Below are 71,772 nucleotides of genomic sequence, written 5' to 3' on the forward strand. Positions count from 1 at the left end.
ATCAAGGGCACAGCAGTCCTTGAAGCCCACCCAAGGATTTCTGTTCTGTTACGAAAAGAAAATCTGGATTCATGCTCACTTTTTGGCTTTTGCACACACGTGCTTCGTATCTTTTCCTTCCCTTCCTCTTCTCCTCCTCTCTAAGCTATGACAGTACAACAGTATATGTTAAACATTTGCCAAGTCTGCTTCTATTATTTACACCCGGCTTTTCTTCTCAATGGGGACCCAAAGCAACTCACAACCTTATTTTCCCTTCCTCCATTTTATTCTCTGTGAGTTAGGTTTGACAGAGTATGACTGGTTCACGGTCATACCGTGAGCTTCCATGGTAAAGTGGGAATTTGAACCTGGGTGTTCCTGCTCTAGCTGGGTGCTCTAACCTACTAGGAAACATGGGAAGTACCTAAATACTTTCTGGTTTTCTACATAGACTTAAGAAATTCACTGTAGCCGGCTTGTGCCATGCACTTCTTTTGTCTATATGTGGCTTTTTTTTTTTAAAAAAGGCATTTTTTAACCTTGTGTAGAGCTAATTTTTAACATGTACCAGTTTCTGCCATCAAGTGTCAATGTCATAATCTCTTGCTGTTTGGGTTGTTACGATCTGAGTGCTCATCCTGTTTAGCTGTACAGACTGTCTTCAGGGCTGAGCTGGAGCTTCAGTCTTACTTCAGTGCATCAGGAAGTGATATGGGATGAGGAAGCTCTCAGCATCTCTGCATCAGCGAGACAAATATTGACCGAGTCCAGAGCAATCTGGTTATTGATTCAAAGCATAGCCTCAGTCTCTCTCCCTCCCAGTGGCTGGTTACATCCTTCTGGCTCATTGCATTTAATCGGATTCCCTGAGTTGCAGAGCAGAGGCAGAGAGTTAGATTTTTTTAAAAAAATCCATCCATCTGAACGATGTTCACTTCTAAATCCAATTCCGTCTCTCCTTCTCCATCTATGGAACATGCAGATTCAGATGCCTTGGACATCAGCACCAAAGTGCAGCTGTATGGCGTGCTCTGGAAGAGACCTTTCGGGAGACCGTCTGCCAAATGGTCCAGGAGGTAAGCTGCAGATTTTGGTTGTGCAGAGATGCCGTAGCAATAAAAATGCTTCAAAGGGAAAAACAATGCAGGCTTGTGCAGGGAGAATCACAGCTAATAAACAGGGGAAACTGCTAAAGAAGTTTCAAAGCAAGCAAAGGTTGCAGTACATGTTTATGCAGAGGGGGTCTGGGCAAGTGAGAGGGGATGCCAAAGCAGGTTTGGCTTAAAGTGCTTGTGGGCAAAGTATCAGGGTTTTTCTGAGCTTCCTGGGATTTTTAGGCTACTATTGTGGATAATTAATGTGTGCTACGCCAACCTCATTGCTTAGACAGGATATTCTGGGTGCACACTCCTCTTCCTAGCAGATTGCTCTAAAACCAGGGCATCTTTGCTGGCTGTCCTCTTAAAGGGAAAACAGTTGATATCTGGCAGTCAGCCAGCCAGCCAGCTCTGTACTGGGGGGGAGGGGGCTTTAAACTTGCATCCATCACTTTTCTTGTCATTTGTGTGATGTTCTTTAACATTGTGTGGCACTGTGCCAGCCAGCACCCCCATTTTGGGGAGCAAAAACAGTTTAGCAAAAAATGTGACAAAAAACTGAATAGTTTTCTTACTTTTCATGGAGTGAAAGTGTGAGAACTTAAGAGTTTTTGAGGCTTAGTTGTAAGTCTGAAGGAATTTAACAGTGCTGGAAGGGTTATGTTCCCTGTTTGTGATGTCACAGGTGCTGTCCAACAGAGATAAGTCCTTTTTTGGTGATGCAAGTGCCATGATAGTAAAGGAAGGATTTGGAATACTGTGCACAGTTCTGATTGATATTTTTTTAAAAAAAGATATTGCAGAGGTGGAAAAAATACAAAAGAGATCAAATGATCGAGGGGTTGGAGCTCCTTTCTTGTGACGGAAGGAGTCTGGGACTTCTCAGTTTAAGGGAAAAAATTATTGACATCCAACCTACATGGTACATTTTTATACATTACTTGCTTTCCCCACAGCAGCTGCAGGAAACACTGTTTCAAAAGTTTGAAGGAGTCCAAATCAACCTGGGACCATGGCAAAAGGGAGGAGGGATACCTGCCTTCCCTCCCTTCTGTTTTCCAAAACTGAAATGGCCCTGCCAAAGTGTCAGTTGCCCCATTTTTGCAGCCAGGTGTGCATGGAAGCCAAACCCAACCTGTTAAAATGTATCATAAATTTTGGCTCTAAGGGTGGGCATGGTAAAAGTGTTACACACACACACACACACACACACACACACATATGTGTGTGTGTGTTATATATATGTGTGTGTTATATATTTGTGTGTGTTTTATATATATATATATATATATATATAATATATATATAACACAAATATATAACACACACACACACACACACATATATATGTGTATATATGTATATATATATATGTATATATATACATATATATATATACATATATAACACTTTTACCATGCCCACCCTTAGGGCCAATATATATATATAGGATGGAGAGAATGGATGGAGAAAACTTTTTTCTTCATTTCCAGTAATACTAGCTAGAACGTCAAGGCACCCAATGAAGTTAATGGGCAATAGATGCAGAATAGATAAAAGTACTGCTTCACTAAGCAAATAATTAAATTGTGGAATTTACTGCCAGTGGACATAGTGATGATTACAAGCATAGATGACTTTAAGAATTAGGAAAGATTTTGAGGGGATGGGTCCATCAATGGTAACTAGCTGAGGTGGCTTATGGGAACCTCCACATACTGAGACAGAATACCAGTGCTAGGGGGCTGCATCAATAAGGGAAGGCCTTGACCTCTAATCTCTATTGGCTGGTGCTCCAGAGAAACTGTTTGCTCACTGTGTGAAACAGGATGCTGAACTAGATGGATCAGTGATCCAATCCAAAAGGGGTCTCCCAGTGGCAAAATATTATATTTTGATTATTGGGGAAATGTGGTGCCCCCTAATATAGAAAGAGTTCCTTTAAGGAAAGAGATCCAAATATCACAATTCACCAAAAATATTTGAGGATTTTAAATGCTACTGTATTTACATACATAGACCCTTTAGTGTAAAAGCTGCAAAGTACTTCTGAGCCCTGGTGAATGTAGAATAACTGTGATTTCAGACATGGCTACCTAGCAACCAAAATGTCAGGTTCATTTCAAACATCCTGGTTGCAAACTTTCTCACAGCTAATGGTGATGGTAACTAGAGTCATTGTCTTTGCTCAGCTGGGTATTCTCTATGCCAAAGGCAGAGCTCTTCCTTGATCAGCTTACAACCTAAATAGGAGATAAGTATGAAGGAAGAGGCAAATGATATTATGCATTTGTTTCAGTTGGTGGAGAGTGAAGCTTTATGGCAGTTGCCACTTCTCAATGAAGGGAGTTTGGGACTGGATAAACTGGCTTAATTTCACATACCCCCATTTTAGAGAGCGCTTTTAAATATGAAGCAAATGCTCTGTCTTTCAAGGAGTTCAATTATTCAGATTCTCTATGTAGCTCCAGGGTCAGTGCCACTGATGATAAACACTAGGCAGCTAGCTGAAGGGGATGAACAGGAAGTGAATGTTGAACTTCTAATTTCCTCCATCAGAAGGTAGAAAAAAATCTTCACGTTTTTGCAACGGGCTGGGTCTTCAGCTTGCCATCTTTCTTTTGTTCTATACATTAATTCCGCAGAATGTTTGTGGTTTGTAATAAATTGCAGCCGAGGTGCTCCATCTTTGTCAAAAAAATACCTTCAGAAATCCAAGCCATGGTGTTTGAAAAAGTCTGGTGTGTGTTCCCAGTGAGTGCACATATTAGTGGGGACTGATTCCTCTGCAGCAGGCTGAACATTCCCACTAATGCTCATTTTCTTCTAATCTCTCTTTGCCATGCAGTTCTAGCACTTGACCATCATTATTAATTTAATACTGTCATGTAGCAAGAAGAAGTCTTGTTTTTAGCAGGCAGTGAGCCGTATCGATATAGTTTGCATCTATAAAGCAAGTCTTGCCTGAAGTTGGCTGAGGCATTCAGATTTGGTACTTAGAACAAACTGGAGGCCTTAGAGGAGATTCCATGAGGAGAGTTGGTAGCTTGTTGCTCAAGTACAGTACAATCAGGTGGCAGGAGAGTGGCAAGGCATTAGAAGGAAAGAATCAACTGCCCAAGCACAAAAGTTTGCTTGAGTTACAGGAGCACCATGGGTCATGGGGACATGGGGAGTGACTTCAAAAAGTCAATACAATTTGTCCTTTCTTAGGGGGGCTTCAAATATGCATTGTAGTCCTGAGCCATGTTGTTCTGATAAGTAGTGTATTTTCAGCTGTTCTGATAAGTAGTGTCAAGAAAGAGCTAGCTTGGGCTTGGCATGGCCCTGATGAGGCAGTTTGTTCATTCAGACTGTGTGTGAGTTAAGTGCTCCACTAGGGATCCAGAATAGTTTTCAATAAGATTCTCCCCTCCAAGTTTTTATCCTCACACCAATAGCTCTATGACATAGTTTAGACTGAGAGTGCACACGACTGGCCACACAAGTTCACGTAGTGAGCTTCATTGACAGAGCAGGGATTTGAACTTGGGTTGTTCAGATCCTAACCAACACTCTAACCACTACACCATACAGATGGGGAACTGCAGTTAACAACAAGGATGTAACATTTAATTTAGAAGATACTGAAGGAGACTGTAAGACCCTTTGAGTCTCCTACGGGAAGGAAAGGGGGGGGGGATCCAAACTCTTCTTCTAGTGGCCAAGGTGGTCCAAAACTATTATAAGAAATATAGCACTATTAACATTCATGACAATAAAATATGACATTCATGGAACTGTTGCAGCTCAGTCTTAAATGGTTCTAAAATGTATACCAAGATGTCTAAGTGTATCATGTCAACAAATCAATTGTTTAATGCACGGAAGTTGTTGATCAATTTATTGTAAAAGTTGAGGCATTAAAACAAAATGATCTGCTGATAGAACTGGCAGTCTGGACTGGGGAAAAAAGGCCTGCATCTGCCAGCTCACTCACCAGGGCATTGGGATGGAAGAGTATTATGCACATAATTTCACTCCTGTGTTGCTTCATGGCAAGGGGATTTTTCACCAGTACGAGAGGCCCCTTCTGCTGGAGGAACATGTTGTTTGACAAGCAGAACGGAAGGATCTTCCTGTGATCTTCAGGGCAAAATAAGGTCCTAAGTAAGGCCCAACAGCTGAAATGCCACTCACGTATATCACACACTGAAGGACTATGTTTCCATAATAAATTAGATCCAGTTAGAATATACACAGCACATGCTCTCGTGCCCCATCAGGAATCTGTACTTCTGTCCCCAAAAACATGAGGCAGAAAAATTTCAGCCTCTCTCTGAATGGTACACGTGATGGGCTCAGAAGCTTCAGATCTGAACAGCCCTTGATGCTGCTTTGCTCTACTTTTACTGGAATATTCCCAGAGGATGAAAATTACCCTAGTTCAACATCAATTATTTGCTATACTTAGTTACTGGACTTATTCCAGAAAAGCATTGTTAGCTCAAGGCCCAGAAATGATGCTATCATCCACAGAGATATACTTAACATGGTCCTTTCATGTTTTCAAAACATGTTATAAAACATTACCTAACTAATCTCATTGACTGCGGGTTGGTGGAACAAAAAGCACTTGTCAAGCAAAAACAGGTTTCTGTGAGAGAATCACACAGAATTGTGAATATTTCTTCTTGGTGCCAGTTACTCACAGGTGAATGAGCAGAAGAATTTAATGTCTGAACCTATGGACTATAGATTGACTCAGTGTCAGTTTCTGCAATCATGGGTGCAAACACTGTGGAAGGTGAGGACTTTGTAAGGATGGAGAAGATGGGCAGAGTCTGTGGCTCAGTGGTACAATATCTGATTTGCTTGTAGAAGGCCATTGTTGAAAGGATGAAACAGTAAATGATGTAAAATAAAATTGCCTTCTGGGCTGAAGAAAAATGTCCTGTCACTTTAATAGAAACTTAATATGTGGAAATGGACAGCAGAACCTTTTCACAGCATGGGAGTAAATAACATTACCTGAAAAATAAACTTGATAAATTATATCATGTTAAGCTGCTATTAAAGGGGCAGGATATTTTATTCCAGGTCATTTGGCAAACCTGCTCTGTCCTGTCTCAAGGTATAGGACTTCATGTTATCTTCAGCGTGGAAATGTCACTGAAAATGTCACTTTAACAAAATATGGGACAAAGCTGTAATGTTTAAGAACATAAGAACATAAGAACAAGCCAGCTGGATCAGACCAGAGTCCATCTAGTCCAGCTCTCTGCTACTCGCAGTGGCCCACCAGGTGCCTTTGGGAGCTCACATGCAGGATGTGAAAGCAATGGCCTTCTGTGGCTGTTGCTCCCGAGCACCTGGTCTGTTAAGGCATTTGCAATCTCAGATCAAAGAGGATCAAGATTGGTAGCCATAGATTGACTTCTCCTCCATAAATCTGTCCAAGAGTTTGTCAATGTGGTTGGTTAACTTTGAACTGGGAATTTCCATACCACCACTGATGGCAACCAGGAAGCTCATGCAGAATGGAATGGTGACAATCATCATGATAAGCGATGCTAACTTTTATGGCTTCCTGACAGTTCTCTCAGCACTGTGGTTGTTGAAATTTGTGCAGTTGTCATGTATGTTGGATAGTGTCTATGCCAGGGGTAGGGAACCTGCGGCTCTCCAGATGTTCAGGAACTACAATTCCCATCAGCCCCTACCAGCATGGCCAATTGGCCATGCTGACAGAGGCTGATGGGAATTGTAGTTCCTGAACATCTGGAGAGCCGCAGGTTCCCTACCCCTGGTCTATGCTATCAGTTAATCTGATTAGCATACTCCCTCACAGCATACACTGTGTAGTTTTCAACCTGTTCTCAATCTTTTAATTCTTTCAGATTGCAGATATGGCAGATTATTTCATTCTGGCCACCCCCAAAAAATGTCCCATGAGAACAGTTCAAAAATCCTCAGATACACCTGTTGGCACTAAGGCAAACTCTGTTATGGACTATGGAAAAATTCAAGCTTTCTGAGTTTGGAGGCATGATGTGGATAGTTTTTATTCTACTTAGTTCTATGCAGCTGGAGTGTCATGAGGTATGAGATGAGTCTCAGACTCCAGAATGTTTGGTAACTGTAGCTTGTAGAAGCATAATCTGTCTGTTGGAGTCCAGATTTAAGAACTTCATTAAGCCATCAGTGCTGTTGTCAGTATGACTTTGGACTGAGATCTGATGGAGGCAGGATGTAACTATGGGATTACCATGAGCCCTAGCTCATAAAAATAATAGCTATGTGCATAGATTTAAAATAATACAGTCAAATTTAGAAAGGGAGTCCCCACATTTACACACCTGTGCTACATATGTGTTCTGAAAGCCAATGCTGAGAAATTCTCAGCCCCAAGGTTTAACACTGCTGCTTTTGTATAACTTGTACAAGTTAACCCCAAAAGAGTGCACAGAGAGAACATGTATTAAGATGGGCTGGGGTGTCAGCTCTTGTTATTCTGCGTCAGTAGGCAACAAATCCTGGAAAGAAGGAAATAATGGAGAGTCATCTCATTGGAAAGATAAAGGCCAACAAACTCCAAATGTAACTCAAAAATCCAGGCATGAAGATAGTTCTCTTTGATGGCTGATTGCAGAAGAAAGCATTCAGTAGTTGTTGCATTACCAGTGTCTAAGAAAAAAACTGATGGTGTAAAAGAGGGAACCATTCTGCCAGTTTTTCCAATGGGAAAAATGTCCTCAGTCTCCTTTTCCCTTTTCCAATGTTTACAATAGCTAGAAAGAGAAAGTGCCAGGTGACTTGCAATGAAGTTGGGAATAGCAATAGATCTTGGAATATTATGAAGTCTACTTTGACTTTGGGGGAGATAAGCAGCAGTTTGCAATCACTCAGTCATGGCCCTGTTGACCGAAATAGTTCTGGGCTGAGTTATGGTGAAATTGAAAGCAGCTACCCAAGCATGAGCTTCTCTAAACATGAATCAAGAGGCCTCTATTCAGTGTAGACAGAAAATGCCTTCTCCTTGCCAAGTTTCAAATTGGCCTCTCACTTAAAGAAAGATAAGGAACTGCAAAACTCTTAAGTTACTTTTGAGGCTGCAAATATATTCCATACAACTTCCAGCCTGGATAATTACAGTTCACTTTCTTCCTCAAGTCCCCAAGGTCAGGCAGCTCTAGAATTCTACTCACCACACTTGGCAAGTGGTGTCATGTGCTCCTTTCACATAGAAAAGCAGTACATTATGATTTTGTTACTTGAGAATCTTAAAGTTCCATAAAAAAACCCAAAACAAAGTGGTGTTTTTAGCCCTTGCTGTTGGAATACAAAATGTAAAAGATTAAGTGTCCACAGAAGGCTTCCATTGGCAGAGCCATAAAAATCCAGATCCAAATCAGAGGTGTAGCTATAATGGGAACATCTGGGGACAAATGTCCTGGGCACCCACCATTGGGGGGTGCAGAAAAATTTGGGCTCATTTCTAATTTTTTTGGGTATTCTTTAGTGTTTTTAATTTGTCGGCCAGCAGGGGGCGCAGTTTTTAGGCTAGCGGCACCAAATTTTCAGGCTATTGTCAGGTGACACTCCTGATGATACCAGCCAAGTTTGGTGAAGTTTGGTTCAGGGGGTCCAAAGTTATGGACCCCCAAAAGGGGCATCCCCATCCCCCACTGTTTCCAATGGGAGCTAATAGTAGATGGGGCTACCCTTTTGAGGGTCCATAACTTTGGACCCCCTGAACCAAACTTCACAAAACCTGGGTGGTTTCATCAGGAGAGTCTTCTGAAGATAGCCTAAAAGTTTGGTACTATTAGCTTAAACATTGCTCCCCTGACATGCACCCTCAATTTTCCCCAGGTTCTCTCTTTAAATCCACCCCCTTTGGAGTGGATTTAAAGGTAGAATCTGGGCTCCCTAGATTAAAAAAAATTGAAAGTATTGTTGAAGGCTTTCACAACCAGATTCAACTGGTTGTTGTGGGTTTTACAAGCTGTGTGGCCATGGTCTGGTAGATCTTGTTCCTAACATTTCGCCTGCATCTGTCGCTGGCATTTTCAGAGGTGTATCACAGATAGAAGTCTGTTACAAGAGAAGTCTGGACACAGTGTATAACAAACTTATCTCTGTGATACACCTCTGAAGATACCAGCCACAGGTGCAGGTGAAACATTAGGAACAAGATCTACCAGACCACGGCTACGCCACCCAGAAAACCCACAACAACCAACATTGAAAATGATGCTGTTTGAGGGGTGGGTGGGGAATCTACCCTGAAACAGCATCACTTTCAATGTTGTTTAAACCTTTAAGGTAAATTTAAAAGGAGAATCTGGGCTCTCTAGTTTAAACAACATTAATAGTGATGCTGTTTCAGGGTGGATTTCCCCCCTTCAAAAATAGCATCACTTTCAAAGTTGTTTAAACTAGGGAGCCCTGAGTGTGTTCAGATTTGTGTATTGGGGCATGTGCTATAATGTGATGGTGACTTTGAGATGACCTGGTGCAAAAAGTGTTGTTTGGTCGTGGTGGGGGAGGGTGGCTGCCCATGTGGGGGGCGCAAAACTCAGATTTTGTCCCAGGCTCCATTTTCCCTAGCTACGTCCACTGGCGTAATGCCCATTGGGCAAGGTGGGCAGCTGCCCAGGGCATCACCTTGTGGGGGGCATCAAAATGCTGGGTTCGTTTTTGGGTATTTTAGTAGTTTTCCATTTGTTGCCTGCAGGGAGCGCAGCTTTAGGCTAGCAGCACCAAATTTTCAGTGTATCATCAGGAGACTGTCTTTATGCTACCCCCCAAGTTTGGTGAGGTTTGGTTCAGGAGTTATGGACTTCCATAGGTGCCTCTTTATCCCTCATTAGCAATGGGAGCTAATAGGAGATGGGGGTTGAGTCTTGAGGTCCATACCCTTGGCCCCCCTGAACGCAAAATCCGGCACCAAACCTGGGGGTGTCATTAGGGCAGTTCCTGATGAGATTCTCGAAAGACTGAAAGTTTTCAGACTGTCACTTTACGAAATGTGTTTCTCCAGTTGTAACCCTCATTGATAGCACAGAAAATGCAGAACAAAGATTCTTTGGCTAATATTTCTCGATGTTCTTGCAGGGAGGGCATTTTCGGATGGCCGGCACTGTGGTTTCCTCAGGGTATCATCTGAGACTGTCATGGCAATCCTCAAGGTTTGCAAAGTTTGATTCAGGGGGTGCTGAAGTTTGATGGACCCTCAAAAGGGTAGCCCCCATCTCCTTAGCAAAGAAAGTGGGATGGGGTACCCCATTTGAGGGTCCATAACTTTGGGACCCCTTAAACCAAACTGCACCAAACTTGGGGGAGTCCCATTAGATAGTTTCCAGATGATACCCCTGAAATTTTGTGCTGATAAATCCAAAATGCACCCCTTCAGGAACATCCTAGAAATTTGCTTCCAAGAATCTTTTTTGTTCTGCATTGAGTTTTCTTGTATTGCTGTCAATGGGGGGTTCGTGGTGTTGGGGGGGCACATTTCTGAAGGCACAGTCTCAAATCTTTCAGGGTCTCATCAGGAGACTGCCCTGATGATACCCCCCAGGTTTGGTGCAGTTTGGTTCAGGGGGGCCAAAGTTATGGACCCTCAAAACTGTAGCCCCCATCTCCTATTAGCTCCCATTGGAAACAATGGGGGATAGGGGCACCCCCTTTGGGAGTCCATAACTTTGGACTCCTTGAACCAAACCTCACCAAACTTGGGGAGTAGCATAAGGACAGTCTCCTGATGATATGCTAAAATTTTGGTGCTGATATGTCTAAAAATGCACCCCCTGCAGGCACCAATGTCCTGGTGCAAAAAAAAATTTGGTGGTGGAGTGGCCGCCCATGGGCGGGGGGCATCCAACTCAGGTTTTGCCCAGGGCTACAGTTTTCCCAGGGTTGCCTCGTTATGCCCCTGGCTACGTCTCTTATGCAAATTGATATTGTAAGTTCAGAGGAGGTTTTCTGAGAAGTTCCATTCGACTACTACACTTCTTGGCTTGACCTAATTATGGCAACCTTGTCTGGAACCACGAAACTATAAGGCCAGATGGGCCATGAAAATAATTTCCCCAAAATTGGTTTCATATAATTGCAAGGTGGCTGATCTGTATGTCTGTAAGTACCGTTTCTTTAGACATTCCCAGTTTCCCTTAGTTGGTCATCAGTTTGTCATTATGTCACAAGGATATGTTGGGGTTAACAATGTTGGCTCAATGGGTTAGTTCATACCTTGCATGCATAAGTCCCAAGTTCTATCCCCATCATCTCCAGTTAGAAAGGTATCAGGTAGCAAGTACAAAGAAGGGCCTTTCTCTGCTTGAAATCTTGGAGAGTCACTACCAATCCAAGCAGAAAGTTCTGAGCTACATGACCTCCTCAATACTGAACAAGAAGGACCAGACAATGTGAAACAGCTTCATAGGTTCGTATGATTGCTGTCCATATGATATTATCTTGCATGTACATTAAAAGGTTGAATGCTATATAAAGATAAACTGTTTTCCTCTTTCAGATTCTTTATCATCAAAGAAAGTTTTTTGCTTTACTATGCTGAAGGAGAAAAGAAGAACTTTGAAAACAATCGATATTTTAATATACATCCAAAAGTAAGCAGTTCCTACAAACACTGTCTGGTGGTGTACAATTTTATCAACATTTGGAGCTATGATCTTGAATTCCCGAGGGCTCTTTCATCTGGCATATTTTTCTAACAGTGTCACCAGACTACAGAAAACATGCTTGACAGTTTGTTTTGGTGTCATTCCTTAAAATACAGAGGTGCCATTTATTTCGTTTGCAAATATTTGGGAATCAAATATTTATTTAAATTTTCCTTATTTGTTATTAAGGTAATGAGGTATAGGTATGTTTTTATTTATTGTGGGAAGTGAAAGATCTGTGTAATGTTCTTTTGTACAGAGTATACCAATGCTTCAGAGTTAGAGTTCTTGGGAACTTCTGGTGATGGTGCTGGGCATCATGTGACTAGGATTGCTCGGTCTTCTGATATAGTAGGAGACTTATGCCCAATACTGTTCAGTTGAATGGTAGGAAGAAATTCCCTGGCAAAATGTGTATGTATATGAATGGTGTCTGTAGCATGGTGATGTCACTTCTGGTATGATCTAAAAGTGACATCATCACATCGGGTGACAGTCTAGAATTCACCTCAAATGCTGTGGTCACCCCAGGTGTGATAATGTCACATCCAGATTGCACTACAAGTGATGTCATTGCACTGGGAACAGTGCACTGCTCCCCCAACTTTACATCTCTACCTGCAGTTGCATAGCTGGAAGTGGTGTCACACATCTTCAGGACACTTGAACGAACCCCCTCCCCAAACTCTATGGTTTCACTAGTGTGGCCAGGTCTCCCATTGGCAACCCTCAATACTTACTGCCACTTAAGACTGGTGGTGGGAGAATTTATTTTATTTCTGGTCAGTAACAGAAGTTTTTCCCTTAATGCTGTCTTTGTGTATGTTAGGATGTCACTTTTTGGGAAAACTCAGTTTTACCATGGGGTTTCTGGTGATTCTTAGAGCTTTGTGACATCACTGCCAGGTATTCTAGGAAGTAACATCATGGCACATGATACCACGTGCTTTTATGCCCTCACATTTTAAGTTTCTGCTGGTTGGTTGCCTGGCAACACTAGGTTTTACTTAACTGGATGTGATATGGCAAAATCACTGCTATGCCACTTTTCTAGCTAAAGTTTCCTGCTGTTGAAGGTCGAATTCACTGTCAGCCGTAGTTAGAACGGCAGACCCAGACGCCGAGATAACATCTGGTGGAGATCGCCAGCAGCAGCGGAGACCGAACCGTGTCTCCTAGCTTAATCTCCCGTCTGCCGGTTCCTGGCACCTTTTATTGTTACTCTATCGGGGGCGTGTAGGAGGGAGGACTGGGGGGAGTTCCGGGAGAGCGGGAGGTCGGGAGATCATCATCAGGTGATGCATGATCTCATCTGGCTACGTATGGAGAAGAGCTGCAGATGCCTGGAGCTCAATCCCCACCTGGGGGCAAAATCATTGTCCCCGCGGCCCCGTGATTGAGCCAGACAGTTCACTACCTGTGACTCATGGGGGGATGAGGAGCAGGCGATGCAACCGGCAGTCACGCGAGGGTCCGCTACGTACCAACCTTCTATTTCACGGCACTGCCGGGTCGGCAGTGCACTACTACATCGCTGTTGAACCCGTGGAACAGGGAATAGGAGAGCTGATCCTAGAGGTGCCAGGTCTCTTGATATAGCCATATATATATATAGCTGACAGGTCCTATAGCTGACAGGTCTCTTGCTATATGGAAGACTTCCTGCCAGCAGCACCCCAATGGTAGCATAATTATGTTATTTCTAGTATGGCTTGGAAGTGACATCATCACAACAAGTGACACTCTAGCATTCACATCAAATGCTGTGACCACCCCATTTATGATAATATTACTTCCAGGTTGCATTAGAAGTGATGTCAGCAGGAAAAAAATAAGGGGAAAATTGCCATTCCAACAAAACCATGATATGTATTGTCGTAGGCTTTCACGGCTGGATTCAACTGGTTCTGGTGGGTTTTCCGGGCTGTGTGGCCGTAGCCTGGTGGATTTTGTTCCTAACGTTTCGCCTGCATCTGTGGCTGGCATCTTCAGAGGTGTATCACAGAGGGAAGTCTGTTACACACTGTGTCCAGAGAGAAGGAAATGTTTGGGGTATATTTTGTCCATGTCCCTGGGTGGGGAACCAATCAGTAAGTGTTTAGGTGGAACTTACTATGCAAAGATGTGGTTGATAGTATTGCATTGCGGATGGGACTTATCAGTCCAGGGAGTGATTCACATTTTCATGCCCTGTAGCAGCAGTAGTATTGGTGAATGCAAATCCTGTGTTTGGGTGAAGTTCATTGTTCATGAACTTAGCATGCCCTTGGGGTTTGCTTTTGGTGTTCTTAAGTACTGGTAGTTAAGCTTTGCTAATTTTCAAAGTCTCTTCTTTCCTGTTGACATTGTCTTGGTGTTTGTGAATTTCAATGACCTCCCTGTGCAGTCTGACAAAGTAACCTTCTGAATTGTCCAAAAACCGTGATATCATTTTGGGGTTGAACCTGAAAGTAGTGTCACACCTCTCTAGGTTTCTATGGTAAAACCATGTAGTTTTCACTCAATCCTAGTGAGGTGTGATGTCATTTCCAATTGATGTCATGACATTGATGTGAAGGCGACCCCATATCCCTACCTTTCCTCCTGCCAGGTGCGAGCCAACAGCTGGCAACCCTACCCAGTTCCTTATTCAGATGTGACAGTAGTTGCGTTGCTAACCTACCAGTGGGCTCTGGTAGGGATGTCAACCTCCAGATGGGGTGTGGGGATCTCCCAGATTACTCAGATCATTTCCTCTGGAGAAAATGGATGCTTTGAAAGATGGATTGTGTGGCTTTGTACTCCACTGGGGTCTTTGCCCTCCCGAAGCTCCACCCTCAAATTTCCAGAAGGTTCTCAATCTGGAGCTGGCAATCCTACTCCCCATCCCCTTACCAGTGGCCAGAGGAGCCTGTTGTCCCAGAACTATAACTGATCTTCAGACAACAAATATCAGTTCCCGTGAAGCAAGTGATTATTTTTGGGGCTGGGCTCTATGGCACTACATCCCAAGGAGGTCTCTCCCTAAACCCTCTCTCCCGATATTCCACTGCCAAATCTCCAAGATTTTCCCAACCTAGAGTTGGCAATCCTATCAGCCAACAAGACTGGCTACTTCTAGGAAGAGATTACATTTCCCACCTGCCCTCACAAGAGTTGCTACCCTCCATGTGTTTGCTGGAAATCTTCAAGGATTACTATTGCTCTCTAGGTGACACAAATTAGTTCATCTGGAGAAAATGGCCACTTTAGAAGGTGGACTCTGTGGTATCATATCTAATTGAAATCGTCTGGACCGTCTATGGGACCGTCTGGCCCCATATGTCCCACGTCGGTCTCTGCGTTCGGCAGAGGCCAACCTACTGGAGATCCCTGCCCCCTCTATGATGCGGCTGGCCTCCACCAGGGCCAGGGCTTTTACGGCCCTGGCCCCTGCCTGGTGGAATGCTCTTCCTCCAGCTGTCCGGGCCCTGCGGGACCTACAAGAGTTCCGCAGGGCCTGTAAGACTGAGTTATTCCGCCGGGCTTTTGGGGAGGCCGGCTGCTGATAGGTGCCCATTAATAACAACTCAAGACTCATTGTTCCCCCCCCCCTCTTAGGGAAGCTGGAAGGGAGCTAATAGCTGTAACGCCATCTGTTTAATTGTTTTAACTGTTTTAAATTAGGAGCGTTGCTTTTAACTATTATGAAGTTTTAGTATTTTATTTTGTTATTCACTTGCTGTATTATGATGTGAACCGCCCTGAGCCCCCTGGGGGAGGGCGGTATAAAAGTGAAACAAACAAATAAATAAATAAATAAAATAAATCCCTCCCCAAACCCCGGCCTCTTCCGGCTCCATCCATCCACCAAATGTAATAGAAGTTTGGTGGTGGTGGAAAGTGCCACCAAGTCACAGCTGACTTATGCCAACCCGGTAGGGTTTTCAAGGCCAGAGGCTTTTGGAGCTGTGTGGGTTGAGAGAGTTCAGGGAGAACAGTGACTGGCCCAAGGTCACCCAGCAGGGTTCATGTGGAGGCTTAATAGAGGCTTAATGGGGTGCTATTTACAAGTGGATGTTCTTTAGCTCATGCCATGAAGAGCTTCAGCTGCCAATTTTTGTACATTAAGTCTCTATTAAATGGATGAGACGTTTTTCTCAAGGCCTGCTGGCAACCTTAAAGTTCAGAAGACACTATGAGAGATTTTGTCCATCTTAATTCCATTGTTGTTCAGTGAAGATTCTAACCACCTAACCTAAAGTTTGGCATTTCATTCTTCAGGGTGTCATACCTCTTGGTGGCTGCGTCGTAGAAGCCAAAGAAGAGCCCAATATGCCTTATGCAATGAGAATATCCCATGAGGACTTCCATGTAAGAGAACTTTTTTCAGCCAAATAAATGTTTAATTCTGCAGCAACCTGCTAAATGGATAAGTAAGGAAATCCATTTTCCAAAAGATGCATCATGTAAATATGCAACAGTGCCAATCCCACTAATTTTCTGCCTGCCTGCCTGCCTGCCAGCATGCTCAGCTCTTTCCTTGACATGCTGCCTACCAACCTATTGTTTTCTGTAGCTATAGCTTCCACTACAATAGTAGTGTCAGAAGTTCTGAGACTCTTGAGACCTATCTATACCATGGACTTCATCTGTTTAGCAGTCATTCCTGTAGTTCTGTGAGGGAGTTTGGTTGTCTTTCCAAACAACAATTCCCAGAATTCTTTAAGTGAGGGAACCACAAGACTTAACTTGCCTCGTGTCTATAATATAGAAATTCCACAAAAACTTTTTCCTTCATATATAAAAGTGGGGATGTTTGTTTTTCTTGTTCCTTGATGGGGCATTTTTGTATATCTTCTCTTTATAGCTACTTTAACATTTCTTTTTAAGGGTAACATTGTTCTAGCAGCAGAATCAGAGTTTGAACAAGCTCAGTGGTTAGAGATGCTACAAGAATCTGGAAAAGTGTAAGTATAACGGGCGGGTGGCCGCACCATTAAACCTTTCTTTTCCTTGAAGCCAGCTTCCATATTGCCACTGCCTCTCAAGTACTTTGGGTCCTTAACATAAAAGTGTTATTAACTGTTTCATTTGTTTGCACTTTCAGTTGACTTCACATTTTTTGCATGCCAACAAGGCTGGTCAACTATATTATCAGGGAAAGGACATTTTTGGAAGGATTAGTTTATACAGAGAGGTTCTTTGCCTTGGGAGAGAGATCATGAAGTAACCGTATTTTGATTATATCACCATGTTCCTTGCTGATTATGCCTGTCTTCTGTGAGTTCATGCACGTTTCAACTGTCGGTGAACTCTGGTTGCATAAGATTTACTTTAATCTTTGACAATCAATTGAAACGGTTACAGAAAAGTTAGACAAATTCTCTTTTAATAGATATTAAGAGTTAAGTTTGGTCTTACCTTGTTTGGAAAAGAAAATGAAGACATATCTGATATATTCTCACATGCATCTGTCGATTCTATCATACACAGTTAAGAACCAATTATCTAGGTAGTAATCACATGATTAAGATAGAAGTGATTTAGAGTGACAAGCAGGAACCCTGAAGGACTTGCGGGAAATGTATCATTTCCTTGTTTCCCACTATTTTTTATTTTTCTTTCCTGAAACCTCCCTTAGCCTCTCCCTTTTTCCAGCTTCCTTCTCTCATTCTAGGCTTGCCAACCTCCAGATGGGACCTGGCGATCTCCTGAAATCACAGCATATCTTCCAGCTACTGCTCTCAGATACCCAGGGTTTCCAGCTCCACAGTGGAAAATTCCTGGAGATTTAGGGGGTGGAGGCTTGGAAAGGCGAGTTTTCAGGCGGGAAGCAACCTCAGCAGGTGGAATGCCATAGAGTCCACCCTCCAAAGCAGCCATTTTCTCCAGGGAAACTGATCTCGGTCATCTGACCTCCGGTCTTCAAATTACTGCCAGGGGTTTTTCTGCATGTCAACCCATCCTCTAACACCCTAGGCTACATCATAGACTGGCTTGACCTAGGTTGTCATAATCATAAGTATTTATAATACTGCAGAGTGATTGAAGAGCACTTTTATTATCCAGAGGAGTTTAAAATAGCTCTGAAGAATTGCTCTGGCAGTCATGCAGTTCCTTGGTTAAGTGAGAAGCCGAGAGGGCATGGCTGTGAAGGTCAAGGAACAAGCAGCTTAAGCAGGACAGAGCTAGTAAAAAAAGCTTTTTGTAGCAAAAGGGGTATGCAATAGACATGTCTCTGCTTCAATGGTGAATTACAGGGGCTTCATCTTTCTCTCTGTGTAGAACACAATGTCAATTCCACTTTGAGGAAAGAGGGTGGAAGAATACGATAACAAGACCCTCATGGGGGAACTTGCCATCCAACTAGGCACCAGTGTTATATCCAGTGGTGGAATTCAAATAATTTAACTACTGGTTGTTTACAAGCCCCATTTTAACAACCGGTTCTGCCGAAGTAGTGCTAACCTGCTGAATCCCACCACTGGTTTTATCCCATTGACAGCACCAGATTTCTGGAAGGCCTATTTCTCCACCAACATTTGGATTAACAATTGCATGCCAATCTTGAGTATGCTGAACATGAAGGAGTTCTCTCATATATGCCTACAACATTAACATAGAACCAGAATATCTAAAGTTCTTCCATATGTTTTTGCCTTAAGATTGTAAACTGAAGCCCTTTCTGCTTCCCTCCATTTTTAGAGGTGAGACGGTTGGCAGCAAGGAATAGGACCATTTCAGACAGTGGTGGTAGCATTGCCAACTCTGGGTTGGAACATTCCTGGCCATTTGGAATAGAGGGTGGGGTTTGGGAGAAGAGGGACATCAGCAGCCATGCTGTCCATTCCCTAAAGCAGCCATTTTCTCCAGGGGAACTGATCCCTTTGGTTGGAGATTAGTGGTAATTCCAGGAGATCTCCAGGCCCTACCTGGAGGTTGGCAGCACTGGATGGTTGAACCTAGATGCACTGCCATGGACACTTACATGAACCAGATCTGATGTCATTCAGCTCTGTGGACTAATTTCTTCTAGGCTTTTTAAGAGAGTTGGCCGGGTACCAGAATTATTTGTTATTTTGGACTAAGTGGGTCTAGTCCTGCTGTTTACATTGTTGGTTTTATCCCTCTGATGTTTTGTATGTGAAAGATTCTTTCTGCTACTTTACATTTTATGGTTTTAAATTCTTTCTGCTACTTTACATTTTATGGTTTTAAATTATATTTTAGCTATTGTTAGCTATTCTGTTCAGATAGCTGCCCTAGGAACCAGCTTCCTTGCTGTGTTTAGATAAGTGAAATAATACAGGATCTGCAGCTATTTAATGTGGGAACTGTTTCAAGACCTGGATTTCACATACACACCCTCACTTCAGGGCTTGCAAGTCCACCTTTCAAGAAGCAGAAGCAATTTGGCAGTGATGTTCAACTAATGGGTCTGACAAACAAGCAAAAATGGAGGCTGGAAAGAATTGTAATCTGTGTCTGCAAAGTCAGGTCAGGCACTGACCAATAATTGAAAGGCAAAGCCTAGCTCAGTAAACTGAAGAAAATTTTAAGGGATATTATAAATCCCAAGGGTCCATGGTTTGTATTGCAATTTTGTCCTTTGGAGAGAAGTGAATTTCCGATAGCACTGTCAAACTGGTAATTTATGTTCATTATTTCTTACCCTAATAACACGGAATGGATAGGGCTGCTGGCTCTCATTGTCTGAGATGTTTTCATAGAATAGCTTTCCCTATGCTTGCTGACTCTCTTTTGTAAAAGGAAGTTTCTTGAAGATTGTAAATTTGACAGCATAGTATATTTTTCAAAAGGAAATTTTTCCTTATTGATTTTGGTTCTTTTTTAGGACCTGGAGAAATGCTCAACTGGGAGAAGCTATGATCGAGACCCTCGAAGCACAAGGACTCCAGCTTGCAAAGGAGAAACAGGAATATTTAGGTTGGTTAAAACAACTGTTTGTTAGCAGAGAATCATGTCTCAGTAGCTCTATTATAGTCGTTATTTTTATAGGGCCATTGATGTATGCAGAACTGAAGAATTACAGAATCACAAATGACTGGTAAGTCTATTTGTGGCACCACAAGGTCCATGTCACCTTCTTCCTGTAACAAGTTTGAGGCCAAAAGGTTATTTGCTTACCTTCAAGATCTTGCTACTAATGACCCTAACTTCTGACAGAAAATAACAGAGCAGAGATGAGTATCTTAGGAATGCAGTGTGTACATAAACTCAAGGTTATTTGTCCTTTCATAACTGAAGCACACAGCAGGTGGATAAAATAGTTGGATACCTAGGGCCCTGGCTATGGACTGAGAGATAGACCCAAACTGAATTGCTCACTCAGGGCCAATGCTGACATGTTGAGTGGTGATCTCTGATATTATTTTGCAGTCTTTTGTTTTTACTTCAGTTTAGTCAGATGGCTTGCTCATTTGGTCTTGGAAATGGTAGGCTGTTTAACTCTTCTCCTCCTCCTCCTCCTCCTCCTCCTCCTCTTGCTATACAAACACACATATACATACACTGGTAGCTTCAGAGTGGTCTGAGGGTGATTTAAATTGGATGTGGCAGGAAACTGTTAAATGCCTCCCCCATTGAGAGTGCCCTCCCCCCTTTCTGCTTTGAAATAAAGGAGCAAATATATAAAAATCTGACCTGCTTTGTCCCTGCGGAAAGTAGAAGCAAACCTAAGGGTAACCAACTTGACACATAGATAGAAAGCAGATCACTTTGAGAACTACTCCAACACTTGTAGGAAAGCTACCAAGGGCTGAAATACACTTGCAAGAAGGTCTTTGTGTTAGTCCTTGCCTCACAGTTGAAACTCACTCCTCAGTAAAAAGGGCAGTACTTTGCTTCTGAGGTGCACACTCAGGGCCTTTCCCCACTTACCTTCTGCTGCGCGCTACTTGGGCCAAGTAGCGCGGGGTCCTGGGGCACTCCCCACTACAGGGGCGGCAACAACGCAGCTGCCCTGACGCTGACGCTGTCGCGCCCCCTCAGCGCTCGTCATTCCTGGCGCTCTTCCAAACGGCGCCTTTTGATGACCCCACGCGGAGCGCGGGGTCGTGTGGAAGCCCGGGCGCACGCCAAAAATGACGCGCGCAGTGAGTAGCACGCAGCGACGGTGGTAGAGGGAAAAGTGGGGAAAGGCCCTCAGTTGAAGGTATGCTCAGAACTGATGGTGGTCTCAGAAGCATGGATCCTTAGAATTCCTACCTGCTCTTCCTCCAGGAAGGCTCTGCAAGATGGCATGCCTCAGCATCTCCTTCATGAGGGCTTCTTTTCTGATGCAGCAGTGTCTGAATCCATAATAGCCAGACCAATATCTGCTCATCAAAATCTACTGGCTTCAGCTGATACTAGCTGAATGATGAGGAACATCAAAAAATTCATGTCTGATTCCCAGGCTACCAGAGCAGTATGGGAGTAAGGCTGCCAAGACTTAAACCCTAAATTTAGGAATTAGTTCTCTGAGGAGCTACTTATCCCCTACTCTTTTATTTGTAGAATTCTTTAAAAAGAATGCTGCCATCTGTCATCTTTCCCCTATGCTATGCCCTCAATCATAGCAATAAACAGCACTTACAGGATGGCATTGTAACTTGGAATGTAGCTTGAGGTATTTTTCTGATTGTTTGGCATTATTTTGGAAATTCATTAAGTATGCTGGAGTGTCCCCACAAGCAATGGGCAACCTATAAATCTGATTTTAGTGTGGTTTCCCACTGTCACAATATAGGTCCTCAGACAAGACAGGCTTTTGTGGTTCCTGGAGAGGTGAGATTTTATACAGCTTAATTTCCTCCAATAGTCAGTTACAGTTCCTGCAACACTTTTGGCACCCTTGGCATTGGGTAATAATGTGAGGATCCTACTACTTGCCCTCTGTCTGTTGCAACTGCCCCTGCCATCCTTACATTCAAGGTACTTTAGGTAAACTCAGGGTTTGCTTTAAAATATATATATCCCCCCCCCCCGATTTTGTTGGGAAACTCGCGTGAGCAGAGTAAGATTGAACCTTCTCCATAGCTTTGCTCATGTCCTTGTCCAGTATGCACGTCTATCTGCTTGTGTTTCTTCCTATGCATCAAATTAAGTTTGGTGATACTCGATAGGAAGATTGTACGGTTCACTGCATTTGTTCACTTGTGCACTTGAAAATCCTGGAGACCAAACAATTGTTACAATCTATAACTAATTGGCAGGAGGTACACAAAAGACTCATTAAAGTAATTTTATAATGGAAACCCTCAGACTGACACAGAATAATGCAACAAGCAAAATCGCATTTTTCACGGCACTCATGCCTTGAGGCCTCACAGCCTTAAATGATTTTTTCCACTGGTGGTTGCTTTAACTTTTCCCTTTATGTTTGCAGATAAGCTGATGGAGGAGACAGAGGAGCTGTGTCTGCAAAGGGAGCAGAGAGAGGTTTGTGCTGGTCCTTTAATGAACTGTTTACTAAAGACCTATAGGATTGTAAGATTCTCACATAATGTGTGAAGGGGTAGGGGAAATCAGCAGGTGTTGATGTTACAGTGACAAACCCAAGGGACTGATTGTCCACTTGGAAGAGGCATGCTTGGCCTGGTCATTGTTTCGTTGGTTTTGAGGATGAAGGCAGAACTAACACTTGTAAAGAAATGAAGCTGTCCTAGAGCACCCTCACTGCGTTCAGGCCCAAGATATTGCACACCACTTTCCCAAGTGGTGAGAAGTTTCATGGATTTCCACACTTTGGAGAAGAAACCATTGGAGACTTATGACATTCTTGTAGTATTTGCTTCATTTTCAGATCTAGGAGTAAAGAGACAGTCCTACAGAGCACCAGATCCACAGCTGTGTGTGTGAGAGAGAGACATTCCATGGTCTCAAGATGCTTCAGCCAATTTACATCAGAGTCTGTCTGCTTTGTCTCTTCTCAGCATCTAAACTGTGCAGACACAAACTTTCTACTTTCCTTAAGAATGGGGGGGGGGAGGGGAGCAGTTACTTTCTCTGACATAATGGACATTTGGCCTTCATTGTCTCCTGAGACTTTAGGGCCACTGAAAGGATATTTCCACTCACTTAGACACATTACCCTATGTACATTGTCATGTGCATTAACTGAGCCACAGTGATCAGGATCCAAGACTGCAGCAGTGCTTTTCTTGTTGAAGACTCAGCTCTGCACATTTGAAACAGAATCTGGATTGTGTGGTGCTCATAGGCCACCCACCCTGTGATTTCACACATGTACTCCAACCCCTGGAGAAAATTTGCATATTGACCAAGTTGCCTTCAAAAAAACTTCATAAGATAATGCATGTTTGTGTGGTTTCTTGAAGTCCTGGCAAAATGTAAAATTGAGCCAGGGTTTAATTGGCTGATATATATTCCTGAAACTTGGTAGCCTTTTGGATGCACCATCTGTCTCTTCCTTTCTTTCAGGCTCTGGAGCACCTCAACCAAGTCCTGGAAGCAGAGAAGCAGCAGTTTGAGGAGGTGGTGCAAGAGCTGCGTGGGGAACAAGAGCAGATTAAGCGGTAGAGTATGGAGGGAGACAGATGAAAAAATGGACCTTTCCACCAGCTCCTTACTGGTGCCCACCTTGGGCAGGGCCAGCTTATTTTCGTACCCCAAATGCTACTCCTATTCTGCTTAGAGGGCACCAAGTTGGGTTCTGTGAGCCTGTCTTGGAGCCCAGCAGAATGAATGTGATGTGGTTGCCTTCTCCTATGCCACCCCATGGGTACCACCACTTCATCCTGATTTACAGCCTGGTGCCAGCACAAGTATGTAGAGAGGTGATACTTCTCTCATGTCACCCTCACCAACTCCAAGGCTTCTGCAGTCTATCTTGGCCCTAGGCAGCAGTAGCAGAGGCATAGGAGGTGATCAGTAATAGTATAAGCCATGCTTCTTGCCTCTCTGCTGGTTTTGCTCACCAAGCTGCTGCTAGCAAGCCATTACTTAAAATTCTCTGCTTTCCTTGTGAATCCATTCTTGTTTTTTCTCCCTCTTATGGCCTTGGCGTGTGCCACACACCATTAACTCTGTACATTGTGCTCTGTTCATTGTATATGAACACTTTCCCTTGATTTGATCATTGGGCTACTATCCTTCAGCACTGGCCTTCAGGACGTTTTTTGTAATAAACAGCCAGAGGCCATCGCTACATTCTGTAGCAATGAATTCCACTATGTTTTACGTGACAATACTTTTATCTATCCTAGACCTAATGCCAGGCAATTTAACGGAGTGATCCAAAGTTCTAGTGTTATGATGAGGGAGACATATATCTGTTTCTATATCCACACTTTCTATACCATTCATAATCTGATAACCTTGTATTGTGTCTCCTTTTAGTATTTTTTTGCTAAATAAAATACTTCAAGTTTCCCATGATAATCTTAGTTATTCTTTTTTGTACTTTTTCTGATACTATGAGATTCTTTTTTGGCATTTGGCATCAGAATCGTGAGGAAGGTCAGGAGTTTCTGGTACAAGAGCATTCTCATCAGATGAAAATCTCCAGAATTCTTGTGGAAAGCTATGGAAGTTTAACTGGTGGGGGGGGGGGGGGAATATTTATGGTATATGCATGCTGGAGCTCATGCATCCCCTTAAATTTCATCTTCAGGTTAGAGAGAAAAGAAGGAAAAGATATTTGTGCTTCTTACCAGATACCCTTCATCATCTGCACCACTTGCAGGAGCAATAACGTGCTGGGTAGTTATATAATAGAGTGCAGTTCCTAGGTCTGAATTCACATGTGCCTTTCAGAACACTTTAGGGGTCTCTCCTGTATGCTGTGTGTGTGTGGGGGGGGGAGGTAGAAAAAACCCCAGTATTGACTGTGTTGTATTTCAAAATCATACAAGAAGTTGGATTTAGAAACACATGATTTCACTCTTCCTGTGATTTTGGTGTCACCTATAAATAAATGTGTTCTGTCTCGAGCACAGTTTGGAAAACTTTCTTCCATGCATTTGCAGCTCAGATCAAAAGTGCCAGTCTGTTTTTGTGTTTCCGTTCCACATGTAGGAGGCAGTAAAATAGATCAACTAATATTCCTTTAAAAATAATTTCAAGCAATATTGTAGCCCTCTTTACTACTGTAGAATGTAACACAAGCAGGCAGGGCTAAAGGAAGCCACCAGATATTTACTAGAATGTTGCTTCTATAAAAGTGCAGAACACAGCAGGGAAGAGAAGCAGATGGGCTTTCTAGGCTGGCCTTTCTAGTAACAGCTGGGCAATTATGGGATGGTAACAGAGTCTCATTGCAAGGCAGGGGCAGCCAGATTCTGGAGTAGACAAGACAATAGCATTTTCTTCCATTCTACATGAAAGCAGATGGGGTGATTATTTATTATTTATTTGGAAAAATTTCTATACCATCTCTCCGAAGACCCTGCCCCAAGCAGTTTATAATATAAACTACATAACAAGCATGAACACCATGAAATGTTAATTAAAACTCATCTACAGCCCAACATGAAATACTGAGCAGAAGGGGTAAAGTGAGGGGAACTGCGTCCTGGACGCACATGCGCCCCGCGCCCCTGCCATGCCCCCAAACGCCCTCACCATTCCCCCGCAGGGGCGTGCGCCCATTGCGTCAACCCCCCCCCCCCCCAGTGCTACGCTACTGCTGAGCAGATTAAAATGTATATAATAAAACCATTTTAAGCCTGTAAGCAGACTGGTTAGAAGATCGACCCTTAATTAAAAGCCTGGGTTAAAATAATTATTTTGGTATGGTGCCTAAGGCAGAGTATCATATGTGCAAACTGAGTCTCAGGGGAGAGGGCACTGCACAGGTGAGGGGCCACTGCTGCAAAAACCCTGTCAGTTACAGTGGGAGCAGCTGACCAGGCCAGTAGTGATAAAGCACAGGGATTGATTGCCAGGTAATCATTATGATACTTTATAATAGACATGTGATTTTATGGGCAATTTTTATTTTTGGAAGGATGAGGTGTAAGGCAAAAATCCAACTGCTGAAGCATTACTAAACATAAACATTTGTGCATGCCGTGCAGGTATCCTAGGTATAAAAACCCTTCCTGAAGACAGGGAGCCACATTAATACTAATGCAAACATGGAGGTTTGAATTAATATCTGCCTACCAACTGCATTTTTCCTGGTTGTCTCATAGAGAACTGGAAATGACAGCACGCTCTCTCAAAGGAGTGGAGGAAGAGAAGAAAAGGCTTCAAAGTTTAACAGATGTGTTACAGAAAACACTGGAAGTAGGTGTCTGATCCTTCGTCTTTTGATTGGCAGCCTTTATGACCTGGTCTCTATGGACACCATTAAAGAATGAACTCCTTTATACAGAATGAGAATAGAAAGCTTTAGAACTATTAGAGATAAAAAGGCAAAGTTTTCCTGCAAGCCAGATTTCTATTTATGGCAGGGAGCCTGAGGGCTATGGCTTCTTGACTTTCTCCCCCTTTCTCCTGCTTTTCTTGTAAGACAGATGCTTGGGATTATTTTTAAAAATCTTATTTATCAATGCCTTTGGGGGGGGGGGGCAAGATTAGAGGTTGGTGTAGTCTTTGAGTGCTATCTTTTTTTCCTAGCACACATTCTTCACCTTGAACATCCGATGAATCTTTTTCCATAACTTTATCTCCAGGTTGAACAACTTCACTGCTTTTAAACAGCTGTTTAAAGGTGGATTCAAAAGGCAGAAATAATGGGCAGAAGAACATGCCATTGAGTCATAGTTGACTCGCCGTGAAGCCACGCATGGGGCAGTGCAGACATGAGATGAGCAGAGGTAGTTTGCCATTTCCTTACCATGCACCCCAGTCTTCCTTAGTGGTGTCCCATCCAAATAATGAGCATAGCCAGCCTTTCTTATAAGGTTGCCATCTCCAGGCTGGAAATATCTGGAGATTTTGGGAATGGAGGCTGAGGAGGATGGAGTTTGAAAAGGGGAGAGAAATCGGTGGGGTGTAATGTGATAGAATCCACCTTTCAAAGTGGACATTTTCTCCATATGAATGGATTTCTGTTCCATGGAGACCAGTTGTAATAGTGGAAGATCTCCAGCTACCACCTAAAGGTTGTGTATCCACCATTATTGCAAAAAAGGGGGTTGGTGCACCAGAAGCAGCAAAACCAAAATAGTCTGCACCAAATAGCTAAAAGAACTTATGTACTATGTATTGTGACCAATTTAAGTATCGTATCACCAAAGCTTCAGATACACATTTTAGAACACATCTCAAGAATTTAAAAAACAAGGTCATAGAAGCACCCATTGTAGAATGTTTTTGGAACAGCAACCACAAACCGGCCTCCTTCAAAGTGACTGTGTTGGCAACTTTGAATGTTAAAGCATCTGCGGAAAACATCAAATAGATTCAGGTTCATCTTCAGATTGGACTGTGTTTTTCCCTGAGATTTGAACGAAAATTTAAACTTTCCTGGATTCTTGAAGACTTACATTTATGATTTATGAACATGTCATTGATTACTTAGTTGATTTGTGGAAGGATGGGTTAAATTGGGGGAGGGCAAGCAGGTGTGTGCTTTCCCTTGAGGACCAAGGCACAATAAAGAGCAGTAGCCGGAAGTCTGTCCCTGGTAAAAACTTTTCAGCTAATCCTGAGAATACTGTACCTTTATGTTTTTAGATTTTATATGTTTCTTTAGGAAAGTCAGAACAACACTGACAGGTGTGTTCTATAAATTCTTTACATTTTCCAACTTCAAACGTGAACATGTAAAAAGCACTTAATGAATTAAGCTGCACATGAGTATATATCCTGTTTAGGATTTTATTTAGGAGTGCGTATTGCTTTATGCATGCATATGTTTTCTACACAGATAAGCAGGCCAGTCAGAAGTTTGCTCATGAAGTAATACCTCATCCAGATGTGGGCAGCCTGTGGTAGCAGCCCAAAATTCAGTGCTTGCTGTGACTCCTTTGGGAATTGCATTTGGCTGCGTTCTGAGTCTTTCAGACTAAATTGCACGTTGTGTGCTTGTACTTGCACAGCTGCTATGTTCTATACACGATTCTCTGATCTGAGTATTGTTTATAAGGAGAAGTGACATCCTACATTTGTTTTGCTATATAATTGTTTTAAAAAAGATGACACATAGTATTTGGGGATAAAAATACTTTAATTGGTTATAAAGGATGTTTACTCTCCTGTGAAACTGCCACTTTAAGAGGTGAAGTTTAATTATTTGTGGGTTACTCTGTCTCAGAATCATTGCTTCCTTTGGAGTTTTTTTTTCATGATGCCATTCCTGTATTTATTCGTTTTTAGTGCAAAGGCTGCCATCTCTTTTCTGACAGGGCATTTATGCCTTTAGCAACTGGCTGGCTGACAGAAATTAAGCAGCTAAAGTTTATTTATTCTACAGAGATACAGTGAATGGCAAAAGGTTTGTCTGAAATGTCTGCAAAGTTAGGACAAACAAGGAAAGGAACTTGACTTTTGACTGTTTATGTGGCCACAAGGAACTTTCCCTGGAAAAGCAGCGAACCCTGGAAATGCTGGAAGAGAACAAAAACCACTTGCAGCCCCAGACCACTGCTGGTGAGCAGCCCGATGCTACTGGGTGTCTGCAAAGCAACCTGCACCAGATTGAGGAGAAAATGCATCAGCTGCTAGAGGAGAAACTTCTGGCAGAGAAAAGGTGAGGAGAGCTGGTAGTGACATCCCAGGTAGAGGTGCCAAATGGTAGCATGTGGGTTGGATTTTCTGGATACAGATATTTCTCAGCTTCCCCTTTTGCTCCAGGTGCATAAGATCTAACCCTTTTGTGTTTCCTAATGAAGTGAGAGGCATAAAATCTTTGGCTCTTCTTTTGGGGCCTTCCCCCACACTCCTGCTTTCATCACACCTAAAGTTCTGCTTTCTTACAGCAGGCAGGGGAAGGAGTGGAGATGGGGAAGACAGGCTCAGGGCTGGCAAGGCCACAACTACTGAGTTTCCTGCTTCAACAGGGGATTTAAGAGTGTAAAAACAATCTCTGGGTTCCAACCAGGCAACTCTACCAACATTGTGATAGCTCAAGAATGGAATGAGGGGCTGACTGTTTTCTGTGCTGCTTTGCAGAATGAAGGAGAACGAAGAGCGTTCCCGAGCACTAGAGGAGGAGCGGGAATTCTACTCTTCCCAGTCACAGGCCTTGCAGACCTCACTGTCTGAGCTAACTGCTGAGAAACAACAGACTGAGAAAGCCCTCAAGGTACTGGTGGCCAATAGTTAGCTTCTATTCTGGGCTCACCAGGCAACCTCACCTTCCTCTCTGCCCCAAAGCTGGTGAGACCTTCCAATTACACAGAACGGATCAATCCTGTGGTGTGTGAATACAAGGATGTAAGATCTTTCCCTTGTTTTCCTCCTCCAGCAATCTTCAATCCTGGGGAAATTGATTCTGGGGTCATGGGTGTGCAGAAAAGGCGAGGAACCACCTTCTCCTCTCTCTTCCATCAGCTCATACTTGCCTCACCTGCTTTAAGAGTTCTTACACAGAAGCTGCTGTTCTCTCACTATTTTCTGAAGCTCGGTTTTCAACAACTGATGAAGGGCATCCCACAATTTCTCCTGAAGGGGGCTGAGGAGTTGCCATGATGTTAGCCAATGCTGTTTGACCTCTCACAGTAGAGGGCAGGGAGTTCCTCATAAGAGGCCAGAAGTGGAGCAGGAACCTGTGCAGGTTATGACAACCCTTTAAAAGGGACCAGGGATTAGGCCTAGGGACCCACTGCTGGCTTCCTCTGCTGGCTGTACGGGGGGAAAGAGGCAGAATGTGGTGGCTAATAACCCTCCTCCTTTCTTTATTACAAGGACTTGCAGGGTTGTGATGGCTGCAATAAGGAGGAAGCAAGAGATTAAATTGCCCTCTGCCATTAGCATAGCCATCTGAAAGTACCATTCTGCAAAACAGGTAACCTCAACAACTACCTGTACATGTGCATTCTCAGTTATGGTTCACACCTGGTGGAATGGCTTGCCTGAGAAGACAAGGAAAGATCAGGAAAGAAACATATCTTGCTATAACATGTCTCTGAAGGTGCCAGCCATAGGTGTTGGTAAAATGTTAGGAGCAAAAACTTCCAGACCACAGCCTCCCAGTCAAAAAACCCCACAACAACTAGTTGATTCTGGCCATAAAAGCATTCAACAATACAAAGATCAGGAAGGCTCTCCTATTTCTATCATTCTGCAAAATATGCAAAACTGGCTTGTTCAGGAGGACATTTTTATAAAAGGGATAGGCTATAGTACAATGGTTGGGTTTATAGTAAAAGGATTGGGTTTATAGTCTGTGCCACTATTTATGGTACATATTACCTGTTTATTGTATGCACTAGCAATAAAGTCTGTTGAGTGAGAAAATACAATGGGCTCTAGAAAACTCTTGTTTGCAAAGGTGGATCCCGACTTTACAAAGAGAGGAGGAGCAGGGTGCCTATGGAGATGAAGTGAGTTTTCCCCATCTCCATGGGCTCATGCACCCATTTGCAAAGCAGATTCTGTCTTTGCAAAGGGTGTTGGTTGCCTTTGTGCAGCCACTTTCATACCCTCTCCTCTTTGAAAAATACCTGCACAAAGGCAGCACAAAGGCAGCAGCATTCTCTACAGCAGCAGCCTTTGGAAAGACTGCTGGGAAATGTAGTCTTTGCCCCGCCAAGAGGAGCTAGAATCTGGGCTGTCCTGGATGGCAAACGACTACACTTCCCAGCAGCCCTTGCTTTTTCTGATTATTATTATTATTATTATTATTATTATTATTATTATTATTATTATTATTATTATTATTATTATTATTATTAATTCCACTTTTATACCGCCCTCCCCCAAAGGGCTCAGGGCGGTTTACAGCATAAAATACATATAAGTGGCTAAACAGAATAAAATGCTAAAATTGAAACCAGATTAAAATGCAGCGCTCCAAATTCATAAATATTTAAAACAGACGGCGTTCGACCTTTGACTCCTCTAACTCTGAGAGGGGAACAGCGGATCTCAGTTGTTAACGGGCACCTATCAGAAGCCGGCCTCCCCAAAAGCCCGGCGGAATAACTCAGTCTTACAGGCCCTGCGGAATTCGTTTAAGTCCCGCAGGGCCCGGGCAGTTGACGGAAGAGCATTCCACCAGGCAGGGGCCAGGGCCGTAAAAGCCCTGGCCCTAGTGGAGGCCAGCCGCATCATAGAGGGGGTGGGGACCTCCAGCAAATTGGCCTCTGCTGAACGCAGAGACCGACGTGGGACATATGGGGCCAAACGGTCCCTGAGGTACGAAGGTCCCAGACCGCGTAAGGCCTTAAAGGTTAACACCAATACCTTGAAGACGATTCGGAATTCAACCGGGAGCCAGTGCAGACGGTGCAACACGGGCGTGATGTGATCTCTGGAGGCACCCTCCCGTGAGCAAATGAGCCGCCCAGCGTGCTGGACCCGGAAGTTTCAATTTCCGAATCAGCCTCAAGGGTAGGCCTGCGTAGAGCGAAGTTGCAATAGTCTAATCTGGAGGTGGCCGTTGCATGGATCACTGTGGCCAGCAGATCCGCCTGGGAGAGGAAGGGGGCCAGCCCGCGGGCCTGGCGGTAAGATGGAAAAACGCATAGCCCGGGTTAAGCATGGGCCACCTGGGTCTCCATAGAAAGAGAGCCGAATCCAGGTGGACCCCGAGGCTCTCTGAAACCGACGGGGCCGGTGCCAATGCGAACTCCTCCCACACCGGTGGCTGAAAGCCCCCCCCCCCGGCGGCCCTAGCCAAAGGATCTCCCGTCTTTGCTGGATTCAGTTTTAGCCTGCTCTGCGTCCAACCAACCAGCAACCGCCTCCAAACAATGCTGTAGAGGCTGCAGAAGGCGGTGATCTGCTCCCCCCCCTCCATCGACAGGAGTAGGCTGGGTATCATCAGCATACTGATATGCACTCCAGCCCAAAGCTCCACGTACCAGCTGAGCCAGGGGTCGCATATAGATGTTAAATAACAGCGGGGACAACAGCGCTCCCTGAGGCCACACCACAGCCAAGTGGGCACCTCCGGGAAACTTGGTCCCCGCACCACACTTGCTAAGTCAGGTCCCGGAGAAAGCCGAGGCAATCCACTGAAGGACAATACCCCACACCCCAGAAACGGCCAGGCGGTGGGTCAAAAGGTCGTGATCGACCACATCAAACGCTGCGGTGAGATCCAACAACACCAGCAGCACCGATCACGCTCTCGGTCAAGAAGCTGCATCACCGGAGGCGTATCTGTGGCGGCGACGAGAACAGTCTCCGTCCCATGCCTTACTTGGAAGCCGGAGTGGAAGGGATCGAAGGCCGATGCGTCCTCCAGAAAACCCTGAAGCTGCTCCAACACCACTCTCCCAATTACCTTCCCCAGAAGCGAAAGATTCGAGGCAGGCGTGGTAATTGGCCAGATCCACCTAGGATCTAAAGATGAATCTTTTTAAGAGTGGAAGCGGACCACTGCCTCCTTCAACCCACCTGGAAGGGCGTCCTTGCTCCAAGGGAGCAGTTGATGATAGCCAGCCGGAAGGTGGGGTCGCTTGGCTCCTCCCGGCACGCTTTAATAAGCCAGGAGGGGGCCGCGGATCCAGAGGACAGGTAGTAGGTCCTAACAGCATGCCAGGGCTCTGTCAACATCGTCTTCAGAGAGCAAGGAAAACTAGGGCCAAACAAGGGCCGAAAGGCGGCAAGGGAGCCTCCAGTTAAGCTAATTGTCTCCAAGGTGGCAGGGAGGTCCTGGCGGAGCGACGCGATTTTATCTGCAAAATAGCTCATAAATGCCTCACAGCTAATGGCCAATTGATCGTTTTTTGAACCCTCTGATAAAGAGGTAAGAGATCGAATAATGCGGAACAGTTGTGCTGGGCGAGAGCTAGCAGACGCGAGAGAGGAGGAGAAAAACACTCTCTTCGCCTCCTTTGTCGCCATCTCATAGGCCTTCATAAGCGTCCTATTAGATGTTCGGTTCATTGTAGGGATCACACTGCTCAAATATATATTAAGATTACCTTGCTCTTGTTACATTATTTTGTACTTCTACTTCTGTAATTCCATTTTTTGCACTATTTGACATATATCTGATTCTGTTGCATCATTTTTAGTTTTGTAATCCCATAGTCTTGCTTAACTTATGTCCAATGCTATTGGATTGCATTGTTTCGCACCATGTAGCCTTTATTGAGTCTCACTGGGAAAGATGGGTTATAAATAAGCCAAACATATAAATAAAATAAGAGAAGAGTGGGGTCATTTTGTCCCTTTTTGCTCCTTAGTGCAGCCCCCACCCCTAACTTGCATGGCTTTTTATCCCCATGGGTCCCACTACATAGGAATCATATTTCCAAGGAGACTAAGGGGAACACAAGAAAAATCAGTGCACCTGCTTGGTGATCATTATATGATCTAGGTCACAGTTTTTTGGACAGTTTAAGAGTTCTGAATGCTACAAGGCACTAACAGCCATGGGCTACTTATGCTTCTTAATTAGTTGTTATAAAAAGAACAATCTGCGTGTTCCCCTGTTGGATGGCCTCTTGAACATCACTTGTGCCTGTGTTCATTGGGAAATGCTCTCAGTCTCCACATGAAGTGGATTTTCTGTGATGAGACAGTCTGGAGAAGCCCACTTGGATATTTTAATATTATACTTCCCTTGGTTAAAAAAGTCCTACGCTTTATTTCAATTAAAAAAAAAATCTTGCCCCTCCCCCCTTGACTTTGCTCACCCCTCTGAAGCTTTTCATTCAGCATGTGCACTCTTTTGCCGCATCCTTTAGCCATGCCCAGGATAGATGTTGCCACATGGATTTTGCTATGGCTGCATTCTGCCTGGGGTTGGATGATGGATCTGTACAGCCCTGCAATCATGTCACCTGCTGCAGTTCTATCTTGCATCTTATCCTATGTGGTGACTTGAAAGGTTGGACCTGGAGCAGTTCCAAAGCTGTGTACTTTTTCAATACCGTAAGAAATGGACAGACCACAACCAAAAAACACTCTTTTGAGTCCACATTGTTACAGAACAGTGTTGGCCACTGTGAAGCATGCTGGATTTTGTTTTGTCTTTGGGAGGGATTTTCCTCATTTCTTTGGTTGGTTGCTTGTGCACTGTCTAATTTCCTTCCTGCTCAGGCAGAGGTGAGGGTGCGCATGGACCTGGAGAAGCGCCTGCAAGAGGCTGAAGATGCCCTGCAGAGTCTTGAGCAAGGCCTGAATTGTATGCATCGTAACAAGGAGAAGGAAGAAAAAATGAAAGCGGATGTCAGCAATCTGAAAAGTAAGTAAGCAGTGATGAACAGACTGCATAGCTAGCGCTTGAACAAGGATCAATGACTGAAAGCAGGTGCCTGTCATTAGGGATGTAGCTGCAGAAGGTGGACCTTGCAAGCCAGTCAGCTGAATCCTCATTTCCTCAAGAGTGTCACATGCTGCCTTGGTAGTTTATATCACACAAGAATAAAGAAAATCATAAGGTGTTCTAATTCAGGGGTCTCCAGTTAGCTCAGGAGCTGCTGGCAGCTTGCTGGCTACAGCACAGTAGCTTGTACATCCTCTTAGTATAGCCAGGGAAAGATCATAAAAAAATCTATTCTAAGCTTTTTAAAAAGCTTTTTAAAAATAAGATTTTTTTTTCTCTTTAAAATAAGATGTTGCTTTGCTGATAATTTCCTATCAGCTTCTCAGACAGAACAAAACTTGGTATCATTCAAGAAGCAGGGGCACATGGGATTTTTTTTATTATTCAGAAATAGCTCTCACTGACAAAATGGTTGTTGGGCCCCTGTTCTAATTAATCATTCCTGTACTTGAGATGGTTAATTATTGCCTTACTTTTCTAGTAGGGATCATCTGAAGCTCACATACATCAAAGCACAAATTCTCCTTCCCTGCTCCTGTAAATCACTTTCCCATCTGAGCCGCAGCTGCTAGGAGAAGACCATTACAGGGGGACAGATGTGGCTTTTCTGCCCAGTCTGGGCTTTTAGTCCATGGAGAGCAATGAGAGATAATGTTTCTAGTTCAGGCTCTCCACCCCATTTCTCTTTTCAGCCTTAGGCCAAACTAAATGCCATAAATGAGACAGACTGCTGCTCCTGTTTCATGCATCTTTGATCTCAGTTCTTAATATCGAACACCCATTATGTGTGTGACATGATGTCATCCTGCTGTGTGCTTACCTACTACGCAGCAAGGTGAGGGTGGTGAGAGGTGTACCAGGATGACATCATTCACATGTTGTTTGTATTACAAAGAACAGAGGGTCCCAAGAGAACCAGAGCTCTGACAGCCCCATAACTAGTTGACTCACCGGGCATCTCTGTAATGATATGGAATCCACATATATTTAAAAATTTATCTAGCAGGAAATGTGGTGAGGGGCCTGTGGAGGGCAAGAGGAGCTAAACAGTGGCATAGTGCCCACGGGGCTTGGGGTGCTCTATTTTTATTAAAACAATATACTGTCCCTACTTGAGGCACAAATGGGTGACTGTGTGTGTAAATAAATATATGAAGCTGCAATACCGAGTCAGACTATTGGTCTATCAAGGCCAGTATTGTTTAACTGGCAGTGGCTCTCCAAAGTCTCAGGTCATTCACATCACTTATTGATCCTTTTTTAACTGGCCCACAAAGCAAATGCTCCACTACTGAGCCACGCTGTGTTAAATGTGTGTGGATTCTGCCCACCTTGCCATTATATCTACTTTGCCCTCAGCTGCTAGAGGGAGGCAACATGAAGAAAGCAAGCTATTTTTACAGGCCAAGAGAAGTGATAGAAGAGATTTCAGTTCAAGGCCATTGTGGCTATGTAGACAGATCTACTAATGGAATGGTATCCAGTTTCTTCAAGAAGTTTCAGAGAGCATTTACTGGCTACCAAAAATGCTTCCATAATGGCAGCTGAGCAGGAACCAATCCGTTTCTATAAACTTTTCTGTAACTGTATTGATGTTCTGATCTTGTCAGCTCAGTTTCATTTGAAGGAATGAAATAAGAGGAAATGTTTGCTTGCAATTCTCTCTGTGTTTAATTTTATGTAGTATTTTATGTGTTGGTCAGAATCTTGAGTAAATAGGCTTTCCTTTTAAAAGAATTAGATTTCTGGCCCTCATATTTTTGGAACTGCTTGTGAAAAATATGGTGTAAGTATCTGCAAAAGGTCAGCATTCAAGGGCTTCCTTGCCTTTTGTAAACTTGGATATGCTACATGTCCCTTCAACTGTTCTTCCTACCTTTACTAAAACTATCTTGATAATAGGTCTCTGTCTGACACTCCATCTTGTATATTGAGTTCAACATAATGGGTATAAATACAGTGTTTTATGCAAAATACACTTGCATACATTTTCATTTGCATAGTGAGAGTGTCTGTAAAATTTCTGTCTGTAAAATTTGAATTTACTTTCACAGAATTTCAGTTTCCATAGTATACTGTTTGAATTTATCCTTGAATTATTATTGGATTCTGGTGCAAAACAGAAATATGCTTGTTGCCTTCTCAGTAATAGCAGGAAAGGAAATCCATATTATAACTGAGAGTTGAAGTTCCAAATAATGTTATTTTTGTTACAAAATACTGGCATGTTTGATCACAGTAGACTGAATTAAACAGTCACTTCAAGAAATTCAAATTATTAGTGAAAATTCATTTGTCAGGATGGAGGTAAAGAAGGAGGAAGGTAAGATCAAAAAACAGTAAATGATGAAACTGGTAAGATTTTCTAAAGGGAACAGAAAGAGCAGAGGAAGTTTATTTATTACAGTCATAGACCATAGACCATCCATAACTTAAAATAAACCAATACAAATTCCAGTGTGTAACAAATAATTGATGTTCTGAGGAGGTCTTATTCATAAATAACATTAAAACTAATATTAAAAAATAATAAATACTATTTAAAATAATATTTAAAAATCTTAAAAACTGGGAAATAAGTGCAACAATCCATTAAAACTTTAAAACCAATTTGTGTAAACCTGATAATTATTCTCAAATACAAATAATATTTTGTAGTAAAATGTCAGATTAAAATAGTTATAAAATATATCACTTTTATACTAATAATACAATCAATTTAAATAAAACTGTCTCAGATTGAGAAAGATCAGGCACAGCAGAAGGTAATTTAGGTAAAGTGCGAATTGACATCGCTTTGTTTCCTGAGAGATTTACACAGGGAAGCCAAAGCATTCTGCACATGTTCTGAGGAACTTTATTAATACTTTACATGGTGTGGGCATGAGTCATCCCATTCAAAACAAGTTCTGGAGCTCAACCCTGCCTTTGTGTCTAATAAAATTCTGAATCCCCTCCTTTTTTTCCCTGACAACTTTGTAAAAGAGGGTTTAAAAAAGAAGAAAAATTAAAAATCCTTTAAAGAAAGTTCTTGCCCTGGGGAAATTCTGTCCCAGAAACCTCTGACAGCCAATTAATGGGTGATCAGCAGAACATGAAATGCTAGGCAAGTGCTCCTAGCTGAGAACGTTTGCTGACAGAAGAATTTCCTGAGAGATGACTCTACTTAAAGTGGCAGGCATGGCTTTCACTTTACCCTCTGGAAGTGAAGTGTTAAATAGCAAGCAGGCTCTGTGTGGTTGTTCAAAGAAACTGAATCCTGATCCCAGGTAAAGTGCTGTCTAGCACTTGACTTAGCAAGTTTTGTTGCTGATTAATCTGGTGTTCTTTTTCTAGAATACAGCAAAAGAATATGGACTGTGATGCAATGACATCCTTTTGAGCAGCTCCCGGTGGGGTGGGGGGGCAAGATATGATGAAACTAGACAGCAAGTGAGTTTGGAGTACAGAGTTCTCAGGCACACTTTCCTAGCTCACAGTAACTTGCAAAAGTTCAAAAATGTGTTCTCCATTCCCCTCTCCCCCACATTCTCAGTTATGGCTCCTATGGGGTTTAGGGATTTCAAACATATGAACAACTAAGTTCAATTTTTTATCTTTTATTGCATTCAAAATCACCCTACCAGATCATTTAAGCAGAATTTGAAAATGTTCAAAATATTATCATTTCCAAATTTAAAATTTCTGCAAAAACATTATGTTGGCTCGAGTGGAAACTGGCATGCCTAATAACAGGTTAACTGTGTCTCCCTTTCTGCAGAATTCTTTGAAGAATGTATTCGGAATGCTGAATTAGAAGCCAAGATGCCAGTGATCATGAAGAACTCTGTGTACCTCCAAAAGGCTGCTACTCGCAGAATAAAGAGCTGCCGATTTCACCGAAGAAGATCTAGCAATGTTTGGAATGAATGTAGGTGCCACTTTCCTGATAGTTATCCCCTCCTCATGACTTGTTATTAATCCCACTAGGGAAAAAGGATAGGTCTTATATTATACCTGTCTTCTCCTCCCCCACCCCATTGAAGTGCATCATAGATCAGAGGATTAATTTCCATCGGCCCTGATCCAAGTCTTCCTGCCCCCTCAGGACATACTCTGTGAAGCAAAATTAAATCCATGCTAGAAGTGGTCTCACTTGCCACGGGGAGAATAGAAAGTGAAAGTGGGGCTTGAGGAAATAGGTCCATACAAGAAATCTTGCAGCGATGCACATTTTCTGCCATCGCGCAGCAGATACCTTGTGTGTAATCAGCCATTAACTGAACAGTACAGAGTAAAGAAAAAGTGGAAACAATACAGTGAAGAAACTATACAAAAGAGATGTGAAGATGACAGATTCCTTTCAAGAATAATCTTTTGAAGAAGAACTGACAGTTGTAGAAAGTGAAGTGAAATCTACCTTGAGGACAAAAGCTATGGTATATCAATAGAGCTATTCTAAGCCACAGAAAATGAATCCATCAGAATCTAGCAATATAACAACAAAGAATTTAACAACAAAACAATGGCCCACAGACTGGAAATGGTCAACTTACATTCCAATTCCAAAGAAAAGGAGTTCTCAAAGATCGCAGAAACTATTGGATCTTCGCCTTAACTTCTCACACAAGTAAAGTGATGCTCAAAATCTTACAACAAAGACTATTAACATGAATGGAATGAGACATATCAGATTTTCAATATGGAGTTTGAAAGGAAGATCACTGGAGATAATGTTGTGAATTTGCGATGGTTATTGAAGCATATGAGAGAATTTCAGAAAATAAGTTTATATTCCAAAGATTACAGGGAAGCTTTTAACTGTAGATCCCCTGGTTTCAAGGGAAATGGGTGCGCTACAGCATTTGGCTATTTTGATATGCAACCTGTATTCCAGACAAGAGGCTATTGTTGGGACAGTCCAGGAGCATATCCAGCATATTCGTGTAGTTTACCCAGGAGAATATTGCAGGTCCTGCGAAAGTGAGAGATCATAGTGGAAGGACCCTCTCAAGTTTACTTGAGAAGAAATTACAGAGGATGCAGTTTTTGGAATACCATCAGTGACTTTTGGCTTATTTATATCTTTGTGCTACAGTGAAAATTATACTGAAACATTGAGGACAGTTTGCTTGGTTTCCTAGCTGATTGCTTGTTAATATGTCTCTTGGTTACAGTATCATGATATGAACCTAGGATGACATTGATTGTTTGAAAATATTGTTCATGTAGGACATATAGGATGTACAGTTTTTGCACTCATTTGCACTTTAGCATTTTCACACTTCGTTAAAAATTGTATATTAGGTTGTTTGGTTAATTTTTGGCAATTAGGTATAGTAGTTTTGTTCCTCTTTTCGCAGTCTGCACACTGAACCCATTCTTATTGCATTTTGGGTTTGTCTATTGCCCAGGGTAGGATTATTTTATCTCCTATGAGCAGAACACATCATAAGAAAAGCTGGATTAGATGGTGTGAAAATTGGTGGAAGGAGCATTAGCAATTTGAGATATGCAGGTGACACCACATTACAGGCAGAAGATAGTGAAGACTTGAAATGACTCCTGATGAAGGGTAAAGCAGAAAGTGCCAAAGCAGGATTACAGCTGAAGACAACAGTAATGACTTCTGAGAAATTATACAACTTTACGATTAATGGTAAAGAAACTGAAATCGTTTAAGATTTTCTAATCCAGGGCTCCATCATCCACCAAAAGGAAGACTGTGATCGATTCCCCACTCACGATTAAATGCGTGCTCGTCACTCCAAATATCCAGGTTTCCAGCAGAACTCCCCACTGCACCAGCGCCGAACGCGCACTCACCCCGTTCCTGGTGCTCAGCCCCCCCCCCCCCCGCACGTGTTATTTCAGAACCTGGAAGAAAGTAGATATTTTTAAAAAATGCACGTGCAATCTAGAGCAGTGAGGGGGGGGGGAGGTGAATGGAGATTCGAACTACCCACCCTTGTGAGTGACATGGATCCTCCCATCCAATCAGGATGCAGTGGCTGTGCGCGAAGCGCGTGCAGCCCTTTTTAAAAAATTCACAAATTGCATCCTCCCATAGCACATTCATTCCATGATAGTAAAAATTTAATAGAATTCAAAATGATAGTATTCTGCCTTATAAAGGTAACCCCAAAATGTGCCACTTGGAGAGTTTGCCTCAACATTTACCTGACAGTGAGTCTGCTGAATTCATTTGCCACACCTAGATATTTTAACACTGGAGCCCAGACTTTATCCAGATTCTCATTGGCCTGTGTTTGTGTCCTTATGGCTGGGTGAACCAACCATCATTCTGTAGCCTTAGTATTTAATGACACCTGTGCTATCTTTGTGGAATGGAAGACCCTCATTGTTCAGTGCCACAGATCTTTTCAGTAAGCCCTAAGCCTTGGGTCTGGTTTGGCTCTAATGTGACTGCTGTATTGTGTTCTGTTGTTTCAGTGCGGCAGTCACAATCGTTCATGTCTTCAGAGGCTGAAAGCATAGAAGAGCTGAAGCAAGCAGCCAAGAGGCTGAGTCAAGACCAGCACTTCCGGGAAACCATCTATCGGATCATGATGTCACGTAAAGATGCCACCTTAGGCAACAAAAAGTGAATACTTTCCTCCTTCTGGGAGTTTCTGAACTCATCTTGTCATCACAGAGCTCAGCAAAAGCCAAATTATTGCAGTAGAAGTTAGCAGTGGGATGTTGGCTGGCAATCTGTTTTTTTTTCCTCCCAGGCAATGAGGGGATGGTGAGCAAAACATTCTCCATCATGGCTAGCTACCATTGCTGGAGGTAGATGACCTGTTTAGTCCAGCACACCTTGCCTACTCTGCTATCCCCTCCAGATCACATCAGCTAGTTCAGTTATGAAATATTTTATCAAGAATATGCAGTCAGTGTTAAAAGGAGCAAATACTTTAGCTTGGACTACCATGGTCAGTATCCAACCATATAGACTATACCATATACAGTTATCAGCATTGTAGTGAGAATATACTCTGCTTCCCTAAAGTTCTGACAGATGTGTGGTGGAATTCTCTATTGCAACTGTGAACTAATGATGCTACCAGAGTTTATATATACCACATGTATTTGGAGTATGCTTAACCAGATTCAGAAACAGGCTTTGCACAAAGTGGAAGATACCACAAGGGCCATCCAGTCCAACCCCTTCCTAAGCAGGAACACAGAATTAAGGCATTCCCAACAGATGGCCATCCTCTGTTTAAAAAACTCCAAAGAAGGATACTTACCACCCTCCAAGGCAAGGTATTCCACTGTCGAACAGCCCTTACCATCAGGAAGTTCTTCCTAATGTTTAGATGGAATCTTTTTTCTCATAGTTTGAATTCATTACTTCATGTCCTTGTCACTGGAGGAGCAGAAAACAAGCTTGCTCCTTCAACATGACACCCCTTCAGATATTTAAACATGGCTATCATGTCACCCCTTAACCTTCTCTTATCCAGACTAAACATACCCAACTCCCTAAGTCTCTTCTCAGACCTTTTACCATTCTGGTTTCCCTCTGGATAAATTCTAGTTTGTCAATATGTTTCTTGAATTGTGGTGCTCAGAAAGGGACACAATATTCCAGGTGAGGTCTGACCAGTGCAGAATAGAGTGATGCTATTACCTCTCTTGAACTGGACACTATTTTCTTGTTAATGCAGCTCAGAATTGCATTGGCTTTCTTGGCTGCCGCATCACACTGCTGACTTATGTTCAGCTTGTGATCTGCTAAAACTCCCAGATCTCTTTCACACGTGCTGTTGTCAAGTCACATATCACCTATCTTGTATCTTTGCATTTCATTTTTTTCTGCTTAAATGTAATACCTTACATTTCTCTGTGTTGAAATTCATTTTGTTAGTTTTGGCCCAGCTTTCTAATCTGTCCAGGTCATTTTGAGTGCTGACTCTGTCCTCTGTTATCCTTCCAAATTTGGTGTCATCTGTAAATTTGATTAGCGTGCCATCATCCAAGTCATTTTTAAAAGTTTTGAATAGCACTGGGCCCAGGACAGAACCCTGTGGCACCTCACTAGTCACTTCTCTCCTGGATGAAGATGAGCCATTGGGTTCAGTTGGTCAATCAATTACAAATCCACCTAACAGTAGCATTGTCTAGACCACATTTTGCAAGCTTTTTTGCAAGAATTTTCACTTCTATGCAAGAAATTCAAGAAGATAAGTTGCTTTTCTCTTTTCTCATCTGTTCTACCTAATGGTGGTGGGGATATCCCAAAATACCTGATAGATCTCTGAGAGGAAGTTAGATGTTAAATCTCTAGGAACTATCATGTTATTAGAGAAGCACTTGCTCCCTCTTGTGGCACTTGTAACAAGACAGCTACTGTACAAGCTGTTCAATAAAAACTTACATTAAACTGCATTCGTAGATCCTGCTTGTTAGTAACTATTTAATAATAGGATCACCAATGTCAGAGTTGTTCCATAAGAAATGAGAAATGCCTACATGTTAAAGGATATTTAAGGGGCTCTCTTTTCTGCCCAATCTTCTTGGGCTACCACAGATGTCATATTCATGTTGAACTCAAGGCTCATTTTCAGCTGAAGACAAGAATGTGTCCAGTATTGGATTATGCAGTATGTCGAAGAGTGGAATGATGCTGTGAACAGGTAGTAGCACTTTTAAACAAAATATCTATGCTATGCAATTGCTGTTCTTGGTCAGAGGCAGGCAACTTAAAGTCAGGTGGGACTGGCAGTTTGGCATGTAGCCCAGTAAGGCTTTTACTTGTTTCCCCTCCTTTTAGTTCTAGTGTGAGTCACCACATGGGATGGGGGGCAGGGAGAGTTCTGAGGCCTAGTGCATTTTAGGGTGTGTGTATGCATGTGTGTGAGAAAGAGACTGGCAAGTTGAATATAGTCTGTGTGCCTTGTTTTGCCTGCCTCTCTCTCAGATTATTACAATATCTTTAAAAAGAACACCCTGTTCACATTGTAGCCTGGAAGGAAATTGACGCGCACAATCCACCCCACCCACTCCAGTTCCAAAAGAAGTGCCAAAGCCCCTTGAATGTCCAGGAGAAATACCATTTTGTAGGGATCTGTTTCATAGTTCAGGTGTATCTGACAAAATTCTTTAGTCTTTTGCTGTTCTCCTTGCAGTGGGGCTGTGGAGTTCTTCGTGACAAGGATACAGAGATGGCAATTGTTATGCATAACATTTGGGAGGGGGGACTGGATAGTTCCATTACACTGTCTCAAAAAGAATAAATGTAATTATTATGTAATATCAACACAACAAAATTGTACTCAGATGGACATGAGTCTTTTACTATGCAGTATTAGTTATGTAACAAATAAAGTAATATTGTTAATAATACAAGTGTTCACATGACTCTGATATAATATTTATGTTCATCTAATCATCATACTGTTTTTTTTGCAAATTAGTTAGCCAATGTAGTAGTTAACCCCAAATCTCTATTATCCCTTGAGGGGGGGGGGGTATCATTTCGTCTCCCTGCCTCTCCCTCCCCACTGCACTCAGTTTGCTATGGGCAACAGCAGCAGGTGACCAGGCTTTTTGTGGTGCTTGATAAGTTTTGTACTTTGCAGTACATATATAAGCACAATATAAGATAGCTGGCCTACTATCTAGCCAACATGGAGGATAGGTAGAAAAAGAATGTCTTCCTCCCTTAATTCCCCTGACGCTCTGGACACAGGTTTCAATGCACCCTGGTAAAGGGAGGCAGGAGAGGAGGGAGATCCTCTTTCCACCTGACCTCTGGCTGGCTGACCACTTGCCTGCCTCCGCTAGCTGCTGCCACTGCAGCAAAATGTCAGCCATGGCACAGTAAGTACAGTTGGGAGGAGAACCAGAGAGGAAGGATGGAGCAAGGAACAAAGTGAAATGTAATAATTAATGTAACAAAAAGAAGTTTTGAAACACGAGAAAATATAAAAACAAAAGCATATATTCCATTAGAAAATGGAAGAGACACGGTTTGGATTTTTTATTATGTTGATGTAGACAGAAAATGGTCTGAGGGGTATATCCAGACTAAGGGCCTTGAGGTGTCCTAACTTGACTGATGGCCTTTCCCCATCTTTACCGGTGAAGCCCTCGCCGCCATTTTGAGGGAGGAAGTAGCGGCGGGGTTCCTCCTCCTCCCCACGGCAGTAGGCGGCCACAGCTGCCCAGGCCGCCCAGACAGCTGCCGCTGTCAGCCCCTTAGCTGCGCAGCATCCCAGGCGCTCTTCCTAACGGGCAGCTTTGACGCACCGGCCCCCCGCGAAGACAGAGCAGCGCACAGCATAGGGGGGATGGAAGGGAGTGGGGAAAGGCCCTGAGGCTGCTTTGGCTGGATTGTGGGATAGTCCTGAACTGTGGACAGTTGTTACTTTTCAAAGCTCTTTGGTCAGTTGGCTGCACTTTGGGGTTTGGATTCTTTTAAGCTGCTGAGCCTCTTAGGTGCCTAAAAAAACCTGACAATGGCCCTTTCCCCACTCACCTTTGCCCGAGGGTTGCTGCGGGCAATTCCCAGTGCGCGCAATTCCTGGCGTGCGCCCTGGCTTCCCCACAACCCCGCGCTCTGCGCGGGATCGTCAAAAGGCGCCATTTGAAAAGGCGCCAGAAATTCCGCGCGTCGAGGGGGCGCGAGAGAAGCAGCGTTCTCGCCGCCCCTGGAGTGGGGAGGGCAGCGGAACCCCACGCCACTTTAGGAGAGTAGCGCGGGGCTTAAGGAAAGTGGGGAAAGGGCCATAGAATACTTTGAGAAGGACAATTTTTAAAGGTGACTATCCATCTTAAGTGCCTCTATGGTTAGTCCCTGCCCAAAGAACCCATGGAGATGAAAGAGAAGTTGCCCTGAAGCCCCAGAACCAATATGGGAATAATAAACAATAACGAAGCACTTTCCTTTTCATCCGGCTGCCTCAAAGGCCGTGTCTGCACACTTGCTATAGGGGGGAGAGGAACTGTGCATCAAAGGAGTGAAGAGTGCTCTGCTGAATGCATGAAAAAAGCAGGATGATGATACCACCTTCACACACATCAGTGAGCAATCTCTTCCCTGGGGAGCAAACAAGGTCATTTTAATAAGTGTTACCCAAGCCTTTTTAGAAAGATTGAGATTTGTGTCTCTGTGGAAGTGGCAGCTTTCTGAATTAAAGGCTATGTTATGTAATTTGTATTATTATCCTATCCTAAAGTCTTCCAGTTGGCAGCTTCACTGTTAACAGTCTCTAAAACAAAGCAGATAAGATTTACAAAAGGGATATGAAGAAGTATGGTGTATATTATGCTCCACTCCCATCTGTATGTGCCCAGATCAGAATTTCACCACCATTTGAGGGCTTTATTTTTCACAGCAAGAATGCTTTTTCATCTGCCTGGATTCTTGTAGCAAAGAGGCTGTGTGAATATGCTGCCATTGATTTCCCACAAGTAAAGCTTGTTAAGTTCCCATAATAAGCTCACATCTAAGGGTTTCTTTTCCCCATCCATCTATCAACAGCCAGCTTGCCTCAGATGGCAGAAAGCAGGGAGCTGCTCATGAAGACTGTATTGTCAGTCACTTAGTTTGTTAGAGGTTTACAACTCTGGGACACATCATTTGGGTTTTCTGCCTCAGGTACCAAAATGCCTTAGGCTGTTCCTGCTATGCAGGGTGATCACCAGGCAACTTCTTAAAGGGAGTTTGAGACCACAAATGGAAAGGTTGAATCAGTGAAGAAAACTAGGCAGCACTAAACAGGGATCTAATATGCTGCTCTAATATGCTGCCTCCATAGAAGATGATTCCTACTGCAGAGTCCTGTTTAGTTCTTCTAGCTTGGCAAAGTATTTTGGGCCCTATAAAATGTCACTGCAGAAATACTGCCCAGGCACAACATTCTGAAGCCGGATGGTATATGAGACTAAAAATCTGTTAATGAGCCTGCTAGAGATATCACATTAGTGTTGTGTTCACCTCATAACTTTGGGATTCTGTCTCATGTGAACAGAAACTGTACCCTCATGGAAAAACCACACACTGTTTTATTTACAATGCACTGTTCTATTTATACAAAATATTGGGAAAATGAAGACTGTCTAGACAGCAAAAGGACAAGACGCTGCTTGGGATCAAGAACACTAAGGAAATAAAACACTAAGGCTGAATTCCCACTGAAAATTTAATCTAGATACAACCAAGTTTCAAAAGAATTGGCACCTTTTCATCCAGGTTCCAACATCCTCACTGCAGCATGTTTTAGTGAAAAAATCTAGGCCTGCCCCTTGGGGGGTGGGGGGGATGCCTGCTGTCAGGGGTGCAATTGTTAAGCTAGCAGCATTAAAAATTTCAGAGTATCTTTAGGAGACCCTCCTGATATCACCCAGGTTTGATGAAGTTTGATTCATGGGGGCCAAAGTTATGGACCCTCAAATGTGTAGCCCCCATCTCCTATTAGTTCCCAGTGGAAACAATGGGGGATGGGGGCACCCCCTTTGGGAGTCCATAGCTTTGGACCCCCTGAACCAAACTTCACAAAATCTGGGTGGTGTCAGTAGGAGACTCTCCTGATGATACCGCCTAGGTTTGGTGAAGTGTGGTTCGTGGGGGCCAAAGTTATGGACCCTCAAATGTGTAGCCCCCATCTCCTATTAGCTCCCATTGGAGTGTTTTTTTTCCAAAATATATAAGCATATACAAGCAGGTCCAGGAAAATCCGGTGATAAAGGGGGGAGGAGCTCCAGAAACAGGACTGATCTGTGTTCCACGGTTCGGCTGTGAGGAGATCTCGAGGGAACCTCGATATTTCGGGTGACTATCCCAGGATTAATCGCCAGTGAGGATATCACCTAAGAACTACAACTAAGGTACAGAGGCACAAACTTACTTTACCTTAATGTTCCCATCTACTTAAAATTCCATATTTGTTCTTTGCTTTGGGATAGCGCGAGTAATTTTTTTTTAGCTGCTGTACATGGTTATTTATTACCATGTTGTAAAGAAAGGATCGCACTACATGAAATTAACTAAGGAATACAACAGTCAGCACACCATTTTTCCTTCTTCCATTAACATAAGCTTGTATACGCAATTCACATATTATCTTTAATAGGTAATGCTTCTGATTACCAGGGAACACTGGTTGTTTTCCTTGACTTAACTGCCCGCTACAAATACCGGAAAACAAGTTGCTGCTTTAATTTCTTGAAATAATTGAGGGACCCAATCTGATGATTATTAAGAGTACAACATAATTGTGATGGCTTTTGACTCTCCTGAAAATGGGTGTAATTTCAGTTTTGCACATTTAAAAGCACTTGTCAACAATCCTTGGAGGTAATATGAGAACCAGGCTTGAGCCCCCACTCCTCAACATGAAACCTGCTTGGTAACTCTCTCAGAAGTATCTCAGCCAATGTGGAGGCAGGCAATGGCAAACCACCTTCTAACATCTCTTGCCTTGAAAACTCTACAGGGTTGCCATAAGTCAGATATGACTTAATAGCACACACATTTGCACAATGTACGAATAACATGGTGTTTTATAGCTTCAGGACAAAACAGAGGTATATTTGATTTAGCTATGTAGTTTTTCCCAACTCTTATGGTTTTTTCCTCCATTTTGCCCTCACAACATCCCTATGAGGTAGATGAAGCTGATAAAGAGTGACTGCCCCAAGGTTACATAATGAGCTTCATGACTTAGTAGGGATTTGCCCCTATGTCTCCATCTCATACTCTAGCCACTAAACAGCAACAACACTAATGTGCTCAAACCAAAGCATTTAGGTCTGCAGTCTTACATAATCTACCTCCAAATACAGATACGTACGAGCACGTTACAAAAGTCACATTAGCACTGAAGAATGTCACATTTTCAACTGAGTGTTTTCATTCTGAAGTAGAAGTGCTAGAAGCTTCCCAACCTGACAATCCGCAGGTCCTGTCAGGGCATTTTTTTTGAGGTTTTGTTCAGGCACTTCTTCACAAATCAGTTGTGACTTAATTCACTTTACATAACAATTTCAGTCGTTATTTTAAAAGGACAGAACATTCTGAGAGGCTTCAGATCTGAAAAGCTAAAGTTCCTTTGGCTGCTCAGGCACTGGCTAAAAATTGAATGCATGAATGAACCCAGTGGAAGAGGAAGCTTCCCTGCACTTTTACTACAATGGCGAGATATAGGCTGGTTTTGCACAGCGAAATTGCTCATCTGTTGGCATGGGAAATGCCCTGATGCAATGGAGAGTTCTGCACTGCCATCGTTGCTGCAGTGTGTCTGCCATGCTGTTGCCCCAGCACCGCCCCGGAGCATTGGCTTTGCTCCACAGCTTTTCAGAACCACCAAAATGGAGGTTCTTTTGGAATGCCCCCCTGTTGGTCCGAGGGCTTCCCTGCCATGAAGAACTCCACGGCAGTAGCACTGGGGCCATTTTTCCCGCTTCGCTGCTCTGGCCCACCCCACCAAACAAGAGAAACACATGGCCCCCCATGTGTGAGAAGTTCATGGAGGGAGGGTGAGCCGGTGATTCTCTTGCACACATGAGGCTTTAAAGGGGAAACGGGCGATTCTCTTTCATGTGCTAGGAGTTAAAGGGGCAGTCGACGATTCTCTCTCTTGCACAAGGTGTTAAAGGGGAAGCCGGTGATTCTCTCTCGCGTGTGAGGATTTTAGACTGGAGGGGGGACAGGGTGTCGATTCTCGGCATCTGCCTGCATTCTGATTTTAACATAAAATAAAATATTGAAATTGAGTTGGGGGGATGGGGCGATATTCAGCCAATCAGAGCGCAAGAAACGGAGACCGTCCGCCCATGCATAGAGGAGACTGCGGAAGAGTTTGCGGTGCTTATGGGAAGGCCCTGGGCTCATGGGGAACAAGGTGGGGTTCCCGCACCAGCCCTGACTCGAGAGCCGGGCAGACATGGAAAGCTACGAGCAGGGTGAGAAGCCCTGCTGCAGGTATGCTCTCTGGATATGCCATGGGGCATTTTGCGGTGAAAAATCAGCCACAGATAGGATACATATCTGACCATGTATCAATTGTTTCCATTTCCAGTAGTACTTATCTATATGGTAAATATTCACCAGGTGTTCACTTGAGTACATTGCATATAAGTCCCCTGAATGGGAACCTTAGCATGTGCAGTTTATTTGGGGAGGCAAAGTTGTTACGTAACAGCCTGGATCAAAGTTTAAATTACATTTGCAGCAATAATAAACTGCCCCACATGTGACATTGAAACATGTAAAGTGGAATGAATTCCAAGCCTCTTTTAAGCTAAAACTAAAGGGCCAGAAAAATGGAAAGCTGAATCACTGTAAGATTTTCTCTTGAGTTTATAAACGACACTTGCAGCCTGGATGAGAAGAAATTTTAAAACAGTCTAGAATCAGTGGTACAAAATCAGTTAAATTCTGTTGCAGGTGAAGCTTCCAGTCCTGCAGGCTAATTAGTGTTGCCAGCACTGGGTTGAGAAATCCCTGGAGATTTGGGGGTGGAGCCTGCAAAAGTTAATGGGAGGGGGTCTCGGCAGGGCATAATGCCACAGAGTCCACCTTCCAAAGCAGCCATTTTCTCCAAGGGAACTAATCTCTGTCAAAAGTTTTGCTTTTGTGCAATGTATTTTGTGGGAGATTTTGTTTACACAATGTCATGCTTCTATGCCAAGGGAAAATCTGCTATATAAACCAAAATTACTTTAAGCCTGTACAAGCTCTTCCCTTTGCTCCTTCATTCTCTCCTTTCCACCCATCAGCCAAGCTTTCCTTTGCTCCTTGTCAGGGTGGTGTTTACCTGGTTAAGATGGATGTAACCCAAGACCAAGTGTCTGTCCTTCAGTCGGCTTTCTCTGCTATATGTAGCCACTGCCATCTCTGCATTCTTTTTTCCCCTGAGTTTTATGGCTTTGCATGCTTGTTAGAGAAATAGGCCTCTCTTAACATGCCTGTCCCATAAGAAAAGAGTTAAGGCTGTTATCTTGTCGTGGGCAGGAAGCCAGGTGTCTTCCTTGGAGAGAATTGCTACTTTGGAAGGTGGATTCTGTCTGGTATCTTACCTAATTGAAGTTTCTCTCCTTCCCAAACACCACCCTCCTCAGACCCCAAACCCTCAAATCACTAGGTATTTCCCAATCCAGAGTTGACAACCTTACTTGTACCCCCCTCCTCCAGACATGGACAGGAGGCTGTCCTGCTTCTGAAGGGGGAAATAGCTGTTTCATCCCTGAGACCTATGGGAATGCTGCTCCAGCATCCAATCACTTTTCAGAGGGGGGATGGAATACTGGGGGGAAGCACAGGAGTAGTTAGTTCCTGGGGGAGATAGTTTGGGTCAGCAGGAAAGCAGTTTGAAGGGTAGCTCTGCCTGCTAGTGTTTCAGGATTGCATAGCTCTGCTTCTGGGACATAATAGAGTACCCAGATGTTAGGACTGTCTCTTGTGTTGAGCAGATATTGCACCATTCAGTCTGACTCTTGGGAAAGTCCAACCAACTGGCTAGTCAGTGAAAGTCTATTTGTATCTGCAAGCATTAAAGAGAATTACAATCACACTCAGAAGCTGTAACTTACATATATGTGCCTCAACCAGGTTTCTCCTTTGTCTGGAGACCTGTTCTGCCAATCTGTTCTTTAAACCCAACCTGTAAATAATTAAATCTTTGTCTTGTTGAAGAGAAGCATATCTTACAGTAACAGGCCTCTGAAGATGCCAGCCATAGATGCAGGCAAAATGTTAGGAGCAAAAACTACCAGATCATGGCCACACTGTCCAGAAAACCCATAACAGCCAGGAAATAAATCTTTGTTATTTACATACAACTCCTGCCTTAGTGATATCTGAATTCTTTCCACTCATCACAAAACTTGCCTCATGGCAGTGAACCCAAACCTGTTCCATTTGCTATCCTAATACCATCTTGTAAGTGAGGGAATAGCTTAGGCCGTTTCCGCACGGGCAGAAAATGACGGCCTGGAGACGGTAAAATGCTCGGCTCTGGTAAGGTCGCCATTCGATAGCGCGCAGCTGCAGCGCAGTCAGCTGCCAGCCCTCGCGCCGCCCGGCCGGCCCGAAGCCGGCGTATTCCCAGAGCGCTGGGAAGCGCTCTTTTAGGGAATACGCCGCCGTGAAGCCGCTGCCGTTCGGCTTCGCCGCCTCCATACAAGCTTGGCACTTACTTTGTCCCTGACTTTCCGGCGCGTCGCCGAGGCCTGCAGGGACACGCCCTGGCCTGCGCTGCTGGAGCAGGCGCCAGCAGGGGCAGGGGGTGTGTCAAATCAGGCCTCGGCGACCGGAGGCTCAGGGACATTCTGCCGGTCGTCGTGGCGCCGGTGCTCACGATGGCGCCCGGCGTCCCGCCTCTTCAAGGACCCGTCCATGAGGATCGCGTCCTATGCCTTCTGGATTCGAAGTACGCGAAGTAATGTGCAGCCCAGCCGTTTTCCGCTCGCCGTGCGGAAACGGTACCTTGAACAGTTCCCTAAATGCATCTCCGTTGTTCCTCTCAAAAGTCACCCAAGAGGCTAATGTGCTAAGGTCAGCTCAGTTTAAAGAAAAGACACTCACACCATGTCCTAGTTTTCTTCTCTTGGCAACCTCCATATCCTCACATTTCCCTGCTTCCCCCTTCCACCCACCTACATTTTATCCACACTGTCTTCAGCTATATTATTTATTTCATTTATATATCCCATCTTTCTCCACAACGGGCACCCAGAACAGCTTACATTATTCTTCTGTTCTCTCTATTTTATCCTCTCAATAACCTTGTGAGTTAGGTTAGACCTGGAGTGGGTGACAGATCCAATGTCCCACAGGGAATTTCCATGGAAGAGTGGAGATTTGAACCTCGGTCTCACAGACATGAATCTGCAACTCTAGCTACTACACATACTGACTTTTATGGGGTGGCTGCTTTTGAACAATAGCAAGCAGTCAGTCCTAGGTGAGTCATGCACAGGGGTAAGGAACCTGCGGCTCTCCAGATGTTCAGGAACTACAATTCCCATCAGCCTCTGTCAGCATGCTGGTAGGGGCTGATGGGAATTGTAGTTCCTGAACATCTGGAGAGCCGCAGGTTCCCTACCCCTGGTCATGCAACTCATAACATAACTAACTGGCAACTCCACAGATGCCCTCTGGCCTAGGTTTCTTAGCAGCTTCACAGATCTCCTCAGTCTATAGCCGTGGTGGGGAACCTTTGGCACTCCAGATGTTATGGACTACAATTCCCATTTGGGAATTGGGAATTGTAGTCCATAACATCTGGAGTGCCAAAGGTTCGCCACCACTGGTCTATAGTGTCCCCATCTGCTACTACCCACCTCCCCCTTCAGTTGCTGCTTTTATCTGAGCTTGGGCCTGTCACCACCTACCTCACAAGTGTTTTGGCTTTATTGCTCAAATCTAATCCCTATCAAGTCAGTCAATAGTTGCTCCTAGGCTGAGTCCACTTTCAAAGACCAAAACAGTTCCAGAAAGGCACCTCTCCACACACACACACCCCAGGCCGGATGTTTTGTACTGACAGAAACCAAGGCTCGAAGTGATAGTGTGGTTGACTTCCAATGGCCACAAAAAACACTCATTTCTTGAAGCAGGTGATTGTTTGTTTTTTAAGATTTCAGGTTTTTCTGCAAATGTGGGTTTTTCTCAGGTTTGTAGAAAGATCTGTCTTGCCTGTTCATGATTCAAGTTCTGGATTTAAGTATCCACAACTGGGGCCATATTGAGAATTAGATATATTGATGGGTCTCAGTTGATTCCACAATGTATCAGGCTCACAAACCTATTTTTTTCTGTCAGAAGGCAAAATGACTGCAATGTTCCTCTTGCCGTTCTAGTCAAGGCTTGTCTATATTCTGCTCTACGCTTAGTAAAATATATTACTTCTTCTGAATAACATATGGAGTTCACTTTCATGTAGGATTGTAGTGACACATACAATGCAGGAGGCCAGATGTCAGAACAGAATTGTGGCTACAACACAAAACCTCTCTTGGCTAATGGCATCTAAACAAGTAGAACAAGAGTACTGCTGTTTTTCATAGTTCCTTTATAGATTCCCTAATATGATATAAGCCAGACGTTCTTTAGCAGGCAGGGAGAGAAGGAATAAAAGGAAAAATATTGTTGCCAGCTCTGAAATATTTTTTGCTAAGAATGATTTTCTGCTTCCTGTGCCAGTACCTGATAAAGCTGGGGTGTGGCCAGAGCTGAAGGCAAGAGCCAAAGGACTCTTGGCTCTTTGGTTCTTAGCCCTGTGATTTCAAGGGGAGATGTTAAGGCTCAATGATAAAATATCAGCTTTGTATGCAGGAGGTCCCAGTTCAACTCTTGGAATCACCCAGCTACAAGAATGAGGTGGTAGGTGACGTGAAAGACCTCTGCCTGTGTTGTGGGCAAATCTCTGGGGAGTGAGGAGCCCTCAGGGGAAGATCTGGGCCAGGAGATTTCAGCCCAGAATTTGATTTCAAGGTCAACATTATTGCCCTTCAAAAACTGTTCATGCAACTGACTGATAGCATTTTCCTTGAGATTATGAAGAATCTCTTTAGGAATGATGGTATGAGATGCAATCTCTAGGTAACCGAGGTTTCCAATGGATCAGTACAGAATTCAGCACTACTGTGTCTCAACTTCTGGGTTTGTTTGCTTTTTACTAATTATTAATTATTAAAATATGCCTTCACTTTCTGTGGTGACATTACATCTATATAGACAGTAGCTTTGCTGCTGAAACTGTTGCTAGCTCAAAGTGGATGAGATTGATGTCAACATCAAAAAAACAATCCAGCTGTCCTCAGTCATGGCCAGGGGTTTTTGGCTTTGGCCATGGCCAGTAGGACACTCTGTCGAGTGAGACCAGGGCCCTGCAGGACTTGGCCCAATTTGCAGGGCCTGAGAAAGAAGCTGTTCCACCAGGCTCATGACTGAGGACAGCAACTGTTTTCCATTTTGCTGGCCTCTCTTCCCTCCTTCCCTTTCCTTTTCTTCTCCTCTGACATGACTGGTAGAGATATTGGGTAGGAGGTATTAGGTTGATTAATTTACCCTTGTTTTATATGGTGCTAAGGATAGGGTTTGATTAAAATTTTTATCAATTTTATGGGTTTGATATTATGTTATAAATTTTTTGCTGCAAGCCTGAGATCACCTGCGGAAGGGCAGCCTAGAAGGAAGAACAAAAGAATGAAAGAACGAAAGATAGCTAGATAGCTAGATAGCTAGATAGCTAGATAGCTAGATACATACATACATACATACATACATACATACATACATACATACATACATACATACATACATACATACATACATACATACATACATACATACATACATACAAAACAATTCAATTATAATGTTGGAATTTCTTTTTGTGTGTGTTATTTTGCTGTTTGGTCATTAATAGCAAATTAGTGATGACTTACATTTTTATGACCTTTGGTTTTCAGTGAAATAAAACTGTTCATCAGATAACTGTATTCTAAGGACCTATTTTTATTGTTTATTATTCTATTCAACTTATAAACTAATGTTCTTGTCAGATGGGCTAACACACCCAAGCCAGCGAACAGTCCTTGCATGCATATTGCTAAAGGTGAATAGGAGCTGTTTGATCTCCACTATGATGCTTGTTTTATTGATTCACAAAGAGATCTGCAAGGCCAGTACCTCCCTATGGGATTCCATTTAAGTCAGAACAAAGCAGTTTATTTCAGATTCCCCACACAAAATTGGTGGTTCCCACCCCCCATCTCCCACACATCTTGTTTAAAGGCATAAAAATAATTGCAGCATCAATAGCACTACCAAATAGAAATCTTTCCCCATCTTTTAGAGGTGTTTCTGCTTCTCTGAATTTGATTTAGACTAAAATTTAGGATGCTGGGGTCCATTAGAGGGTTTAATGGGAAGAGATTGTAACAAGGACTATGTCTGAATGAAAGTATTTGAGAAAGAGGGATATCTGTTAGGTTACCGTAGCAACAATACTAAGAAGGACAGTTAGACATTCTGATAAAAACATCAAGCTTTACAAAAGATGAGTATGAAGGATGGTTTTGTTTGGAGTTTTGTCTCTTTTTATCCTAAAAATCCAACACATTTTATTTTCTCAGTGAAAAATAACACTGATTACTTTTGAGTACACATGGTGAGGATTTTGGTTCTAGTGTGGTTCACATCATCAGGAGGGGGGGATAGCATTTTTATTGAAACATCAAAGAACATAAATTATATAGAACACATTAATTTGTGGGGGTGGGGGACTCAGGCAGGGAGACAGCATGTCAGGCCATATGCTAGGCTAGAACAGCTCAGCCCAGCTGCTCCACAAGACACTAGGAAAGAATAAATTGATACCCCCACCCCCTTCCCGGCAAATGAGTAGAAAAGAATCCCCATTTGGTATTCATGTAAACCTGGTACATCTCTTTCTCCAGAACAGACAGTAAATATGGTCATGACATTGATTTCTAGTCCCTGTTGAACAACATCTTTTCTCTACTGCCGCTTGAAGAAGTGTTAGTCACACCTCTGCATAATGTGAGCAGAAATTTGCGAGAAAAGAGTGTATTGTGTTGGAAATTTGAATTGTACTATGGAAGTGTAATTGATTTTTAAAAAATCTTGCCTCAGACCAAATAAAATCTGCTTTGAATTATATATATTTCAATGTGCACTGTAAATACTCAATGCTAGAGAGCTGCAACTAAAACCCCGGCTGATAACAATGCAATCCTAAGCACAGATATACATTTTAGGTCCATTGAAGTATCAATGAACTTAGACAGGGCATAGCTCTGTTTAATATTACACTGTAAGCCAGCCGCTGCTCATTAAGTGATACTGTGGCTCCTTTTTCTGCACTCTGCTGCTATTACCTATCTTTTTTAATCCTTGGCTCAGCATTCCACTAGTTCCAAGGCTCCTTTGCTTTGCAGTGGCCTTTCTCCCTAGCATAATTCAGCTCCTATTTTTTAATATGACTCATGTGAGACTCCTTCTCTTTCACCTTTGTCTTTGCTACCTTCAATGTCTTGCCTCTTTTTCTCAGATCTCTGCCCCTTCTTCCCATCTTTCCTCAGATTCCACCATCTCTCAGGGCCCAGTAGAGTTGCCAACTCCAGGGGTGGAGCCTAGGGAGGGTGCAGTTGCGGAAAGGGAAGGACCCCAGCAGGGTATAGTGCCAGAGTCCACCCTCCAAAGCAGGCTTTTTCTCCAGGGGAACTGATCTCTGTAGTCTGGAGATCAGTTATCATTCTAGGAGATCTCCAGGCCTCACCTTGAAGTTGGTGATTGTAGGACCAGGCAACATATGACACAGAAATGCTGTTGTTAGAAACTTTAAATTAGATTTTCTCAAAGCTAACAGGCAGAAAAACACAGATGGTAATAGGGTAGCATAGTCCCCAATGGCCACTGTGGGGGTGGGAGGTAGGGTTTCCAGATTTAAGTTGGAAAACTCCTGGAAATTTGAGGGTGGAGCCTAGGTGAGGACATAGACCTCAGTGGAGTTGAATGCCATACAGGCCATCTCCCAAAGCTTCCATTTTCTTCAGGGAACCTGATCTCTGCAGTGTGGAAATGTGTGTAATTCCAGGTGTCAAGAAGATTTGGTAAAACATGAAAAAATACTTGTGCAGACAATGGTAAAAAGTCAGCTGAAAGCCGGTTTAGTAAAAGAAGACAGTTAATTTGCTCGATTGCGTTCAGGAGCACTAAGTTAGGGATTGGATTTGAGCAGTAAAACCCAAACACTTGTGAGGAAGGCGGTGATTAGCCGAAGCTCAGATAAAAGCAGCAACTGAAGTGAGACCAGGGGGCACTATAGACTGGAGAGGTATGTGAAGCAGCCAAGAAACCTAAGCTGGAGGACCTCTGTGGAGTTGCCAGTTAATTATGTTATTTTGTATATATTGTTGTCTGAAAAGGTGTTTAGCTAGTGTGAGAAAAGAGGCTAGGTTGTTTTCTTGTTATTTGACTAACACTTGTTTTTGTGCTATGTTCTTGCCAGAAATAAATCTGAAAAGAAAAGCTCTCTAGTCTCACATGAGTCTGAATCCCCATCTGTAGATACCTAAATTTGTAGAGTGAACCGAGTATACATAACCAAAGGAGAAAATAGGGACATGTGAGGGCACAGCTAGATAGCTAGATGGATAGATAGATATGACTGAAAGTGAGAGTTTAGCCTCTGAAGGATGTGCTAAATACTTGCTGCATTATCTGTCAGCATCAAATCCTTAATCTGAGGATCAAAAGAAGCCAAATGTGTTAAGTAATTGACCCTTTTGTACATGTTTTGGGGCTTTCTCCCCAGGCCATAGTACCCCAGCAATGGTCTGTGTTAAACAGTTGTCATTTTCTGCTCTTCGATAACAGCCTGGTAAATACACAAGTAGGCATTTTTTATTTTGACCGTATGCAGCCATGTGGCACAAAAACTGCAGAGTGTGTAGGCTTAGGGCTGTCAGCAATCCAAGGATATTGTATGCAAAAGTTACTGACATTTATCTTCTTTCAGCCTTGTTTTCAGAGGCACTCTTGGCCATGACACTAGCCTGCTTTTCAAACAGGAGTGTATCCATAAGCACCCCAAATACGGCAATAGAACCGGCTTTCCAGGAATGTTGTTTCCCATCAGCTACCAGCATGGCCAATTGGCCATGCTGGTAGGGGCTGATGGGAATTGTAGTTCCTGAACATCTGGAGAGCCGCAGGTTCCCTACCCCTGCTCTATGTTGTAACTTATGGCAACCTCAGCAAGGTGCTTGCAAGGCAAGGGAGAAGCTGTACCACCCTCCTTCCCATAACAAATACTAAAATGATCAAAAACTACCTTTGCTTCATCCAAAACAATTGGTTCCAGTCTCTCCATAGCAGGGGTTCCAAGTATTGTTGAGCCAGAGGGCAGTTTTGGACACCACCCCAAAATGGCTGCCATGGGGTACTGAGGCCCAATCCAAAACAGTGGCAGGTTACAAGCCAAGCATCCTGTTGTGATGGAGACAGCTGTTTCTGAATGGGTACAGGCAAAAAGTGATACCTCCTGAGTTTTTATAAAGCATCCCTTGCTCCATGGAGGTGGAGGAAAGCCAAGTATTTGCTTTGGGGAAGAGCTGTTTTGTGAAGAAACAAATAAGTGTTACACTGGGGATAATTTATCTAAAATATTAGCTTTCCCAACCAGCATCACCTCCATTTTGTTTGGAGTAACCTTTACAGTAACATTTTGTGATCTAAGCTTCCAGATGCATATGTCTGAGTTCTCAATCAGTATTTTAAGACAATGGTCAATTGAAGATTGTCCACCAATGCAACCAAAGTTGTCTTTGTTCCAAAACCAGACCCAAAATCAGATTGTATTTGGTAAAGCTTATATTAACAACACTGGCTATTAATTTGATGGGCTATTTAAAATGTCAAGGGCAGCCAAACTGGGACCTAGATAACATTATTTTCCTATGTCAGTTCCTGCAGTTGAAAAATCCTTCTCTTTATTCTCTAAATCAGGGGTCCCCAAACTACGGCCCGGGGGCCAAATGTGGCCCCCTGAAGGCATTTATCCGGCCCGCCAGGCATGGCGGCGATGGCTCCATTCATGTGCAGTGGGGCTTCGAGGGAGAGGAGGAACCGGCCCCAACAGCTGTTGATTGCAGTTACATAATGGCACCCCCAAATCTCCATGAATTTTCTGACCCAGAGTTGGAAACCTTACATGTGGCAACGCCTGCTCCGCCCTTCCCTCTCAGCTACTCCATGTGTTGCTCTCAGGCTTTCTGTTCCGCCTCCCTCCCGTTGGCATCAGCCAGGCTGGCGAATCGATCGCTGGCTGCTAGGGAGGAAAGAACCCAGGAAGATACCTGATCCTGGGTTAGATGGAATGTTTCATTGGGAAAGTTCTGCTTTTTTTTTTTTTACAGGGGAAGGTATTCTACAGCCTCGCCAACAATATTTGGAGCCCACCCTATACTTGACATACTTTGGTCACTGTTCTAAAAATAGACCATGACAGAAAGGCTGAAAGGTGAAATCAAACATTTTACAATCATTTGTGCATAGGAATTTGTTCATAGTTTTTTTTAGTCCGGCCCTCCAACAGTCTGAGGGACAGTGAACTGGCCCCCGGTTTAAAAAGTTTGGGGACCCCTGCTCTAAATTCAGATGTTTTCAAAGGAAATAGCAGTTTGAGGTAGCCACAGTGATCTAAAGAAAACCCTCCAAACCTAATCCACTCTATTACCTTTGCTCCTAATAAAGTTACCAAGCTCCCCTTGAATGTTAATGGAAAAGAAAATTCTTTTTTGATTGATACAGGAGCATCTGTGTCTATTCTATTTAAACAGGAGGCCCCTGATGTTCATGTTGCTTCTAAAGTGGTGAGAGCTAAAGGGGTTGGGGAAGTGGTAACTAAGGAATGTCTATACAGGGACTCCATCTCCATACTACAGAAGACTGGAATTGTTGGGTGTGGGGTTAAAAGATTTGAGTATCACCAAAGCTGTCAGTCTAGTATGGATTGGGAATATACATTGAGAAATGAACCAAAACAATAAAAAGAGAATACAAAGATCATGGCCTGAAACAATTTTTTGTTTTCCTTCCTGGAATTTCCACCAACTTTTACAAGGATGATAGAACACAGAAGACGTATAGCTAACTGTTACATTGTGAAGATGTAAAAATAGATCCTGGATAGCAACTGCTTGTTAGAGTAGACAATAACTAAATTAGGTGGGCTATTTATTTTATTTATTTTTTATTAAACTTTTATGCTGCCTTTCCCCTTGTGGGCTCAGGGCAACTCACAGCATATCAAAATTGCAATATAAAATATGGGACCAAAAGGCCAAATACAATTCAATATAAAACCATAATAACCCATCAAAGCCCAAATGGCAAATTTATTATTTCCTGCTTTTATCCCATATCTACCCTGATAAAAACCCCATTGAGAGAAAGGAGAAGAGGAAGGCCACTTAGATGGTACTACTGTTTCTGCCGCAACCATATGCCTCATGGAATGGCTCTGACTGAACTAAGGCAACTTCATATCACACTGGGGTAGGAGGTTTCCAATGGTGGATCACATGCTTCACATGGAGAATGTCCCAGTTTTGGTCCCTGGCACCGCCAGCTAAAAAGTAGCAGGTGGAGACCTTTCTTTGAACAATAATCTGAAAATTAGTGCTACTGCAGTAGATAATATTGTGCTAAATAGATTAATCACATTATGAGTTATTTACATTAGCTAAGTATAACCATATCCATGTGTAACCCCCATGCCCAGAATGGGTTGGCCCAGAATGGGTTGACCCAGTAAGGGGGTGGAGACTCAGGAGCAGCAGAAAGGCTGCAAGAGAACTCTTTGGAGAAGACAAGGGTACCAGACTCGGACCTTGATTTCTATAAGCCCTTAACACCTTGTTAAGGTAATTACGTAATGTGTATTTGGAACTACTGGGAAGGTAGTTGTTGTTTTTGCTATGTTGTAAATGTTGGAGTTTATTGTTTCAGGGTTTTCTTTTGTTGTTGTCATGGGTGAGAGTTCTCCTGGAGACCTTCATCATGTTGCAACCTGTTCATCAAGCCAGGAGTCTTCAGAGGAGCCAACCAACTTTGCAAAGAAAGAATTTGGACCCAGCATTATCAGTAGACTGTAAATACAAGGACTTGAAATGCAACTTGAACAGGACCTTGAATTCTAACGTTAAGAAATGTTGATGTTTTAAAAGTGTGAGTGGCAAAGAAAAGTAAAACCATTTTATTTGTTTAAAAATTGTTGTTGCAACTCATTCCAAGTACTGCCCCACAGAACCCACAAGCTGAGGTTACACATGCAGATCAAGAAATCTACAAGGGGGAGCACACATGTATATGTTTCTAAAAACCTATAGAACACTTCAGGTTGGCAGAAAATACCATTGAAAACTGGCAGCTAACCACTCTGACAGCAAAAGAGAGCTGTACACATGTACAGACACTGGGAAAAACACATTTGGATTAAATCTGGGATGGTTAGAGCAGTCCAAAATAGCATGCAACAATAAAAGGAGATGAGTTGGGTGGGCAGGACAGGGCAGGTGCTGGAAAAGGCAAGGGTGAAGGAGAGCTGCAGGGGGTGTGGTAGAAAGAGGCAACTAGAGGAAACAGCCAGAGGAGAAAAGACACGGTGGGCAATGGGCTGGGGGGGATTAGAAGAAAAAAGAAGGGTGGGTAGTAAAGATGTTAGATTAGGGACAGGATATTGGACTACAAGAAGAGTGACCATGAAACAAAAAGGAAGTGGGGAGAAGAAACTGAATTTCTGCTGAGTCTCCCTCTTGTGTGTGGCTAGTCAGAGGATTATACAATGATAATACATTTGAAATGAAGGCTTGGTCTGCAGTAGTCTAAATTAGTGGCTGCTGCAGCAGTCTTTTAGGTGTGGTGCTAAGGATGACCATTCCCACTCAGCAAATTCATTTTTTCTAAATGCAACAACCAGATTCTTTTCATGCTCTCATCCCACTACGAGCATATGTATTTGTGCAAGATCAGCAGATGTGGAAAGATTTACAATTCTGGGCTTTGCGCCTTTTCCTTATCTGCAGCCACAGGGCACCTTTTGGTGTTTGTATTCATAGACGATAGCAACTGCTGTTGTGGTAAAGAATACAGTCACTATATATAGTCTTTGAAGAAACTGGTACTAAAGGAGATAGTGGGACTGCATATTAATAAGCCCATACTGTAAGGGAGATAACTAACATTATCTTTTCCATCTTGATCAGCTATATTTGAACATTACATTACCTATGTACCAAAATCTCTAAATGGATCTCCTAACAGTCAAACTCGATATCCATGCTTTTTAGTAGAGGAATGAATAGGCAAGATTACTTAACCATTTCCCTTCCAACTGTTTTCTTGTGAACACATGTAGATATACACAGCAGTGCATGCATTAAAACATGTGGTAGAGTGTGTGCTATCCTCCACCTATATATAAGCATGGAATATATGTGCAAATGTTCCATTTCTTATGACTGTGAACACTGTTGTTGTTTTGTTACTTTCCATTATGAGAAAGGAGCTTACACCTTTCATATGCATGTACACCTCATGCTCACAAACTGGAAATGAGGTGGACACAAGGACCGCAGAAATGCTACCCCTTTATGCACATTGATTTTGCGTGCAGAGCAGGCCATTGATCTAAATATGTCAGTACTCTGTCTACTCTGACTGGCAGAGAAAAAAGAGGGCAACTATCAGACCAGGGGAATCAGTTTGATCAGCAAACCCTCATGAGGGAGAAGGGCTAAAACCTCTTGCATTGCAGCTATAATCCAAATCAGATGCCACATATTAGAAACTGTGCTAAGCATTATAAAATGTGGTATATCTGTTCCAGTAATTTAATTGACCTGCTGCTACTGCTGAACTGCTGGCAGTTCTGTGGTCTCAAGCAATTAATTAAGATTTTTTGTCTTTTATCATGGTATGTGAATTATGGCCCTTTCCCCACTTACCTTAAGCCCCACGCTACTCTCCTAAAAGAGTGGCAGCGAGTCCAGCTACTCCCCACTTCAGGGTGCATGGCGAGCGCGAGCCACTAGCGCTACTCTCAGCCCCCTCAAGCGTGCGCATACAATTCCTGGTAGCCTTTTCAAATGGCATGCACGATGTTCCAGCGCGGAACTGCGGGGGGGGCATTAGAGTCACGAGTGCTGGCGCCAGGAATGGCGACGCTGGAATTAACGCTAAGCAACCCTCAACAAGGTGTTAAGTGGGGAAAGGGCCTATGTTGAAGCTGGCATGGAATAGTTCTTTGATCCAATTAAATGGCATATAAATTTATAACTTCAGCTTTATAAGGCTGCAGTACTTATGGATTAAAAACTGGTTCTGATATTTCCATGGTAGTAGGAAAGTTTCAGAAACTGCCAACATGGGACAGGAAGGCATTTCATCCATTGTACCCTCTATCACAAAAAGGGAACCTTTTTCAGGAGGCTACTGATACTGATTCTTAGCTTACCTTTTAGATGTTCAGTAAACCACTATTAATGTGCATTGCGCTCTGCTTTCCTCTGTTACTCTAGGACCATTTATACAGGTGATAGGCAGTCAATTCTCAGTCTTTGCTTTGATGTGGGGGTTTTCTGTTTGCATCATCCTTCCCGCACCCCGCACCCCATTTTTTGTTTCCACTGTTGTGATTACAATTCTTGAATTTTCCCCATCCGGGTCTATCAACCATTTTGCCCGCCAGCCTTTTTTGTTCCCTCACACGCTAGGGGGTAGCCTGCTGGCTTTTGGTGGTGGTGGGGGCAATCTGGTTTATTGATAGTTTGCTAAGTGAAAAAACTTTGCATTCATTGTTGTGTGATTGGAGGATGTCTGGCAGCACTGGCATTCCCCCATTTCCCCCCACTCCTCTTTCAATTTTGCATTTAATTGTTGAGTGAACTGGGGGGGGCGGGGGGAGTGGCTGGCAGTGCCAGCAGAGCAGTCACACTGCAATTGCCCTTGCATTCCACATGAAATATTTTCCCCTTCTTTCCTGTTCAATATTTTTCTAAATGAAACCCGGTGGTCAGACTCAGGTATATTTTCTCAATTTACCGAGTCTTATTAATTTAACTGGGTTCACAACACCATTAATAGACAGCACCATGATTTAAAAATTGTGATAGTCACAAAATGACAAATACATGGGAGGGAGGTGGGTAGTGGAGTGGAATGAACTGTTGAGGTATAGGCAGGAGTAGTGAAAAAAATGGAAAACTATGCATACTGACCTCCTTCATTTTCTCTGTGAAGGGAAACAAAGTTGCATTTACAGAGCATTCAGAAAACATTGGGATTCTCAGATCTGAAAACAGGGTCCTTGCTGAAGAGATGGAAATGTGCATAAATGAAAATCAAACCTGACTGGAATGTATGCTGAAAAGTGACTATACATGCGTAAGTGACAATTCATGCCTCTGTTACTCTTGCTTTGTTAACTGTTCCTAAAGGGGTGGGGATGGGCACAACGGAATTTTCAGCAGTACTCTTAAACTAATCTGTCTCAAATTCTGAAGATGCCTACAGTCCATCTTTTAAAAAACCTAGTTTAGAAGCACATCAAACCTTGGGTGCGGGGAGGCTGACAGGAAAGAACCCCACTTCCTCCGCTGGCACATAACACACGAGGTGGCTTGATCCATGCAGAGGCTGGTTTTTGTTCCCCACAAAGGCAATGTTCATTGAGTTTATGTAATTATGAGCATCCATGTACAACATCCATGTTACACATGTGTCACAGGAGACCAAGCAAGAACTCTTCTGCCATGCACAGAGGATTATCAGCTTATGAACTGACTGTTTTTGGTTTTGCAAACACACGAAGGTCTATGTAAGCAAGAAGTGGCAGGCTGAAGTATCAAAACTGGAAGTTCTTCCCACTTCGGATAGTGAACCATTTTGTAATATTCCTTACAACATCCCAGATTCAGGCAGATTCCGCATGGGCCAAAAACAATGGTGTGAAAATGGTGTAAACCCTTTTACACCCTTTTAAACCATTTTACACCGTTTTCACACCACTGTTTTTGGCCCATGCAGAATCCACCTAGGAGAGGAAATAAAATTAACCACCCAGTAAATTCCCTGAGTCTTTATAAATTTTTACATTCTGTTACTGCATGATTTCATGGTGCTATGATTATCACACAGTAATTACCATGGAGCGTATTTTTAAAATATTGCAAAATGTCTTTGTTATTTCAGAGACCACTTTTAAGAATTCTGTTATGAAATGCATCTTTCCCATATAATGTTATCTCTGTGTTCCATTTTTTAGTATCCATTTGCATGAAAATAGGATTTTAAAAAGGCTTTGATGGTTCTCCTACATTGAAAGAAATTCTTTTCTACTGGTGTCAATATCATTTCTACCACATACATCTGAAAGCATCAAAGCCAGTGAAGGTGACCTTCTGCCTGGAAACATGATGTACCTTGGCTTTCTAAGGAAGTCATGAAAAGATCCCTCTTGCTAGGATGTTTTAATATGAACAGTCAAGCAGAGAATAAATGCAGCAGATTATTTCCAAACAGAAAATTTCTCATGGGGAAAGGTTTTCACTCCTCCTTCATCTAGACACGTGGTGGCGAACCTTTGGAACTCCAGATTTTATGGACTACAATTCCCATCAGCCCCTGCCAAAGGTTCGTCACCACTGATCTAGACAATATCAATGGGTAAATAAACTTTGCTGCAGTCAGTTGCTGATCTGAAGAAATTATCTTACTGTTCCGTCTCTGGGTGTTCACAAACATTTCTCTGCAATTAATTTCAAGGACGAGTTAATTTTTGGATAAGAAAATCTCTAGGTCACTTGTAGACTGGACCACTGCAACTTGCTCTACAGGTCTACCCTTGGGCCTACTCCAGAAACTCCAGTTGGTGTAAAATGCAGCAGCATGGGTTGTTACTGGGACCCTACGGCAGGCACACATTCAACTGGTGCTCCGTCAGCTGCATTGGCTCCAGGTGGAGTACCAAATTAGTTTCAAGGTTCTGGTGTTTACCTTTAAAACCCTAATGGTCTGTGACCATCATATCTATGAGACCTCCTCTTCCAAAGTGGCCACCAAAGAATGCTGCAGTCAGCAAATAACAACCTACTGGTGATCCCTGGCCTGGAAGAGATCTGGCTGACCTCAACCAGGGCCATGCCCTGGCCCCAGCCTGGTGGAATGCTCTGATTGATTAGACCTGGGCCCTGTGTGACTTGATGCAATGCAGAGGGCCTGCAAGATGAAGCTGTTCTACCAGGCTTTATGGCTGAGACAGCAATGGTGTGACTAACACTCTGGCCTCCTTTTCCCCTATTCCCTCTCCACATACTGTTACATCGAGATTATAGTTGCTGTCTGTTTTAGATTTAGGAGTTACTGTTTTAAAATTTTAGACAAATTGTATGTATTGTATTTTATATGATGGAAGCCACCCTGAGCCCATAAGGCAGTGGTGGCGAACCTTTGGCACTCCAGATGTTATGGACTACGATTCCCATCAGCCCCTACCAGCATGTCCAATTGGCCATGCTGGTAGGGGCTGATGGGAATTGTAGTCCATAACATCTGGAGTGCCAAAGGTTCGCCACCACGGCCATAAGGGGAAGGGCAGCATACAAGTATATTAAATAAACAAAGATGCTACCTTCAGCAAGTGGCATAGTTTCTGTTCCCTGATGAACTGATATATTTATCCAAAGAAGTAGATATGGCAAAAGTGGAATGCATTTCTATATCACAAAATATGATGTTTTTCAGATGATTTCAAATACATTTGGACAATAAGCTTATGGATCAACTTTCGTGGCCATATTGATGAAGGTAGCCTTTCTAAAAAGTTCTTGCCAACAATAACTCCCAGGTGCAACGGCCAGTAGAAGGTTAATGAGACATATTTAAATTACTTCAAAGTGTTTATACTTTTATTTGAACATGAGTTTCCAAACATTTTTTGTGCCGCATGAACAGGACTAGTCGTTACCTGAATTTTCTATTAACGTTTTGTTGTTGTTGTTATAAGCCCCATTGTTTCCAATAGCATAGATAAAGTGCACCATATGGGCCAAACACTATATGGAATTTCATAAAATAAACTCTTCTTAAATATGGACGCATAGTATAAGACACTACAATTTCCAGCATGCAATGCTGCAGTCTGATCCAAAGTGAATACCATTCACATTAAATATGAGGTGTATAAAAACAAAGTTAGTGGCTATTTAATAATCTGTGGGACAGGAAACTGAACTGGCCCTCGACTTTCTGAGAGCTTTGCACCTGTTTGTATAAAATCTGCCCATTTCTGCCTTGCTGTTGCATACGTTTGTCGTTGTTTTTCAAGGGAGGTACAATATTTTCTGTGTCAAAAACAATTTTTTAAATATGTATAACAAAGACATGTTGAAAAAAGTTCTGTGGAGTAGCTGCCAAAGTTTATGTACTCTTCCAAAATAATAAATAAGGGTGTTGTTTTAAAATAACAAAATCTTAACAATGGGCACCAGAGAGATATCCCTACTTATCCTGAAATAAAAACACCTTTTTTATTTTTTAACCAGGCTGGCCTGCAATTCAGCTTCAAAGGCCATCTTGTCAAAAGTGCGCACGTTCATCTCTTCCCGTACCTTTTCCCGGACATGGAATGATGCCCGAGCAACAGACCTGGCATTTTCCAAAATATTTCTTTTATCCTTAAAAATTTGTTCACTCCGTTCTAGTTTTTTTTCAATTGACAGAAGGATCTCCTTGCGCCGGATATCTTCATACTGTTCCACTTTCTTCTTGTTGACTTTCTGTATCTTCTCCTTTTCCAACCGGCTCTGGACCACTTTGCGGGCTTTTTGCTGGACAACCTCCTCGGCTACCTGAGCTGCATGCTGGAGCTTCCGCTCTGTAGCTTTGGCCAAGGCCTTCAAGTGCTCCTTCTGCTCCTTCTCCCGCCTTTCTGCTGCCAGTTTGGCCCTCTGAATCTGAAGTTCCTCCCGCTTTGCTTTGTCCCTTATTTCTTGGTTCCTCTTCTCAATGAGCTGCTCATAATTCTCTTGAGCCCTGCTCAAGCTCCCTTTCATAGAGGCGCTCAGCAAAGCCTTCTCTTCGGCCCCTTGCTTGGTCAGCTCCTTGTAGAGGGCTTCGTGCTTCAGCTTCTCAGCCTGGTTGAGCAGTTTCTTTTCCTTCTGTAGTAGCTGTTCTTTTTTGAGCTTCTTCTGGGCAGCCAGGGACAGTTTTTCCTCCAACAGTTGGACCTCTCGTTCCAGGGTCTCTTTCTTGCTCTCTTCCCGAGTCTTTAAATTGCGCTCTTGGTGGTATTTCTTTTGCCTGTCTTCTAGGGTGGCCTTCTCCAACCTCTCTCTCTTCAGTTTCTCCTGCTTCTCCACGTGCTCCCGCCACTTCTGCTCTTCCAATAGCCTCTGCTTGTGCTTCAACAGGGCAGCTTCCTCTTGTTCCAAGGTCAGCTTGAAGCGGTGTTTCTCCAGCCTGGACCCCCACATCTTCTTGCACTGCATCAAGGCCCTCTGCTTCTCCTTCTCCTCCTTCTCCCTACGCTGCTCTGCCAGCCTCCTCTGCATGTCCCACTGGAGGTGGGCGTTGTACCGTTGTTCATTCAAGATGCTCTCTTCCTGGCGCTTGGCTATCATCAGGGCAGCGATCTTTCGGTCCCTCTCCGACACCTCCTTGAGGCCTCTCTTCTTCATCTCCTTGACTATCTTTTCCACTTTTTGGGTGGTCTGGGGGGAATGGCACAGGTCACCCAAGCTGAAACTGCGGCCCACCAGGGAATTTGTGGGAGCTGCTGTCCTAGTCCTGGGCACCTGCTTGGGCCATTTGTCCTTAAAGCTGTCTCCACTGTAGGAGGAAGAGGCACCAGAGTCAGAGGAGGTTTTGGTGGAAAAGCCCTCTCTCCTCTTTTGCAAGGAATCCAGCGAGTGGCTCTTCTTGGCCTTGGCGCCAGTGGGAGGAGCACAGCCAGCCCTCGGCTGTCTAGCCGCGCCGGTACAGCTCCCATCCACAGCGGCGCCTCTGAAGGCCATCCTGGAGGCCGGGGAGGAAGGGAGGCTGCTGATCAGGAGAGGCGTGAAAAGCCTCCTCTTCTCCTCGCGGATAATCCTTTCCCTTTCCTCCCGGCACTGCTGCAGCTTCCTCTGCCGGTCCATTTCGTAGACTTCATACAGGCCGGCGGCAACCCTCATCGACCTGCCAGGGGCCTCCTTCACCAGCTCGCTCAGGGCCCTGGGCAGCAGCTCCACCGGCTTGACGGCGCTGCGGGCGCAGGCTTCCAGCGAGCGGGGGCTGGTGAGCACATAGCGGCTGCCCTCGGCCTCCGGGCGGTCAAAGTTGTACAGATCCAGGTGCAACATGGGCGACTCTTCGCGGACCTGCTCCGGGTCCCCGACCCCCGCAGAAGGCACAGCCGCCGGAAGGGGAGTGGGCGACTGGCACACCGGGGCGGCTGCAGAGGAGGTGGCTGTGCCCGCCGCCGCCGCAGCTCCGTCGGCGCCTGCAGGATCCGCGCATCTCTCCTCGCCGGGATCCGCCACCGGATCCACCATGCCTGGCTGCCCGCAGAATCTGCAATTGAAGAACATCCCCCAAGGAAACGCCACAATCAGGAGGATAAATCGGAAAATCACATCGGAAGGATTTAATCTACGGTCGTGGAGGGATTAGCCAGGCTCTCCATCTCCACGCCCGGGCAGGGCGGGGGAGGGAAATCGCCCGGCAAAGAGAGCCTGCCCTCTCCCCGGAGGCTTCTTGCACGGAATCCAGGCTACGCCGGGCGGGCAGGTGGCTCAGCTCTCTGGGCAGCTGCCAAGTCCTGTATCGGGGGGGGGGGGGCTCGAACGGGCTCCAGCGGCTGCTGCGCCAGACACCAGCCGAGCCCTCCCCCTCCGCCTTGACTACTTTGGTTGGTTGTATCGATTTTAGGCCCTCCCCACCCCCCAAATATAAGCATCGAGGGGTGGAACAGGAAAGGTAACCACTCCCTCTCTCCCGCACTGTTGTCTAGCAACGCTGAAGTTCTAGCGCGGGAAGGAGAGGCCGGGCGACTCCCAACCAGAGGCTGTCGGGGTCCTCCCCGCTCGCCCTAGATCCCACGCCTCCGTGCTGCCGTCGTGGGAAGGGGCATGCAGCATTGCCATCCTGTGGCTGGACTACCGCTCAGTCCTAGCGATCTTTTGGCCAGATTCACCCTACCCCCCACTGTGACCAGGCAACCTTCTCGGCCGCTGGGATGCAGATCTGCCCCCTAAAGTCACAACCCGACCCTGGGGGGCGCTCGCCCTGACCTCCTCCTGCACTAAACGGTGAGCCGCCCCCTCCCCCCCCCCGGCTCCCGCCGACCCAAACAAACGCGCGATCAACTCATCGATTAACCAACCAGTCCATCCTCAGACAATAAGGGTTGAGTGGAAGCTGCCAGTCACTCACCACTTTGCCTTCGGGCGGTTTTCGTTCCCCTCGCCCAGCCGACGGCCAAAATGGGTTTCTTCGGGGTAGGCTCAGGTGACCGGGAGTAAGAGCGGCGTCGGCGGCCTCTGCATGGCTCCAGGCAAACCCTGCGCCGGCCCTCCTTCACCCACAGCTCGGAGGGTGTCTTTCGGTGGCGGCTGTGCAATCGCCAGCATTGTTTTGAGCTACTGAGCTGCTGCTGCAGCAGGAGAGCAGCTTCCCATCTCTACTCTCAGCAGCGACCTCAGCCTGGCGCTTCGCCTCCTTTCACGGCTCCTCCCGCTAGGATTTGATGAGCCGCTGGTTTTCCGGGGGGGAAGGAGAGGAGGGGCAGCTGCCCTGGAGCCACCGCTGTCCAGGACACAAGGGGGACAGGCAGGCAGGAGAAACAGCCTGGAGCCGAAAAGGAGGGGCGTCACTATGAAGCAAACCATCGGAGGCTGGGGGCTCTCACAGGCGACCGGGAGAAGATCGCTCTCTCTTTTGCATTCGGGTGGGTCCCACCTCTCCTCTGAATATCCTTTCCACCTTTATCCTATGCACAGTGTACAAACAGTGCCTTTCAAATCAACCGGATGTGCTTAACAATACCACTTAGCACTGAATCGGCATGGGAATCTCAGTAATATTTGCAACAACCTAGGAAGGTATCTCACTAATGTTTGCAACAACCTAGGAAGTCTGAACAGTGTTGTTCTCTCTGTGTTTCAGATTCCACTGAAAGTAGTAGCAGGGGGTCAACTCTGCAGAGGATTGCATTGGGTGTTGCCTGAGACCTTCTGCTTGGTTTATAGTAGGATGTGAGTTTAAACTGGGAATTCCCAGTGTATATAACTATCAGTATATTACTAATCAGGGTTGCAAGTAAGTTCTGTCTCAGGACATTCTATATGGCTTTAAAAACAACCCCTGTCACCAAGGATTTTCTCTCACAGCAGCCCAAAGAACAGTATGATATACAGCTTGGATTTTCTTTATTGTCTTCTTGTATTGACTGGGCGTGAAGGCTTTTTACATTTACATGACATGTTCATAGTCATGCCATAGAGCAAGATATTCATAATATTTCATGTAATCATATGACTGTTTCTCAAAATAATATTAGTAAAGGAAAGTTATGCCCAATGTGCTTGCTGCTTGATGGGGGCAAATGGCTGTCTCAGCAAGATTTCTTTACAGAGCTGTTTTCTCAAGCCCCACTTTCACTTTCCATCCGCTCAACAGCAGGCAAGACCACTTTTAGCACAAATTTTAATTGGCTTCACTGCCAGAGCAGGGAGATTTGCCAGCAAGCACAGCTTTGCCCTGGAGATCTTCCCTCCGGCCACAGCCAGCCTTCCCTCTCCCTCGTGACGCTTTGCACGCCTTCCCCCTTGCCCCCCCTTCCATGTTGCTGGCCACTCCCAAGTCACAGAAAAAAAAGCTCATTTACACAACACCGATCTCTAATTCTCTTGATATTTTAATATATCGATATAAAAACAGTTGGAAATAACAAGTCTCTGTCCTCTGGCAGCAGCAGCACCAGCACCAGCAGGAAATGTGTGTGTATGTGTGGGTGTGTGTGTGGGGAGGGGAGGGGAGGGGAGGGGGAGAGAATATCTGCTCTAGGAGGGTCCCCTTCTTTAGCAGTCTGTGGTCCAGGGAATTGCTTTGCCTCTTTCATTGGTGGTGGTGGAGGGGGAGGAGGAGTGCAGCACCCAGAACTGGACACAGTAATATCAACATAACTACAACTTAAAGGGCTAAACCAGC

The 71,772-nt window shown here is 43.8% G+C and overlaps 2 protein-coding genes across 3 annotated transcripts; one reads left to right on the plus strand and one right to left on the minus strand.

Annotated features, from left to right (window-relative positions):
* Positions 1 to 695: 695 nt before the first annotated feature.
* Positions 696 to 41,942, plus strand: PLEKHD1 (pleckstrin homology and coiled-coil domain containing D1). Of its 2 annotated transcripts, XM_048486896.1 has the most exons (13): positions 696 to 1,058; positions 11,596 to 11,689; positions 15,986 to 16,075; positions 16,595 to 16,671; positions 19,560 to 19,651; positions 22,095 to 22,147; positions 23,150 to 23,244; positions 25,864 to 25,957; positions 28,189 to 28,367; positions 28,790 to 28,922; positions 33,836 to 33,980; positions 37,822 to 37,971; positions 40,494 to 41,942. In XM_048486896.1, the coding sequence occupies exons 1-13, from the start codon at positions 910 to 912 to the stop codon at positions 40,646 to 40,648; spliced, it is 1,506 nt and encodes a 501-aa protein (XP_048342853.1). In that variant the 5' UTR covers positions 696 to 909; the 3' UTR covers positions 40,649 to 41,942. The 2 variants fall into 2 exon arrangements, with proteins under 2 accessions (XP_048342853.1, XP_048342854.1); XM_048486897.1 differs by lacking the exons at positions 11,596 to 11,689; positions 15,986 to 16,075; positions 16,595 to 16,671.
* A 24,521-nt stretch (positions 41,943 to 66,463) lies between these two features.
* On the minus strand, positions 66,464 to 70,379 carry CCDC177 (coiled-coil domain containing 177). The gene is made up of 2 exons (XM_048486327.1): positions 69,997 to 70,379; positions 66,464 to 69,135 (listed from the first exon to the last, which is right to left on the minus strand). Exon 2 carries the CDS (start codon positions 69,114 to 69,116, stop codon positions 67,113 to 67,115), a length of 2,004 nt encoding a protein of 667 aa, XP_048342284.1. The 5' UTR covers positions 69,117 to 69,135; positions 69,997 to 70,379; the 3' UTR covers positions 66,464 to 67,112.
* Positions 70,380 to 71,772: the final 1,393 nt, after the last annotated feature.

Source organism: Sphaerodactylus townsendi, linkage group LG02 (genome assembly GCF_021028975.2).
Source record: "Sphaerodactylus townsendi isolate TG3544 linkage group LG02, MPM_Stown_v2.3, whole genome shotgun sequence".
Taxonomy (NCBI): Eukaryota; Metazoa; Chordata; class Lepidosauria; order Squamata; family Sphaerodactylidae; genus Sphaerodactylus; species Sphaerodactylus townsendi.

Excerpts from the sequence above, each read along its gene's own strand:
- CCDC177 (XM_048486327.1), bottom strand. The coding sequence starts at position 69,116 with ATGGTGGATCCGGTGGCGGATCCCGGCGAGGAGAGATGCGCGGATCCT.
- PLEKHD1 (XM_048486896.1), top strand. The coding sequence starts at position 910 with ATGTTCACTTCTAAATCCAATTCCGTCTCTCCTTCTCCATCTATGGAA. Across the intron at positions 1,059-11,595 it reads TCTGCCAAATGGTCCAGGAG|ATTCTTTATCATCAAAGAAA; the intron begins GTAAGCTGCAGA and ends TTCCTCTTTCAG. Across the intron at positions 19,652-22,094 it reads GGAGAAACAGGAATATTTAG|ATAAGCTGATGGAGGAGACA; the intron begins GTTGGTTAAAAC and ends TTATGTTTGCAG.